This window comes from Poecilia mexicana, unplaced genomic scaffold (assembly GCF_051168715.1).
Source record: "Poecilia mexicana isolate PSO_F unplaced genomic scaffold, ASM5116871v1 scaffold_10, whole genome shotgun sequence".
NCBI classification, from domain to species: Eukaryota; Metazoa; Chordata; class Actinopteri; order Cyprinodontiformes; family Poeciliidae; genus Poecilia; species Poecilia mexicana.
This window is the reverse complement of record NW_028263379.1, coordinates 9595312-9646343: the sequence shown is the minus strand read 5'-3', so window position 1 is coordinate 9646343 and position 51032 is coordinate 9595312. Positions and strand designations below refer to the sequence as shown.

General features: G+C 37.1%; 2 protein-coding genes across 2 annotated transcripts; one reads left to right on the top strand and one right to left on the bottom strand.

Moving 5' to 3' along the window:
• Nucleotides 1–1258: 1258 nt before the first annotated feature.
• On the bottom strand, nt 1259–4785 carry atox1 (antioxidant 1 copper chaperone). The gene is made up of 4 exons (XM_015002833.2): nt 4624–4785; nt 3818–3893; nt 2299–2449; nt 1259–2100 (listed from the first exon to the last, which is right to left on the bottom strand). The coding sequence occupies exons 1-3, from the start codon at nt 4627–4629 to the stop codon at nt 2325–2327; spliced, it is 207 nt and encodes a 68-aa protein (XP_014858319.1). The 5' UTR covers nt 4630–4785; the 3' UTR covers nt 1259–2100; nt 2299–2324.
• A 664-nt stretch (nt 4786–5449) lies between these two features.
• On the top strand, nt 5450–43714 carry slc36a1 (solute carrier family 36 member 1). The gene is made up of 12 exons (XM_015002822.2): nt 5450–5642; nt 8117–8254; nt 10312–10426; nt 10516–10606; nt 12807–12895; nt 13984–14073; nt 14752–14836; nt 16061–16288; nt 19482–19580; nt 22321–22487; nt 23409–23578; nt 40780–43714. Exons 2-12 carry the CDS (start codon nt 8218–8220, stop codon nt 41052–41054), a joined length of 1446 nt encoding a protein of 481 aa, XP_014858308.2. The 5' UTR covers nt 5450–5642; nt 8117–8217; the 3' UTR covers nt 41055–43714.
• The last annotated feature ends 7318 nt before the right edge of the window (nt 43715–51032 follow it).

The window sequence follows — 51032 nt, the reverse complement described above, 5'->3', positions numbered from 1 at the left end:
TGAAATACTTACAAGATGTGCTTGGTATAAAGCAGCTTAATATGTCTAACACTAAATATTCAGTGCATTTCAAAAAACCAACCAAACAACATCTGTCCTTGAATTTTTCACTTTTTCACATTACAACCATAAACTTAAATGAACTTTATAGAAACCTCTGATAGAGGTCCTGATAAGCAATATTAATGCTTTTAGTAAAAGAAAATGGTTAAAATAGTGACAAAGAGAAGGAAATGGAGGCCCCCCTGTTTGTCTTCAAACTTGGTCCTAACATGAATAAATCCACCTCTGCCAGGTGCACACATAAAAAACAAACATTTTCTTGCTTCTTAAAGGTTACACCCTCTAATCCGTTCATTTCCTTGGCTGTCTGTGCAGACAGCGTGATCATCTATTTAAACAGCAGAACCATGCAGTGCTGCACTTTATTTGGACTTTTATTCTTTTGCTGAATCCTTTATCAGAACCAATGTTGTCTTTTATGGTGACAGTTCCCTCAGAGGTAACAGATAAGGCCTGGACCTGGATTTGATTGCCTCATTCATGCTGTCTATGGACATCATGGTTAGATCTTCTATATTATCATTTCATGTTGAGTGGCAAAAAAAGGTGGTGTGAACATGAATTGCTATTTTTCTAGTTTATTTTTTTAATTTTGTATACTGTATTTTCCACATATAAACTTCCAAATTAATGTGATTTAAATGGGAGGCATTATTTCATTAAAACATTTCCCACACTTGGAGCATGTCTTGCAGCGCCTCCTGGTGGTTGAAATGTAGATTCAAGCTGACACCTTGGTTAGGAGAGGTTTATTAAGCTCAGCTCATGAAGAAATGACCATCACCAGCGGCCAATAAATGCAAATTGATATGAATGACTAATTCACTGCCTTCTGAGAGTTTAGTCGCATTGAACCTTTATCTCTAACACATTCTGCATTTATTTATTTCCTCTTTTTTGTTCTTACCTTGAACCAGCAGTGACTAACATAAACCTAATATCTCAAGTCTTTACCACATACTACAGTATGACAAAAATATTTCTAAAATTAGATGAAAATGAAATCTTCTCTCATTTCAATGAAACAGAAAAAAAGGGGATCTAGTTTGTAGCTTTATGGTCTTATTGCTCATTTCACAGCATTTTAATAAGAAACCTGCCACCTAAGTATGGTTTAGTGCAAACATAATGAAAAAAATGACAAAATTATAACAAGTCAAACTGTATGTAAATGGTAATAAAATATGCAGACAGGTTTGACACATAATTGATTTTATTTCAGTTGTGCATGAATAAGACATTCTGAGAATCAAATTTATGCCAGGAGAAGGAAGGTGGTAACGTAAACAAAACCCGGAGCAAACTATGTGTAAAAATACACAGATGCCCGTTATCAAATCTACATGATTATGACTTATGTGATGTCTGATTTGTAGTGAAAAAAAGTGGTAGTTCTTAAACGGTAAAAACATGGTTATCTTTTCACCCCAAATTATATTGGATTAGATATTATCCATGAAGTAGTGTCAGATAACATTTGCTGTCAATAATATTGAGTCAATGTAAAAGCAAAAGGAGCAACAGTTCATTTTATTTAAAAACAGATACAGGGAATGTTCTTGAACTGCTCTGAAGGAAAACTAACAGGATCGTTTTGCAGGTTGAAGAGGATGTCCACCACAGACAGTGAGACACTCTTTACGCTTCAACTGAAAGTCATCCAAACAGGGGCGTCCCACTTTGGCTTTTACACTAAGGCCCAAAACACAACGCAGAAATTATAGCAAATTGAACAACAAACAGGATTTCAAATACTAAATTTTATGCCACCACAAAACCATCCAATGATCTATCAATCCAGGACAGAAATTAGAAGGTTTTTTTTCTGTTTTCCAAACCTAAATCCATGATAACATCATCCACCAAGAGTTATTTGTCAACTGTCAGCTTGAAATGAGGGGCCTCAATCTGAGAGAGAGAGTTTGCCTCCCAGATCTTTTCCAAGCACATGGGTTGATGAGGAGTGGCACCTTTGGGGTCTCCTGGTAATTAACTTCAAGTCTAGCTTAATTCTTTACTTTGCACCAGCAGGGTTTCCTAAAACAAAACATAATTCAACATTTCACTTTTAAGTAATGAATACAGTTAAAACACTTTCAGAAGCATTAAATGTATGCAGATTTTTTTCACATTATGTTTTAATTCACAAATACACCAAGCAAGAAGAAGCTAAAGGTCTTTACAGAAATCATTAACATGGACATGGACTTTAACTTATTGTCAGCACAGTGTCACCTGTTACACATATGAAGCAGACTCCTTCATTTAGTGCCGTTGTACTTGACTTCCTTTCCACATTTCTTCAGCGTCTCCATGAGAACGTCCACATCTTTGTCTGACTCAATCCAAACCAGCTTCTTGGGCAGGTCGATCTCAAACTTAACATCTGAGAGGCAGAAACAGAAGTAGAAACGATGTTCGCTCCACTGACTGGAAACAAACAGAAATTCCTCTTTATATCTGCTTCTCTTTCTAATATGAGTGAAAGATTTTTCAGCCCTCTTTGACATGACTGTGAAGGAGGATTTGAAGAATAGATTTTCTTTTATCTTGTTGAAAAATCACAGCTTAGCATGTGGGACTGGAACAAAATAGAAAAAGGGAACTGAAATTTGGCTTCTAAACAATTTAATGTCCAAGTCAAATAAAAGTGAAACAAACAAGCTGTTCAGCATCAGGTGACCGAGCGGCTGAGTCAACACTCGGAGCAAAGAAGTCACGAGTGGAAGCGATACAAGCTGCCTGTAAGCATTTCTTGATCTGTCTCCGGCATGCAGTGTTAAGGACCCGTTTGCATTGATATGAATTACCTTCTCACAAAACTCAAATTAGAACTTGTTTGCACAGAACTGCAAGTTGTCATAAAACTAAATATAATTCAGTATCTAGACACACGGTGCTTTTAAAACGTACTTTAACATGGTTATGCCTGAATTTCCCCAATGTGGGACAATTAAAAGTTTGGCTATTCTAAGAATTATTCACAATAATGGATGTTTTACCATTTTATTGTTTTTACAAATCTGTCATGATCAGCAAAATATGGATATTATGACAAAAAAACCTTACCAAAAAAAAAAAATCCAGTTTAATGACAAAGTGAAAATGAATTTGTATAAAATAAATAAGAAAAAAAAAAGTTACATAGAATAAGAGAGCAACAACTTTCAATGAATCTTTACTGTTGCTAAGAAGGAACTTTGGCACAATCTGGTTTGCAGAATCATTTTTAATTGCAGAATTTTCAAGCATGAATGGCTTGTGATTAATGCTACAACGTTTAAGATTTAAGTCCAGACTTTGACTAGGCCATTCCTAAAACTACAATGGCTTTCATCCATTCAGAAGGGGGCATTTCAGAGTGTTTTGGATCATTGTCATCCTGCCTAACCATTGCAATTGTATTTTCACACAAAGTCAATCATAGAACATCTCCCTAACGATTTCCTCTTCATTTCCTGTTTAGATGTAATGCTTTGTAATGTCTGTCTTTTTTGTTTCTTCTTTTATTGTAACCAGTTCTGTGTCTTTTTATGTTATCAGTTTTTTTTATTTTCCTTTTCATTTCCTGTAAAACACAAACTTCCTGTACAACATTTTTAACATCGATATTATTTGTAAACGTGTTCATTTTGGGCAGTGGACGAGTGCCACAAAACAATCAGAAGGAATAAGAGGTGAAGCTATGCCAGTGCTTTCAGTGAAACCACAAATGAAAGTGGAACAGAAGATGACAGAGATGTGTCGGTCTTACCTCCAAGTTTGTTGAGGATTCTAGTAACGGCTCCAGAGCATCCTTCACAGGTCATGTCCACCTCAAACTCGTGCTTCTGTGACAGACAGAGAATGTATTTACCTGTAAATTTAGAATTTAATGATGAAAAGAAAACTACTGCAATAAAGTCTGAGAAAAACAATCTAAGATGATTGAAATTTAGCAATTTTCAGCAAAAGGTTAAGGAAATTTCTTTTGAAGTACATTTGAACTTGGGAATTATATTGACTCTTTGATATTGTTTTAATTTGTTAAGAAGTACATTTGTGGTTTTTTAAAAACAGGTTAATGATTAATTACTTCATCTACCACGTCTGACGTGGTAGAGGAAGTAACAAAAAAAAGTTATTTTATAAGAAAGAAGCCTAAAAATGATCTTAATTGGAGGGGGAAACAAATCTGACATTCCTCAAGCAAGCAACGCAAAATAGAACAAAGTCTAAAAATACAAATGTTTTCAAGTTACTGGTCTAGACACAAACATATTTACAGCTAAATCCCAAAATTCCTAGACATTATAGCAACCCTGTTCCCCTTTACATGAACCAACTACAACCCAGAATATCATCTGTTGTGATGACGGCAATTCTTAAACATTCTTTATGCTAAATGAACTAACTGGCTTATTATTTTAAGAGTGGCTGTTACATAACCTGTGACTAATAACGGGCCAGCTGAGGAAGTATGGAGTCTTAGTTTGTTTATGGCTAAACTAAAAGCATTTGCCACGTACTAAAGCTAAAACACGTCCAGGAACAAGCTGAAATTACTTAAAAGTAACTCACAGTCATATTGTCAGTGACGTATCGCGCTTAGCGAGCTGACCAACTCTGGGTTTTTGAATTTTATCAACTTGGAAATGACGCCAAAGACTACATAAACCTAAAAAAATGATACTACCTGCCTGATTGACCACTTTTAAGCTAAGTATAGCAGCATAACAGGATATCCGGTATTGAAAGGGTGTAAAGAAATAAAAGACAATGTACTGTGAAGAATTTTGGTTTGCTTATAAAAAAAATAAATGTATGTTGGGATATTACGTATTGGCATATGAAGTTCAAGCAAAACATGTTAAATTAAATAAAACAATAAGACGTAAAGCTACACACTTCCGGTGTGCCAAGATTTTATTTTATTTTGAAAAACTTTACGGAAGCCATTCAGCTATATCAAATAAATAAATATTTGTCCAACATTTTCGAGTAAAATCTTAAAAACTTGTACCAGGGTCTTAAACTCCTATCTCTTTTAGGCACTTTGGGTTAATGGTTCGCCCGAAAATTGTTTTTAAATTCTCACTGACCATATCATCCTAACCGTGTATCTCTATGGCGCTGATCCTAACCGCTTTTGTTTTTCGAAATAAAAGCTTTTTAAATTATAATACAATAATAATAATAAAAAAATAACATTACTTTGGAAGAAAGCAGTGCAAACTCTGTAACATTTATTTATTTAGCTAGTTGTGCCAAAATCTGCTAATATTATAGTTATAATTTTCGTTTCCCTCACATGCATGATAGATAAAAAACCGAAAACGTCCTTATTTTACGGGAGAGGTTTCCGTTTCAATAACAACAGAACGTCCAACGTCGGTTACGTCGGCCGGGGACTCGTGTCATGTGACCTCACCGCTGGCTTGCTGAACAGAACCGAGTTATAGGTCGCAATCTGTGAACAGCACCTCGGCCAGCGCTCTTTTTCAACAGTGATAGGAGCGTAGGAGCTCCTGCGGTCAGGTCATCCAGATAAAGGCTGAAGCAGGAAAGCAGAGGGACGGAGGCCGAGATATATCATTAAGGTATGCTGGTTTGTTATGATGACCCGAGCTGCTGTTTACGAACACAAAGATGGCATCGAAACCTTCAGCTAATGTTGGCTAACGCGATCTGGTTGCGGTACACCAGTTTAGTCTCTCTATACTCTACATTCTTGATGTTTTATTAAGTGACAACGTCTGAAGCTGGCAATTCAGTGTATCTCATATTTAAGTGTACATCCCACCCTGGCGACTTCCTAGCTTTGAATTATCCCGGCCGGTACCTTTAGCCCGGGGCAGTTCGTTGTCTCAAAACATGATTCACTTGATCGTTTTCCCGGTTATCAGCTTCATGTCCGCTTTGACAACCTGCACGTCTTCCTGGCCAAAGATTACCGGCAATATTGATAGGATTACCGTGTTAATCTGCATACGGTCTGCATCTTGTATGTCTGCTTGCTCTCATGAAAGGAGAACGACTCTCACTGGAAAATGCTTTCAACTGGAAATTAAGTCTTACACAAAGTTTCTGTGGTTTGGCCGCACCCTAATCTGACAGCGAGTTATCTGATTTAAGACTGGGATATAGTTTCTCTTTTTATTTTATAGAAGTTTGACCCCAAAGATCAATGTTTTCACCCTTGTTGCGTGGATTAATGCACACATCTATTAGCTCAAGGTACGTGCTTAGTCATGATCTGGTGTGACTTTCTGAAAGCAGGATGATATTCAATAAAAATAAGACTGTATTATGGAAAACGTTAAACAACATTAAAATGTCCAACATGATTATATCACTGTTATTATAAAATAAAAACAGCAATTCCTATTACTAAAACACTTTAACATTGATGATTTAATCAATTTTATAATTTTTACAATGTTATGTATACCTTTTAGTCATTTCTATTTTCATTCTAATCATAAATGTAGAATAAGCAATGTGCTAAATAGCAGACATACTGCGTTCAACTTCCCAAATGTAGTTTTTCAAACACTGCCTTAACATGAATAATGGATGGCCTCCACACAGCATGACTCTGCCACCACTTATTTTAGTTTCCACTTAATCCACTGTTTTTTTGCAATCAGAAAAGTATACAAGCTTTTACAAATTTAGCTCTTGTAAGTCCTCGGCAGCTACTATTCTGCAACTTTAACTGCATCTCATTTCCAGCACAAAGTGGCTGAATTCCCTCACCAGCAGATTCTTCAGCTCTTTTAACCAGCCATTCGTTTAATGTGTGTGTTGGAAAAGGGATGCATGTAAAAGTTGCAGTGTTGTTGCACTTAAGAACTCCTGTGTTAGACTTTAGCTTAGAAAATACTGCTTTGTTACACAGGAAGTTGTGGTTTAAAAATTCCTGTTTGTTCCTGATTTCTTAACGGTTCTGCTTGCTGAATATGCGAACAGGTTGTTTCCTAAACCTTTTGACTTTTGTCTTTTTCGCAGCTATAAACAGACAGGTGCTCAGCAAAATCTTCAAACAAAGTCCTGTTTAATCACACAGCAGATGCCAAACGGGATCTGTTTGAATTTCCATCCATTGTGCTCGTCTTATATAACATCTGGGTTTATTTGGCCTGGATACTCCCTGATAGTGACTGCAGGAGCTTTAAAGATGGGAGAGGCACTTGGAGATTAGCGCTCTATTTCAGTGGATCAGATAAATGCAATTGGTGCCTGGTAGGAGGGTATTTTTCTTTGCCAAAATGTGTGAAATTTTAGACCTGCTTGAACAGGTGCAAGCTTCGTTTCCATTCAAAAAAGAAAAAATGAAGTTTAGCATAAAATCTACTAAAACACACAGAATATTTATATTTTCATTGTGCTTTGATAACTGGAAAAGTCAGGTTATTTTGATATTACCTGCAGATGAAAAATAATTAAAATTTAGTACAACAGTAGAATATTTAAGGTGCTTTTTGGTCAATTTGTGCTACATTTACCAAGATCAATACTTCCTTAGCATTTCACTGTTTTTCTCTGCTTCAAGAGAACCAGTGAAAGGTTATAATTTACTGTGCTGGTGTTTTTTTTTTTTTTTTTTCCTTTTAATCATGTTCTGTTTACATATATTGAGTCTGTTCTGTTCCAGACACATTCTGTTCAGTCATCAAGTTTTTTCTCCACTGGAACATTCAAATATAGAATAAGGACCGTCATGGTCAGGTCAGGTGCTGAGCTCAGCATTCTGATGACAGCAGTTCTGGCATAAAGAAGCATGTGAGGTCCACGCTCACGTACTGTTTACATGTTCAGTTCTGACAGGAAGAAGTCAGTAAATTGTCAGAAACTTTGCTCTAATTATTATGGAGTTCTTTTAATTCATGGTAAAGAATTTTAGAGTTTTATAGACGTAGGAAAAGTAGGACTTTTATACTTTCTCCACTGTTTTTGCATCCTATCTAAGATGCAGTTATTAATGCAATATTTTACACAATCTGCTTTTGCGCTGGAACTTCTTCGTGTTTTCTTGGAGTTGCTGCATCTAATCATCGCCATGTTTTCACAGTTAGAAGCTGTCGATGCTGAGCCGTTTATCCTTGCTGCGTCGGGATCCGTGAGGCTGGGAGAAACGACACCCGTTCACCCGCGAGCGCCACCCGACCCACCATGATGGCATCAAGCGACGTGGATGGCAGAGCAGACGGTAGGGAATATGTAATCAATATCATAAAACTTGGAAGGTGAAATATTCTTTTTGTTGTTGCAGTAAGAGACAGAATGAACTTGGTCGCAGACAGATTACATGTAATCCCATTGAATCATCAAAGCAGCTTTCGTTTCATTGATGAGATCGGTCTGATGGCCTGGCTGGCTTGTGTCTTCTTCGGCAGGAGGTCACAAACGTTTGTTTCATTATTACTTGTATATCTCAATGAATTATAATATCTTCAATAAGATAATTAATTTAAGAAACTAAAGTTTTTAGTATACTATGCTGCCACAAAACACCGGGATAAAATTCTAAGTCCATGTCGCTCACCCATTTTACTGTACGTTTTTCCTTCCACTTAACCTTTCTTGAATATACCGTGGCACAGCACTTTGAGAACAGAAGCAATAGCATTTTGTGGCTTAACGTCTTGTGGAGGGTGTTGTGTTGAACAGTCTAGTGATTAGTCTTCCCCATCACATTATATTCTTGTATATTAAATATGCTTTTTAATGCTCCAGTGTGATAAATACAAATATTCAGAATTTTAGCTTGTCATTACTAATAAGAATGACGGAGACAAATGGAGCATTTTAGGTTTGCATGTTTATTAGTCTGGTCAGTGTTGTAGATTAAATCTCTCAGTGAAACATGTCTTACTTTTCTGAGTAACATGAGACAACAGTTTGGTAACGAAGTTGGGCCTAAAATGTTTTTAGTAGGGTGCCTCCAAAAAGAATCTTTTTTTTTCAGTCTATATTCATTTAACTCAAAACTTTTTGAGTTAAAATGCAGCTTTTGTTCTTCACACAATTTTTATACACCAGCAAACTTAATTTACTCATTTTAAACCTCCGACTATTCTTGTTGTGCCAGAGTCACGAGTATCAACGTTGCTGTTTCAATAAACAGGTTTCTGACTGGTTGGATGCTTTAAAGATGGACCTCCCTTTCATTTTAAAGTCCGTCTTCACACTGTGATGACAAATTCTTTTGTTCCAATGTAGCTAACAAACTGTGCTGATTTTCTGGAGTCGAGCTGCTGCTGCTGCTGCGGTGACCCGTCTGCTGTTTTTATTGAAAATATGTCCGCAGCCATGCATCAGTCTGCAGCTGCAGAGCTTCTTATTGTTCCTTTTCGGCATGACCAAAAAAGAGTCTTGTGTTTCTTGTTCATTAGAGTCAGCTGCACTCCAAAAGGACTGGAATCTCTGCATTAAACTGGTTTCTGATGAAGTCATGAGGTTTCAGTTTATCTATTTTTATGAGCACTGACCTCGGCGCACACTTGATATCAAACAAATGAGGTGGTAAACTTCCAGCAGAATGAATGTATCTGTATTTCCTTCCCTCTGCATGCTCAGCGTCTAAACGTATCTTCAGTTTTGAATTGAAACGTACATGTGGGATGTCTTGTGAATGGTAAATAGAATAGATTATTTCCTGTAAATAGGTTTGTCACATGACTTCTCTTATATGAAAGAGTTGTTTGTGGTGAACCTGCAAGCAAGACCCCGACGCAGTTGGATGTAAAGATGTGAAGAAACATGGAATATATTTCTGTTAAAGATCAATAAAGATTTGTGCCAAAGTTAACATACTCCCCATCATAGTCATGAATTGTTGGGAGAAGTGATCAACTTGCTCAGCAACATTTCAGCAACTATTAGATTTCATTTTGTGCTTGTAATTTCTGTATGTAGCACACTGTATGTATTCACAAAAGTTGATTGATGTATGTTATCATTTAATCATAAAAAAAGAATTAAAAGCCTGAAACTAATAACTTTCATTCCCACCATGAGCGGATGGAAATGTTTACACAGACCTTATTTTCTAGCTTCACACACTCAGCACAAACTGTGTGGTTTACATGCAAAAGGGAGTAATTTAAGAATAGAAAAAGAAAAAATATAATTGTGTTACGGGCTGTTGACTGTACACATAAGTACATGAGTATAAAGTTGACAAACATTTCAATATGTATTTATTTTCTAGAGCTCTGTCTTCTGTAAATGTCTTTCTCTTCACTCGTTTCCTCTGTGTGGCAGGTTCTCTCTTCTCTGACCAGAACCCGTCAGAACTGGACGCTCTGTGTCCGTCTCCTCCTGGGCCATCCAGACCCCAGCGAAACTACGAGCGGATCGGAGGAAGAACAGGGACCTCGTGAGTGAAATGCATTCAAACATTTCACTAAGAACTGTCACTCAGAACAGCTTCTAAGCTGTTTTGTTTTTTTTTCTGCCATTTTTCAGTTTCTGTCAGACTCTGATCCACCTTCTGAAGGGGAACATCGGTACTGGTCTGCTGGGCCTGCCTCTGGCTGTCAAGAACGCTGGACTGGTGGTAAGCACAAAGATGCTACTGTCCAATCGTTCCAGGTAAAACCAGAGGCCTGGCCTTTAAAAATTAGATTCTGCTTACGTCCCTTTCAGCTGGATGAAAGACAGACTTTCAGAGGCACCTGGTATCAAAACAAAACATCTACAGGTTGCATTAAAGTGACAAATTGTGGTCGATGTAATAAGAAATCTTGGTTGTGCAACGATTAAAGAGGAATCTATTTGCATGTTGTTCTGAAGAATATGAAAGTCACTTCATACATCAAGATAATCAACACAGCAGTTTTCAGTTTTGTTCTTATAAGATCGAACTGGTGACAAGTTTATTTTTGCCAGTCACTCAATTCATGGTTTGCTCAAAAAACTGTAAAAATGCCAGCAGCTCTGTTTTATAGCTATTGAATTTCTAATAATTATATGGAAACTTCATGCTCTTGTAAAAGGGGAGATTAATCTTCTCTTTAAAATATAATCTCTCAGTTCAACACAGGATCTAGTTTTAATTTACAGAGATTAAATTAGAACATTGTATCTTCATTGTTGGGAGTTAAGTACCAGTCCTTGCATTCATTTATGTATTTTTGTACAAATTGTTACAGACTGATATAACATTTTTTTGTACTTCAAGCATTTTATTTCTGAGGGCAAAATGTTCTTGACATTTGTCCTGCTTCTCAACAGAAACAAGAGAAGAGTCTTATTCTATTCACCTGTCAGTAGTCACAATGCTGTATATGACTTGTTTAGTCCTGGTGGTGTTTGATCACATAAGCTGTTTTAGTATGGGTATATGCTAATTGTTTTATTTTATCCTTTAACTTTTTCTGTTTTGGTTGTCAGAATGTAAATATCACATGTTTCATATCAGAGGTTTGCGTTTCAAAGCTCTATGAGCTACTTTTATAGAGTAGTTGTCACAATGCCTCAGAAAAAAACTAATGCACAGACACTCCTGATTTGTCCTGTTATTTCTTTTGAAGTAAGGATAATTGTATGCCTGCTACAAAACTCTGGCTCCTAGGAAAAATATTGCAGCTCTTTTTCTCTTTTCCTACAATAAGTGGTTTAAAAAAAGTTTTTAACAATTCAAACTTGTTCAGTCACATAGCATGCTGAACTAATTACTGATTAGGACAGTGGAGTTAAGTTCCCAGAGCATATTGCCTCTACCCTTCAATCATCTCATTTGTATGTTTTTAAGTGCAGCAGTGTGTGTAAGTGGCTTCCTTGTTAAACTAAACCACGCCTAAACTTCTCATGTTCTGGCTTTGTTGAAGATGAGACGCGGCTGAGCAGGACTGATCATGTTTCAGCGCTCCAGATTTCAAGTCTGTTAAATTCCTGTCTGCATCTTGAGAACATGAGCTTTTGAAACACTGAATGGTTTCCACGTAGGCTTTCCTTACGTGAAAACCACATAAGCAAAGCCTTGCTTGTTAAGTTTTGTTTATATTTTAGAACCACACATTTAAGTTTGTGTTTAGAGTTTAGGGCTCTGAGTATCACTTAACTTGCAGCAAGTAGGTTCTTGCTGCAAGTTAAGTGCTACAAGAATCTTAGCCTGGGTTCTTTTTGCATTGAGTTTGCATGTTCTCTCTATGGATTGGTGGGTTCGCTCCATGTCCAAGCACATTACTATTAGCTGAATTTGTTATTTGGTTGTTTATTTAATTATAACGCTTGTTCAGTTTGTCTGCTCATCCTTAAAAATTAATAAGTTCATGTGTTTATTTGTTTTTTTTTTAATTAAGGCCTTAAAATATCTTAAATTTATTTAAAAAGGTAAATTGACCTTTAATTCATTAATCATTGGTCCTAAATTTAGTTTTTGCAAGAACTATTTATTCTTGTATATTCTACGTATTTTTTTTTTCTCACTGGACTTTTCTGTCAATCAAACGTTTGAGTGGCACTCAGACATCATCATTTCATTCAGTGGTTCCAAACATTTGAGGCTACCGCTAACTCACTGCTAACATACTCTTTCTAGAGAGCTAGCAAAAACTAGGTAGATGGTTAACTTTTTTGCGTCTATCATGGATAAGTGTAAATCTATCGGCTGTTAGCTGGACAATGTTTAAACGTTTCTGTAGAGATATAGGTCATAAATTCCTTTAATAGTAGTCTTAAAAAGTCTTAACTTTGAATTGGTGAAACCTGCATAAACCTAGATTATTTATCCATCTCCGTCTTCTTGTTTCCAGCTTGGACCCGTCAGTCTCCTGGTTATGGGAATCATCGCAGTCCACTGCATGATGCTCCTGGTGAAATGTTCTCATCACCTCAGCGCAAAGTGAGTAAAAACTATATTTCAGCCGCGCGTTAAAAGTCAAGTACTGGCATTTAAAGTGGGCTTACATTAAACATTTTCTTGTTTCACACAGGAGGGTGGAGATCAGATGCAATTTAATGCAATTAATTTAACCCCATAAGTGATTCCACTTAATTAAATATGTGCACACCTTAAAATGATGTTTGGTTTCCATGCTCTACTCAGAAAGCAGCTTTTTTCTCCGTTTAGATTGTGTTTATTTAACTTTCTGGTCATGTAACTGAAACCTAAAGATGCATTTCCTGTCTGTATCAGTCACTCAGTTCAGACTTGTTTGGCTCATTGTGTGTTTTGCCAGCTCCTGTTGACAGATTACTTTCCAGTAGGTCTCTATTTTCTGCTCAGTAATCAGGAGCCCTTTGGCAGCTCGTCGTGTGTGTTCTCACACTTTCGTCAACGCTGCCAGACAAATCCCAAACACCATGTATATGCTGAATGTAATCAGCTCGACTAATCAGAAGCTGGGAGTTGTGCTGCTGCTGTTTTTAACATTCCTTGCCGCTGAACCATCAAGTCCCTGGGGGTCCTGTATGTTAGTGAGGTGTTGTTGTGTCTTCACTAGTTTGCAAGCTGCAGCCCATGCTCCATCTGTGCACCTTTGCTGAGTTCATACAAAGATCTCCTGTACCCTGGCCACTCGGGTTAAAGGAGATTAACCGGATCAGAAGCATGAATGAAGACAGTCTTCTAGGAAGTCTAAAAGAAAGTCAGGAAATGCTTCCGTATCAGTCTCAAATTGCGCAACAACTACGTTCAGGGAAACTTGACTCTTCTGCTTTCTTTAATGCAGAGTTATCAATTCCTCTCATAGAAAACCAAACACAAACACTGCATTGTATGTTTAAATATTTACCTTTATGTAGGTGGAAAAAGCATTCGTCCAGTGGTTTCCATTTCTTAGTTTGTTGTTTCTTTCCAAGCCTTAATTTTTAAAGCTGTGCTGTATTATTGGGTTCATTTCCTGCCAATTGTTCCGTACTTTTCAGTTACAGAGCAACATTTTCTACATTTAGTTTTCACTTTCTTGCTCCATTTGCTGTTTTTCCTAGGATGAACCGGCCATCTATGACCTACGGAGAGGTGATGCAGTACGGGATGGAAAACGTGTCGTGGCTGAGGAGGCATTCACGATGGGGAAGGTGAGAGGAAAAAGAAACAGTTACGATGTTGATGTCTTTACTCAAACCCAGGAATGTCCCAGGCAAAGTTTTCCTATTACACAAAAAAATAAATGTACTGTCTCATCAGAAAACTTTGATTGAAGTCGGTGAAAATTTACTATAATTTTTTTTTAAAATGAAATAAGCAGATGCATGTTGAAAAGAAAGCAGACACTCTTCTACTCCCTTCTGAAATCAAGGGTTTATTTATCAACGCATAAGAAAAATAATCTGCTTTAGGCATAAACCTCAGGAGAATTACTATGGTTTCATGGTATTTAAGTATAAAATTTGTAACAAAATGTTGAACATGATATAAATATAATTGTTTTTTACTGAAAACAGAAAAGAAGTGGTAGTTCATGCTACTAGAAAACTTAGAATACCTTATCACACTGTTTATTATTTTGATTGTCTTCAGCAAAATCTTATCTTGAAATTTATTACATTTATTTGTAGTTTTAAAGTTTTTTCCAAAGAAATATTGTAGTTATTGTCCTTGTGTGTGTTTTTTAAGAGTAAAACAAATGTAACAAACTAAATTTAGTTAGTCCAAGCAAAACAAAGAAGATAATCTAAAGTTACGAAAGCTTTAAACTTGGTAAATAATGGCTGACATGTGACTGTGCGCTCCTCCTTCTGTCTCTTGTTTCTCAGTCGGACGGTGAACTTGTTCCTCATCATCACTCAGATTGGCTTCTGCTGCGTCTACTTCGTCTTCCTTAGTGACAACCTCAAGCAGGTTCCCACCACTCACACACATACACACCTTACCACACCTGCTTTTACATTCAGAACCGTCTCTCCTGCTGCTCCCACTTGAGAATATTTAAGGATAATATTTGCCCTGTTGGCATTTCAGGTCACCTTGTCCGCTGATATTAAACCACCTGAACTCCTGGATTAGAAAGAGCAGAAATGTAGACATACAGAGCTGGATCTCTTTACTCAGATCATCAGCTTTAGGTTTTCTCAGGTCGAACAAAGACACCTTTACTTAGAATGGAAGTTTACAGAGTTCTGAAAGGATCTGTTTGCAGAGCCTATCATTCAAAGGTTATACAGATACAAGTTAGAAGGTCAGTACCAGCTATTGGTTTTGCCTTAACAGCAGGACTAGGTGGAAAAACCCAGGAAATGCTGGTTGAATTCCTCTTCAGGTTACAAAGGATGTTCAGATTTTGCATTATAAAATAATAATGATTACAAATATCCTCACACTCTCACTCATTTATGTAGTATTTATCCCTTTAGCTTTGACAAAAAGCATTACATTGTCCTCATCAGTAGAAAACATCTCAATGTGTGCCCTTTTTCCTGCTCACACGTTTAGATTTCATCCTGGTTGTTAATTATCTCTCAGCTGAGGAAAATCTGAATGTAATCAAGAAAACTTGTTCAACCTTTTTTCTCCTTTTCTCTAAAGCGTGTGATGAAATATGGTTGCCGTGACGTCACAGGAATGAGTTGACCTTTGACTTCTGAACTTTTCACTACAAATCAATTCTTTGTTTGTCTGGAATTTTTTAACAGGCTTTAGAAACCAATGCTTGATCATCTTATTTGCCTTAAAATCTTTCGGAACTAGTGAAAAATGCTTCAGTATGATAACCGCTGACGTTTCTGATGAAGAAGCATGGTGTTTAATTCTTGTTGTGCATCTTCTCACCACTAGAGGGTAGCATCCTTTCGTTAATTGTCTATGAGAGGTACCATTCTTCTCCTGTAGAAGACATTCAATGAAGCTTATATTTTTAGATTAGATTTGGATTGGACTGTCAAAGCGTTATTTATCAATAGTTCTTCAGGTTTTTAGTTTTTCTTTGGGCTTTTTTTTCTGTATTTTTTGGGAGAAAAGTACAATTATTTGTTCCTGGTTTAACATGGTTCTGCTTTTTGACTTTTTTTTTTTGCATAAAAGGCATTTTTTTGACTCGTTTTTTAATCACTTCTTGTTTTGTTCCAGGTTGTGGAAGCAGCCAATGCCACCACCTTCAGCTGCCAAGTGAACCACACCAACCAGACGGATGTCCTGGTTCCCAGTTTCGACTCCCGGATCTACATGCTCTTCTTCCTGCCCTTCTTCATCCTCCTGGTTTTCACCCCCAACCTGAAGTTCTTGGCTCCCTTTTCTCTCCTTGCAAACGTGGTCATGACCCTGAGTCTGGTTCTGATCTACATCTACTCCCTCATGGTAACCACCTCATTTATCTTTTATATGATTCATGTAATCTTTATTGCAAACTGACTCTCTGGGTTATGTTTACACATGTGGAAGACAAACAAATCAATCTTAGTTTGAAACGACGTGTGGCAGAAAATGCTCACACTGACTCATCTGTGCAGGCGGTGCAGTTGTGTTGCAGTTGTGATGCCAGGATTTGCATATCTTGGCCTCATTTTGGGTTTCTGGTATATGCATTCCCTCGAGTCATGAGGATCAGTGGAGGTTCTGCTGGAAGATAAATCCTTTCAGGACTCTCAAAGGACCCAGACGTCCTCCATCTATCTGCTTTGGAATGGACTTGATTGGGTCTGTTTAGATTTAAATAACTAGTCTTAAAAATAAAAGCTGTAGATTAAACTCATTCATTATCTAATGCAATTTTCTCCCAAAGACTTTTAAGCCCGAACAGAAGGAAAATTAAAATGTTTATTTTAAATAAAATGTTTTAAGTTTCCTCTTGATTTTCCCTTTGCTGTTAGCAGACCAGATGATAAAATTAGATTTGTTTTTATGTTTAATTGTTCATAAGAGGCATCAAAACTGAAATTTTTTTTTTTTTTTCCCGACCATACTCATTAAAAAAAATCTAACAGGTTGGTTTTAAACTTTTTATTTTCTGTTGGGTAAAAGGTTCACTTTCCTTTCAACCTCCTGCATATATTTGCTTTTATGGCCACGTAATTCAAATGATTAAAAAAGGTCAAAGTCTGTAAAAATCTGGATAATTCAGTTATCCAACATGCTTATGGAAGAAATATGGCTGTTCAGCTTGCCTCCTTATCAATTAAATCATTATTTTACTTTTTCAGACGTTGAAAAACTCAAATCTAAGCTAATTTAGAAAGTCTGAAAATATTCCCAGATGATGAGAATGTTTTAGTCCTTATGAGGCAAACTGATGTGCTCTAAGCACAGAAATTCAATGTTATTCTTTTATCATCTATCTTGAAATGTTTTTTTTCAGTGAAGTCACAGGAATGTATCGACTGCTGGTTTGAAGGACATTTTGTTCAATTTTGTTTTCATTCTTATTCTGAAGGTCTCATAATACATCTCTCAGCTGCTCATGTTGTTTGTTTACTTAAAACTATTCTCTGGTTAATAAACTCCCCCCTCAAATCTGGATCAACCATTAACCAACATTAAAACGTCCCTCTTTCTGTTCTTTCAGTTTCATTCAAATGAAACCTAACAACCTAACTTTCTTTGGGAAACAATCACAAAGTAAATATTGCTGCGGTTTAATATCTTGATTCCTAAACAGCAAGATATATTCAGATCAATGAGAATGTCATTAAGTTTGTCGGTGTAGGGGAACGTGGATTTTTTTCCCTCTGCTGGTGCCGATGCAATAGTACGGTAGTCAGTGTGCGATAATATGACTCATCTTTTAGCCTATAGGAAAAAAAGATCAATATTTTTGTGATTACATTAGAATCAATACTTCAGCTCGAACTTTTGTTCATGAAACTTTCCATCCGAACACAATAAAGTCCCAGTTTTCCGTCTCTCCCCGCTGTCCGGCTTTGTGGTTACTAAGCCAATTGGATTTTGAGCTTTTTCTGAATAACAGAACAACCAGTGAAGACAAGAGTCTCCAGATTACATGTTTCCTGGCCTTCGACCATTTCATCATCCTGCTTCTGTGCTTTGCAGATATATAATACTCGTGTTCGCCGAGGAATGGCCTTGCCTTGAAACGAAGCAATTTCTTGCATCAGAAACCTCACAGAGATTTGGGACTGAGATATGTGACCCATAAGCTGGATCTGCATCAACAAAGTTCAGCGAAACTGAAGGACACTGACTACAAGAAGTTTTACGTTTACTTTCTCAGTTGCTCAGTTTGACTTCTTTATAGTTCAAATTTGTTGATATGTCCTTGTTACACTGAAGAACCGTCCCTGTTTTGTATTTAATGATATAAATATTAAATGATAAATCGATGTTCAGTCATTTGAGGAGTTTAAACTCAACTGAGATCAGAGTTGCTGCATAATGGGAACATTTTTTTGAATTAGGGCTGCAACTAATGATTGTTGATGATGATGATTATCAATTAATCTATAGATTATTTTAGCAATTAATAATCAATTAATGGGATAAAGAAATTGGCACATTTTGCTGATTTTTTTTTCATGTAACCACTTAAATATTTTTTATGCAAGATATGAAATACATTAAAAGATACAAATAAATATTTCAGTTTTTTTTGAAAATGAAATGTATTCTTTTTTTTTTTTGCCAGAAATGCAACAACGTAGCATGTAGGCTTTGTAGGCTTTAACATTCGTAGTAAAAGCCGCTAAAAAAAACATTTCTGACATCAACTTGTGAAAATACATTGCGAGGCTAATCTGCTGTCTAATTATTTTTTTTCTTTGATTACGTAACTGATTAATAATTGGTGCGTAATAGATTTTTATTTTTTACAGAATTTAAACTAGGTGAAGCTAAAACTATGCCACTTGAGGAGTTCTGGGTAGAACATATTTACAGACAAATTATATTTTTTAATCTTAAATGCAAAATGTATCTTTTTTTGCACAGTTTTGACTTAGTTACTGCTAAATGTCTTTTTTGGGTGTATACACGATGCAGTTAACAGTTAATTGATTGTTAAGTTAGTTTATGATTATTCCAATAATCTGTTCATCATTTTTAACCCAATTCCTCTTTCTGCCCTACTTTCCTTCACTGACACAGAACATGTTTAATAGTTGGCATCATCTGTGATTCTCCCTGCATGTTGACTTTTTAAACAAGTAATAAGAGTTCCTCATATATTATCCAGGTTTTTTTTTCTTTTTTCTTTTTTTGCTGCTGCTGCAAACGGAGCAGAGTAATTGTGTTAAATAATTGCTACAAACAAAGGTAATTTGCAGGCTTCAGCCAGCAAATGAGTTCAGCAGGCATAAGGTAGGGCGTCCTCCTTGCACAAGGTCTTATTTTAATGTGACTGCCGGTAATCTACGGAGAGGACCCCTTGACTGCAGATTTGATTTGAGTAGATATGAAACAGTACGGCTGGAATTTAGCCGTAATGAATCACTAATTAGCATTCAGAAAGGCTTTGAAAGATGATATCAAATGTCTGGACATGCCTGAAGTAAACCATTAATCTTTCTTTTCTTTTCTTTTTTTTTTGTTACCCTAACAGAACATCAAGCTTCCTATTGATCTACCAAAGGTCGGCAGAGCCAAGGACTACCCTCTGTTTTTTGGGACGGCCATCTTTGCCTTTGAAGGGATCGGCGTGGTAAGTGACCAAGTGGTGATGACGCAATCAAAGAATGATGAGAAATACTTCAAATTTTTATCTGCTTCAGATATTTAAAGCAACCATATTATTTATCTATAGTGTCATCTGTTCAGAACACAAGAATTGGAAAAATAGTGTTTTTTTATTCAAAGTGCAGTTTTATGATGAGAAACACACCAACCAGAGTAACATTGTGAGTAGTGACATGTGAACAACGCTGCTTTTTTCTATACACAGCTAATGGAGATTAGGTGTTAAAGTTTATGTGTTAAAAGCAGGAAGATATAATCAAATGTAAGGATTTGAACGAGAATGAAAGGGTCCAGATTGAGATCTGAAGGTAACTGGGTCAGAACATGAACTCCAGCCCTTTCCTGGTTTACAGCTGTACAGACAAAGACTGCAGCTCAGATTGCTAAACAAGGTCATGCTGGTTCTGATTGAAAGTTTCAGCATATATCATTCATCGCACTTTGACACCAGTAGAACTACAAATAATAATGATATGCCTGATCAGTCCATAAAAGCATTTAAAATGCTTATTTGTATCCGGAAAACTAAAACCTCAGGATTTAAACACATCTTGGTGCTTTGTGGCATTTTGAAACCAGATTGTTATTCCTTTGTCATCGTTTGAGTTCAGCAGCACTCCTTCTCTGTCATGTTTCAACTGTTGCATCACATTTATCTCCAACCTTCAAGAGTCTGTTAATAAGTAATTGCACATTCCTCACAGCTTTTTCACCTGACTGTAGTTAAAATAAATGTACAAAAAGGTGAGGAGCATTTACTCTAAGTTCATTCAGGTAGATGTTGCGAGACTTTCTGCACAGAGTTTCTATTTGCTTGTCAGAACAATTTGTACAAAGAGCTTTTTTGGTTTGCACATATTTTGTAGATGGGCACAAAAATGGGTTTGGTTTTATCAGGTTCTGAAATCATTTATTCTGACCTCAAGTTTACAAAAACACCAGTTATCACAAACACAAATGGTTCAAAGAGGGACAGTAACAACCATGTGCTGCTGATTTTATGCATTCAGTGGAAACATCTTTATTAAAGCAGAATGTCAAAGAGGAAAGATATCAGCATTGACTTTCGAGAGGTTTATGATGACATTTATAAGCTATTTGAAGACCAAGACTTTATGGAGAGAAAAAATTATTCTCAAGTTGAAAAATATATGTAATATTTCTAATATTAGGGTGCAAATTTACCCCAAGATCAGGCTTTTCAATGCTCAAAGAAATGGCCAAAAAGCCCAATAATTCCATCTCGGATGCTACAAACCTTTATTAAAATGTTGAATGTTAAAGTTAATGTTAAATCAGGTTTATTTGTATTTCAGCAGCAATGCAGTTCAAAGTGCTTTATATTATGAAAACATAATAAATACATCATATAGTCAACAGTTGTGAAAACCAGTGACAGACATTGTATTTTCTCATTGTTAAAAATCATTGTTACACATAAAATATGTTCCATTTGTTATGGTTCAAATGCAACTTTAAACAGTGGGATTAAAAAAAAAAATTATTTAATTGAACTTCCCTCTAAAATGAATATGGGTTTGCAAAGTTGCATCTCCCTGAACAACTGGACTTCTGGAACCATTTCCATTGTCCAGATGGGGCCGAAGTGCCTGATCATAATTCCAAAAAACAAATAAGACTTGATAATAATATAAATATGTGATCAATCTTATTTATGGTAAATCTTATTTATCAGATATTGTGAGGATTTTGGCAGCCATGAAATTGACCTTGCACTGCCTTGTATTCTAGAGTCAAAGTACAAAATAATTAATCCAAGTGAAGATTGGCCCAACACCATCAATGAGACCAACAGAACCAAACAAACGAGTTAAAGTGTGCATGTCAGTCAGGTTGAAGGTCTGCGGTGAGACATTAATGCCTCGTTTCCACTGAGCAGAACGGCTCCTCGGTGCTGTTTGCTACGCTCGCTTGTCTTATTTCCAGTGTAAAAACGGCCCCTACAACTGACCTGTACGGCTCCATTCCCAGACCTCCTTTAGTGGTAGGTCAATGGAATAACATTATGGGTAAACTGGAGCCACTGGCGTCACACAACATGGTCCACTGATAGGGGGACAGAAAAACGTTGCTCCTTACGTAAACCACAACCACAAAAATAATCCTAGAACCTGATGCCTAATCATTATGTCCTGATGCCCAAATACTGACGGTTGAAACATAGTTGGACTTTCTTTGTTCTTTGTTCAAGTAACCTTGATTTTGCTCATATACACAGGCATGTGGTGTGTCCACGTGTGTTAGATTCTCGTTTGGGATTTTAATTGGATGTGATCCTGGCAAAAATATCTAGAGGACAAGATCACAGGCCCACATGTTGTTTGTATCTGTTCTTTGTAAAGCCTGCTGATCACATAGATCTCTGTGGGAGCTGTGGATAAGAAAACAAAACCTTCATTTGTTTTACTCTTCACCAGCACAGCATAAAGGGATAAATATAATGCTTTTGAACATGTTGAATGCCTTGAAATGGAGCCCTGGGCTTTTGCTGAAATGTCAATGTAAATTTGGGCTTTCCTGCAATGTCCAGATGCCCAAATCAAGAGATCACAGCCTGAGAACAAGAGACTTTTTGAAAGAGTAACTCATTCTAAGCAGACTCCAAAAACATGTTCACTGGGTTTTCACCTGCTGAGCCGTCTTTTTCATTTTCCTGCCTTGTTTGTGTCTTTGTGCGTTGGAAGGTCCTCCCTCTGGAAAATAAAATGCAGCGGCCGCAGAAATTCACCCAGGTTTTGTATCTGGGTATGGGCATCGTCACGTTCCTCTACATCAGCCTCGGCACCATCGGGTACATGTGCTTTGGAGAGCACATCGGCGGCAGCATCACTTTAAACCTGCCAAACTGCTGGTAAGATAACAAGAAGTTTAGAGAACTTAAAGGATGTGCTGCTCTTTTCCTTTCAACTGCAATAAAAGATCCAATCCACAGTTTTGAACAGAGTCTAGTATGATGTGAAATGTTTGTTTAGTTTAAGAGAGGAAACATTTTGCATTAACATAACACAAATTGCTTTGTAGGTCTTTACTTTGGGAATGAAAACCAATACTTTGGTTAAAAAACAAAGGTGTTTTTTAACCCCGAGAATTTGCTTTTAGTGACGTGCCTAGATAAAATAAATAAGCTGATGGGAATATGTCAACAGTTTGTACAACCTGGTGTAATTTTAACTTTAGGCATATCTCTGCTCAGAGATGCCTGTAAAGCCGCTCCACCCTGCCAGGGCAGTAAATGGTAACACTGGAGCTTTTTCTGTGGCATAAAACAAAGTTTTACTTGAAACTTTTATTTTCCCCAAAGTTCAACATAGACCGACGTAAAAGCTAATGAGAAACCCTCGGTAATTATAAATAAAGTTAGCTGTATAATCAGCATTTCAGAAACAAAGGTGTCATTTTTCTGGCCATCAGTCTGGTTCCCTCTGATGGAAATGCGCCCGCAGTAACGAAAGTGGAACCGAAGTCTCAGACAGAATTTGTTTACTCATTACTTGTTGCTATCATCACAGCTGCAGGAGAGCGACGCCCATTGAAGCGGCTTTTGTGGCTGGACTGATGTTGCGTTTTAGTGGAATAGATTGGCTGTTCAATGAGGTTGAAAACTCAAAGATTGTAATTAGCAGCATCTGTCTCAAACGGAAAGCAGAGACTAAATTATGTTTATGAAAACTACACATCATACAGTTTCTAACTTTCATTTTGTATGCCGTTATTTTTAAGGGAAATTGAGGTTTTGTGGTAATATTTGTGCTGATTTTCTGTCTGCTTGCAGGACGTACCAGGCAGTAAAACTGCTGTATTGTTTCGGCATATTCATCACTTTCGCCCTGCAGTTCTACGTTCCTGCAGAAATCCTCATCCCGCAGGTTTTGGCCCGCGTGTCGGAGAGATGGGAGAAGCCAGTCGATCTTCTGCTCCGCACCCTTCTGGTCATCATCACATGTAGGAACTCTGTTATTTTATTCTTAATCTTTATACTTTGAGCTGCTTACAAGACATTTATGACGAGTTTTTACTGTTACTGCCACAATAATCAATCTACAAAGTCACAGTCTGATTCCACTCACCAGTCTGAGTGAAATGGTTTCATATTTTGATGAAGAACTTTTTCATTGAAGTACGGTGCCTTGCAAAAGTCTCGATCATTTTCAGTGACACTGAATCACGGTTACTTTCTCTTACTACTTCTGAGGCAGTTTTCTCTTTATTCCTGTTGTTGGATTTGTTTTTTTCATTAGGTTTATTTAAACCAAATTGGAGCAAAGACGGTCAGCATTCTGTTTTACTCAGCAAACAAAGCTGATGTCTGTGATGAACACCTCAAAGTCTTGAAGCTTTTAAGATCTGCGCCTCCTTTCAACAGCTCCCTCTTCACTTTAGCTGAAACGCTCTTAAGGAAAAGAAACCGATTTGCTCTCTGAAGGTTGTTGGTTTGATTGTAAAATAAAAGCAGCCTTTCATGCCTCATTGAGGAGAGTTTTTAGCTGATTGGCTGTTTTAGCTAAATGGATGAGGCAGAAGTATTGAGCGACTTCAGCAAGCCCCTTTGTGACTAATTACTTCCAGGTGATCCCACAAGTCCAGAGCACTTGGAAGAGCCCTGCTTGTATTTTCATCTTGGCACCACAGATTGGGCAAATTGATCAAAGAATGGACTTAAAGGAAAAAAATAAAGGGGATACTTTTGAGAGACGAGGATTAAAAGTGAACTTAATTGTGGTCTGTGTAAAATAAATTATTTTTGATGCATTCTTTTTCAGACCACCTTTCTGACTGATTTAAGTTCTTCTATAAAGTCAGATTCAGGAACCACTGATAATAACACAACCATTAATCTGTGACATGCAGGATTCCTACCCTGTGCGTTGCTGTAACTCTAATCTAAGGCAGCTGAAATGTAATAAGTTCTAAGTTTTGAGTTGATCTTGTAAACGTTTGTCAGTAGTGGAGATGCCAAGGTGTTTGATTATTGTGTATCAGAACAATATTCTTATATGTCATTTGTTGGTTGGAAAGGCTAAAAGGACAAACTCTATGTCTGATGTTTGTATCAGGACATTTTTTTTCTTGCTGTCAAACATTTTGTTAATGGAGGAACAGACTTCTAATTGTGTTCTTTTATAAAAGAATGCACATCTTCAAACATGACTGGACATATGAAATAGCTAATTGGCTAATTTTATGTCTTGTCCCTGCTGATTCTCTGTCAAGGGTAATCCAGGCTTTAAAAGTTTCATAACTCTCCACAATCCTCTTAAAAACTTATTTGCCCATCCCAGAGAACCTGACAGAAGTAAAAGTTTGTTTCTCAGTTCAAATCCAGCAATGTCGTCTTCTTATCTGAGCCTGAGCTCATTTACGTCAGACCCATCCTCTGGTTGGACCAGTAGGCCTTAATTTCAGAAATGATAGCCTCTCTTTGCTCCAAGCTAACGTTGAGCAGAACATTCATCTCTTTAGAAGCACACAGCTCACAGCCTATCATCCATAAAGTCACACAGGTGCATTAGTATAAATGACATGAACGTCTTCCACATCTGCAAAGACACTGTTATTTTTGAATGTAAAAGGTATTTTGGAGCAAAATGTTTTCTTAAGTAACCAACCAAAAATGTGTTTTCACTGCAGTAAATTTTTTCTGGACTTTCAGCTCCAAAACCAGAAAATATACTTTTAAAGTTTTGAAGAAAACTACATTGATATAACTCTGCAGCCTCTCACACCCCAACGGTAGTTAAAGCAGAGTAAATGAGAATGAAGTGTGAATATAACCTTAACAAACTGTGAAAATGACTAAACTTATCTTGCATCCCTTAATATTTTACTTCTAAACATCAAAGGTTTCTTGCATTTTCCTAAAATGATTTTTATGTTTTGATCTCTTGAGCAATGAGGATGAGGATTTCCAGGTTTTATGAAGTCCTTTCACACATTCACTGTAAACATTGATTGTTTTTTGCTCTCATTTTCCTTCAAGTTTTCATTTATTTCGTACTTTTCAGTTAAACTTGTCTTACGAGGTTCAGAGTGTCCTTAAAAAAGGCTCCACTTGTGGTGGCTTCAATTTGTTTAAGTGTCTTATGATCCTACCACTAAGAGCAGAAAACGGTTTGAAAGTATTATTTCATTCCACAATATTTCTAATCAAGACACGTTTTGGGCTTTTCCAATTATATCAGAAGCATAAATAACCAGAAATAAATAAGGGAACATAATTAAAACACACCATCATTGGCCCTTTTTCAGTTAGGGGACTTTTATTTATTAATTTACCCTTTATTTAACCATGTGAGTTATTAACAACAAATTTATATTTATATTAACAACCTTGTGGGGAGGTCTTTTTTTTTGTCTCAAGTAAATAAATTCCTTGGTTTTGTCAATATTTTAGGTGATTTAATCTGATGAACACATAATGTAAGAATATTTGTTGCACTCTTTAAAAAAAAAAGACAAATGGATGAGGAAATAAAGAACTCAGCCACCCACACATGTGGCTTCATTGTGCTGGACAATCTGTCAAGTTGATGGAGATGAAACTCCTGTATTCAATCAACAGTTTCAGGCACCAGTAAGCATTTCTTTGTATCAGACGTCGAACTGCAGTCAGTCTCCCAGTAGGTAATACTATGCTTATTTCAAGTGGGAGGTAAAAAGCAGTAAAAAGAAGACGTTGTTCTCATGGAAACAAAATGATTAAAAAAAAAAAAAAAAAGATTGTTGTTCAGCGTGATTTTCCAGCTGCATTAAGCCGATCCTCATCAGAGCAGAAGCTCTAATGCATTATGTCTGTGTGGAAGGTATTCATCTGTTTATCTTCATGTTTGTGTTTTTCTCAATGCTGGCCTTCGTTTCTCTTCTTCTGGACTAATATTTGATTGGCTGTGCATCTCAAGGAGCCTGCGTGTCCTTCAGAGCTGGTTTGTTTGCAGCATTGCTTGCAAGTGTGCGTTTGCTTCCGGGAATCGGTTTGGCGGGAGAGGTGGCAAGTCAATGGGAATTAAAGTCGGCAGCCTAACAGCCACGTCTTTTCCACTTGCGCTCACGAGTGCATGCCGAGAACTACCTGTTCTCATTCCTGACCCGCTTTCAGGCAGCAGAACACGCTTCCCTGTAATGGGCCTTTAATAGATCAACGATTGCTATTGATTACCATCGAGCCAGGACTGCTGATTCCTTAACTCTGCTGTCACTTTGCTTCTCTACTGTCTGATGTTTAAAAGCTCATTCTCCACGTGCACTAAAGTCAACAGGGGTGTAAGTGTGTTTTCTCATTAAAGCTGCATTTAGGCCTGGTCCGTTAATTAGAAAACCCCTAATAGTTTATGCACTTAATAGATTAGCAGATATTTAAAAGTAATCAGATAAAAGTTTTAGTCTGATTGATGAAGATGAAATGTTTCCTTATAATCTCTGAAAAGCAGAAAACAAGCAGAAATCCAAATCTTTTTGGACTTTACATAACGTGAACTTAGCCTGGTGGTCCTGGTGTGCGATTTGAAAATGGCTTTCTGTTGACGGTAAATATCACAGGTTTGACTGATGTTCCAGGTCCTTTTCTCTCCTCCCAGATCCACCATGATTTTACTTAAGATCTGTTTTAACTGGCAGAGCTGTAAAACAAACCTAGCTGTCACTCGTCGCTACAGCAACAAAGCCCTTTCTTTCCCTGCCATTTGTTTCAGTTTGAGCTCAAACGGGCAGATAAGAGGTAGAAGAGAGGACTGCCCTGAGCAAACACTGCCCCGTCTCTCTCTGCTGAGCTCTGATTTGACTTGCATTTTCCCTGAAAAGGTCAGTTTCTTTCAATGCTCTGAGATTTCTTTTGAAGTGAGGACTCTTTTCTAATTTGCCACAGATAGGCTGAGAAACGGAGGAGCTTGCTTTTGCTATTGAAACATGGCTTTACCTTATTCTGTGTCTCTCTACACAAGGTCTGACAAAACTACCCGAAGGCGCAGTTCTTGAATTGTCACATGAGGCTAGGTGTAACTCTCAAAGACAGAAACATTAGGTTTCATTAGGGTATTTTGGACATTTAGTGGCAGATAGAAGATTGCGTGAACAACTCCACAGCAGCAAGCTTTGATGTTAACGTTTGAAGTTGGGGTTGATAACGTATACCTATACGTTTTTTTATTCTCTTGTGTGAATCCTTTAATCAGGCTTTGCCTCCGAGTCATTGTTAAATTATTTAATAAAAAAAAGCTATATGTTGAATTTGTGATATCTGCCACTGAGTCTTTCACATCACTGTGGAAAACTTTTGATCCCCTCGTCTTTGCAGAAAGGTTTTCATTTTGTCTAATTTTGGAGTGTAGACCACTTTTTGGAGCTGATAATCTGTGAAAGTAATGTCTCTTTGACCTTGTATCTCATTTGTTCTTGAATTTATTTAAATTTGGTTATAAGAAAATACTAATGTGCTAAATATTAATGTGACCAAAGCTACTTTTCTGTTTCCATTAAACCACATGAGGTGAGATTTGTAAAGTTAAATCAAAGATGAAATGAAACATAGATTTGTTGCAAATATTACATCAAGCACAACTGCAGAAGGTAGCCGCAGTTTTTAGAAATGTCTCTTGACCCAAAGTTCGACTGGCTGGGTCAAGAAACGCCCAAAGGAATGAATCTAAGTTGCAACAGCATCATAGATTCTGTAGCAGAGACTCTGTAATCATTTTTGGGTTTTACGTCTCACTCTCCTGACGTCGCTATAGACAGTATAGCTGAGAGCAATTTGCACCAGAAAACCTCTCGTCATCCATGGGGCCTCAAGCAACAGATTTCTATGGGAGGAAGGTTCATATGCAGCAGCAACACAAAGTGTATCCCCATCATGACTCTTCTTCAAGGAGATCTAGCATAATCTAAAACAAATTGTTTCCCATAATACATCTAAGCACATAACAGCCATTCGTCTTCATGAGCTGAGAAACCAGCTCAGCGTTCTGTGCCGGTTTTGGTCGTTTTTTTCTGTTACCTTTGTCTGAGTCACTTTGCCACAGGCTTGAGGTGAGCAGCTTGCGTGTGTTGCTAAGCTGTTGATGGGAACAGGAGAGGACACATGAGGATGTGGCGTGAGCCTCCTCTTCCTCTTTTCTTCTTCTTGTGCTTCATCTGGAGCAGTGTGGCACTAAGGTGACGTTCCAACTGGAAAGGAAGCTGCTTGTTGGACTGTAGTGGTGTATTATTTATTTCAAGAATGTGATGGGTGCATTCACCTTTGCAGGTTGTGGAGCATGTTCCCCTCTGCGTTTTGCCCTTCTGCTTTCTCCGTCATAACTTTCTGACTTGCCTTCTCTCTTCTGATGGAGGCTGGATTGCTTGAATCTAAAATGATGTTTAAATTTTACAAAATCTAAAGATCTTTTTGAAAAGATTTCTAATCTGCGATTGGGCTTGAAAAGTAGTTGAATATCCATGGTTTTGTACTGGGGAAGAGATTTATTTTTGATACGTTCTGTAATGAAGATTCTCTGAAAAGAAACATAATTTCCTTAGTACCTCCCATTTATATCCAATTTACAATACTACCATGTTCAGTTGATAAATAATGCTAGCAAGTTTAAAAACCATGAGTTTTGGGTTGTAAACATTTTCAATAAAAATCCAAAGACAGAACACGAAGGTAATGGAAACAACTGCTTAGTTGATAGCTAATCCAGAAAAGTGACACAACTAAACACAGGAGTACTTTCAGTGGAGAAAGGAGAAAAAAAAAAGCTTTCAAAAGGGGAGAACAAATTTAATGTAGGTTTTTATCCAGAATTGGGTAAAAGCTGAACACAGAAACACTAAGGGAAAGAGAACGTTCAGTTAAAAAAGAGAACACAATCGAAATTCCAGCAGTAGCCTAGCAATGTCTCTGTCTGCAATAGAAGCATCGCTAAATACAGAAGCACTGTGCAAAGAACACTTTCTATATAAAAAAAAATAAATCATTCTCACTAGAGCAAAACATAACTTCATCAGTGGTTCATTCTAGAAAAGAAATGAACACATCGATGCCTGATGCTAAAACAATGTGTTCAGCATCGTGTTTGGATGCTGAACACAGAAGCATCGTGCCAGGATTACCTTCTACAGAAAGAAAAACCAAGAAAACACAAACGTATGTTCAACAATAATTGCAGATGATGCATAAATGGAAAGTGATGAGTCAAATGAACATAGTGATTTATGATGCGTCTATTATAATTTCATTGTTCCAGAGTTAGTAATCTGTTTATATCATATTCATGTTTCTGTACTGTGATGGCAGTCGTTCACACTTGTTCCAGGAAGGTGCCAGAAGGAAACTGTTGAGGTGACACCAACTCATTCAGTTGTTGGCAGAATAATTGAGCGCAGTACGGTTTTTCAAAGCACCTTATTGTCTTGTTGACACAAAAATCTGTCAGCATAGTTTTCAAAAGACAGCAGCAATAAGCGCTGAAGGTCACATCTGAAATATTTATCAGATCACATCGCATCTGAATGTTTCAAACTAGACCCGTCTCTAAATGACGGCCTCTGTCCCTAAACAACCCAACCTCCTGGCTCAATTATCATGTCACAAGACACAGTCAGCCAGAGGATCTCTGTCATTACCAAGGATCTCCTGCAGGGTAGGGAAGGTCAGACTCACCCTCCAACTCTAATTTTACCTCCCGTCCTGCTCCTCCTGTCCTTTCCTCTCCATCCTCAGCTTTTCTGCTCATATTTTGCCCTCAGGTTTCTTCCCTGTTTATAATATTCAGCTTAAACTTTTCATACACTTTGTAAAGTATAGAAACTGCTCAGTATACAGAAGTCTTAATGTATTGTAACCTGCTTTTCAGGTTTTAGCTGCAACAATGGGCTCATTTTCAACCTAGCGATGTTTAAATATTTATTATACCTAAGATTACCAGTATATAGACTTCTTAAAAGCCTGATAGTTAACTTATTTATTTTGTATATCAATCCCGTTGGTGTTTTGTTTTGTACATTATTATACAGATCTGCATCATTTATTTAGTCTTCAAATTGCGTGCATCAAAAATCCTTTGCAGTCATATGCCACCTTCAAGCAAAAACATTGGCTTTATGTCAGGAACACATTGTTTTGCTTTTAGCTTTTGTGTTTTAAATGTACAAGGTCGGTGTGAATATCAGATGTGCACAATAGGATAAAGTTTATGTTTGTAATGTCAGAGGGGAAAAGTGCTTCAAGGACTTGCATCAAGAACTTTACCAGCATACACGTCATGTTTCTACGCCACAATTCCTCTTAAAATCCTACAAGAGTTCATTTTTTCTCACATTGCAGGACACAGAGAATGGTAGTTTGGAAAAGTGCTGTCTCTGGTAATTGAAGCTTCTCGTACCCTTTCTGAGCCCCTCAGAAACCCATCGTGGCACCAAGGACTCTTAAGGCAGATGGGTCAGTGTGATGTGGAGCCAGGAAAAGGACAACAGTCCCTCTCTGATCCTTTTTGCTCGTTTGTTCTCAGCCTCGTTTGTTGAGGAGATAAAGTTGAGAGTCTGCTGGGAGAGTCTTTGCCTGCAGAGCTGAGCTCTTTTTGTCTTTATTGTCTTTGTAGTATTCTCTGAGGTCCTTACAGCCTAATATGTTTGTTGTTCAAAGAAGAATCAGTTCAGCTTTTTGTTGGACTTTGTTAAACAACAGCAAAGGCTTTCTGACGAAGTGTCCACTTTGTTTGCTCAGTTTTCCATTAACTGAGCACACTGCAGGCGTAAAAGATTTTCCTGCTGACAGAGAGGGGTGCTCGAGGTTAAAAAAAACTAAAAAACTGTGTTTTGATGTACAAAGTAATTACATAATCAAAATACTGTAGTCAGAGAGAGGAATATTTTTCTGTGGGGTTTAAAGTTAGTGAGTTGGAAAAGAGTTCTCTGGTAGAAAATACAACAAAAAGAGTACATTTACATACAATTATTTAAATATATAATATCTACTTATTTTAAAAATAAATTTGGCACAATATTCCAGAATACTTTCAAGTGGATACTGTCTGTCAGGGTTCAAAGATTTATTTTCTAATTCTTAGAACCTCCTAACTTTTTTCTGGATTTTATATCCTCCAAATGTCATTGAAAGTTTCAAGCAGCAGTAATCATATAATCATAACCGTCATAGTGGTTATGTCCACTTTGAATATACAGTCCTTGCTCCAAAAAATATATTTTCTCTCAATATCTAGGAAATTCTCAGACAACATTCGTTTTTTCACTCACATTGCAAAATCAGGAATGTGTGAGGAAAACAAAGATGTTTCTAAGGAAATTTACTCCGATTATAAAGTCAAATACTTGTAGCAAAAAGTGGCAGTTGCCTACAATGATTAGGTATTGTACTTAGGAGATATGCCTCTGCATATTTTCCAAAGTGTCAGTGGTAGATTTGGGGTGTTTTTCCTGTATCAGAGCATCTCCTGGGTCCAGACTCAGCATGAATGCCTCAAACGAGGCCAAGAATTGTCTGATTGCAAGATTTTGTCTAAATTTCCTGAAATATAATCACATCACAAGAAGTCAGAATCTAGTAATTAAATCGTTTTGAGTTGAAAACTTCTTTTGATGGTCCAAAAGGAGATTCTTTGTCTCCAAGCAACGCAAAGAGTATTTTTTGTGTTTTCTTCTCCTTTTCATTAGTTTTCTGTTATTTTTCTTTCTATTCTCAAAAATGCCGACTCCCTGAGCTTCTTACTGCTATTTGAAGGACTCCAGCACATCTTTTGTGTTTGGCTCTTTTATTTGCCGTCTTGCATTGCAGGTGTCACACAATGAAATGTTCTGTTTCCAGCAGATGACATGGCAGCCTACAAAGGTCTTTTGATGACATTTTCATGTTGTACAATGAAGCTCACAAAAAAACGCAGGTCATGGCGCTGCGGTGCCAGAGTGTGCGCTTTTTGTGTATCAAAACTGCCTTTTGTTAAAATATCAAGAATGATTTAACAAAAGCAGGTAGAATTTTTTAGTTTTTGTTTGTTTACATCTTGTGGTGACAACCAGTGGAACTAAACCTTTGCATGGCATGTGACTTGTGTATAAATGAATTGTGCGACTGAAATCCAAACATATTAATTCACTTACAGGAAGAAAACTTTTTAATTTCTTAAATGTCTTGTTCATTTGTCATCTCTGTGATCATGAACCATTTTGTTCTCATGATTTGATGTGACCTTTTTCAATCTTACTCGGGGACACACAACCGCTTCCGCTGTTGCCCGGCATTTTATTTTTCTCAAGCTGTACGTCATTCTTTTCAAAAACATGGTTTGCAGGGCAGATTGGATGAATTGACTTGTGAAACAACCCTCCAAACAAGCAGCAGACGTCTTTATTTATCATTCTGCTCCGTCCTGAAATACAATTTACTGCAATCATTTTCCACAGTTGTCATGTTTGCAGCAGAAGGTAAGAATTTGCCCTGCATTTGTTTGTAATTCTTACCTGAGGGCAGTGCAATGGCTTCTTCATGCTGAGGCAATGTGCATCATTTTCTCAGTTTTAGGTTTAAATTCAAATGGGTCCTCAAGGCTGACAGACTCTTTATTTAAAATCTTACTGTAGACGTTTGTCCTTGCTTTTCCTCCACATGATTGTACATTTTAATATCTTTTTTTTTCCAGACTGTAAACTATTAAAGAATAACTGAGCTTCATTTCAGAAAATCTTCCCTCGTCCTAACATATTATTTTATAAGTGCAAAATGCTACAAATGTCCACCGCCCAGAGCTCATTACATACAGGAAATCCTGAAGCATGACTGTACATTGATTTCTTTATAGAAAGAAGTGTCCAGTAGTCAGATTTACATGCTCCTGAGCTTTGATCAGATACAGCTGTTTTCCTGAGCACAGTTTGTTGGTTCTCTTGTAGCAGAGAGTTACATGTATGTCAGTTTTACTCCTACAAATGAATTCAGAAATATCACAAACACAACACCTAAAATCCCTGGTTTTTATTTTGCATGTAGTTGCCTTAAAGTTATTTTGCACCTCTATGAGGAATTACTGGTTAAATAAACTTTAAATAAAAATAAAATGTATCCCCGTAACAGCAGGAACAGATTATAGCCCCTCCAGCAAACTGCCGCCTCCTGATTAGACGAATCTTCACTCGCGCTCAGAGGGAACCGCTCCTGTTACCTCGTATTCCTGTAATTTCAAACAACCACCAGCCACGATGAAATAAATGGGCAGCTTCAAATTAATAACTGGGACAGAGCATCCTGTTTCCACTGCCCCGTTGTTTCAATTTCTCCTACAACCAACCCCACTGCTGAAATATCCATTGTAATTTTATAAGAAGTTGTTTTCTAAAGAATCGTCAAAAGTTTGTAATTACGCAAGAAGAATTTTGCTTCTCTGGTGATTTTGTCTTGAAAAGCCTCGTTAGGTGGAAAACCAGTTTGTTGTTTAGTAAATATATTTTTATTTTGTGCCAAAGCTTTGACTGCTGATGTTGAGGAGGGCTAAGTGTATACTGAATATAACAGAACTGTGTTTGTGTGAGGCAGATTTTATGCTTCATTTAAAAGAAAATGAAATCAAGAATTTAAATTATAGCTTACCTGTTAGAAACTTTTTTTTTAAATCCTACAATACAGCCACCTGTATTTTTGTCACCCTGATCAGAACTGAGATATTGTTTGTCAGTCCTTTATTACAACCTCCCCATGATCAGATAGATCCTCTTGCAGTGCATTGTGGGATTAGCAGTCCTTTCACATGCTTCCTGTAATCAGTCTTTCATGACTGGAGGTCCAACATCATTAAAACAGATGGATAAATTTTTGGTCAATTCCAATTAAACAATTTAAAATCCTTGCTTTTTCTTTTCTGCCAGGAGTTGACAAATGTTTCAGGAAGACATTTTCTGTAAAACTTGTCATGAGAATGGTTTTCTAAAAAAAAAAAAAAATGGTACAACTGAAGAAAGTTCCCCTAAAGCAAAACTGTGAAGTGTTTAAGCGTCTCTGGAGAAGTTTTGCTACCTTTGTCAGCTCATCTCAGTGCAAAAGAAACATTGACTGCTGACTCAACACAGTGATGAAGGAGGTGGGATGAGGGAGGTGAGCCAGAGGTTACATTGTTAGTGAAACTGAGGAATGGAGATGGGGTGAAAACAGACTATTCATTCAGAGGGGGTGAATTTGATGCCAAGTAAATGATCATTAAAGATCACGCTCTTTTAGCTGAACCATGTACTCTGTTTGCGTTAAATGCTGCAGACATATTTATTTTAGCTTTCTCACCAACGCTTCCTAGTTCATACATTATTTATTTTAAAAGTTAATTATAACTGTATTTAGCTGCTTTTTGAGTGGAATATCTCTGGATCCAGCTCGGAGTTCATTACTGTTAATGGCATGTGGGAACAAAACATGAACTCATGCTGTCTAATTACTATGGCATAATTCAGAACACCACAACAGTAACAGTACAACAGTAACACATTGTTTGGTAGCCAGCAGCAAGGACTTCAGTATGGCATTGAAGGATTAATATTAGATGGGGGGGGAATGCAAAAGTTCACAATGTATGTTTGCTTCTGGCAAAGTCATTCTGATGTTGCCATAAAAAAGGGAAGCGTTTTCTACCAAACTGGTTCCAGTGATTAACTTCCAATAATATGGTTTCAGTTGATTTATATAAATTTGTGTCACAGATATGACAAAAACGGAATATATTTAGAGTAAAAGTTAACGGTCTGAAGTTTCAGGGTTTTTATTTTGGACTCACCACCATGTTTATGGTTGCTTGGTTTGGACATACTGCACTGTGCAACAGTTTATAATCTGAATATAGTCAACCACTTCAGGTTTTTTTTAGTATCTGTCATTTTTTTATGGCCACGATCAACTCAGTTTCTAACAGAGTTAAATCCAGCTAAGAATCCTTTACATTAACAAGAAAGTCTATAAAAATGTTAATGCAATTACTCAGAAGGTCATCAAGTCCCAAATTAGCTTTTGCCCCGTCATTAAGCATCATTACCTCTAAATTGCATCAAAGTTTGTCAATAAAGGCTGAGTAAATGTCCTGATTTACATAACAAAAATGCTCTCTGTCAAACCACATACTTTCTGCTCCATCAGGTTTTCTCTGAGATTCAGATGTTCAGCATTGTTTCAGTGAATCTCTATTCAGAAAGAGCTTCTTTCACTCAGAGTGTCATTATTAACAGTAATGTTTGTCATTATTATTATACTCTTACGGACTCCTCTCCAGAAACAGTCGCACTCAGTATGAACAGACCCATTTGGCTGTAATTGAACTTTCATTTTAGCATCTTTTTACTTTTCTTTAAGGAAACGTCTCAAAAGTAAGGGCTGAATGAGAATTCAGCCTCTTAAATAAGACTGATTATCTTCAGAAGTCACTTAGTGTCATCTTTTTTTAATTAGCATTAGTGAACAACGGCATCTTAAAGACCAAGAAACACACCAGGCAGATCAGGGACAAGAGTGTAGAACAGGTGAAAGTGTGTTTTGATCATGAAATAATATTTTTTGGATATAGTTTAGATTTGGAGCATAACTTTTTGTACAAAGTACTTTAAAGGACAACAGGCTTGGTTTCTGAGAACTTCTAATGCTGTCTACTGGTCATATTTTGAAAAGCTCAGTGAAGTTTTCAGTGACATTTATGCTGCCAACGGGTGGAGCACACCCTCCCTGAGCTCATTAATATTAGTTTATGCAGGTACCAACTGCTCAGTTAAAAGATGTGAGCCTTTCAGGCAGACTCAGCGAAGGTCCATGTTTTAATGACTTTCAGTCCACTATGCAGCAGATCAGCCAACGTTGGTTGAGCGAGATGAAAGTCTGCTCAGGCCTGAAAGAGCTAGAGGCAGCTCCGCTTGTTTCTGGGTGGTGGCTGCTGGTGGCGAGGTGAAGAAATTAGACTGCCTCCAGCATATTTTGGTTGTCTGTGGAGAAAAGAAAGCTAAGAGCCTCCCTACCAATCTCTAATCCAGCCTTAGAGCATCCCTACTACCAGCCGTAGCTTCGTGGCTTTGGAAGTAATTGACTCTGTTTGCCTGTAGAGCTGTCTTTTTCTCTCTCTCAGTGGATTTAAAAACCTGTGGGCCCGGTTCAGAAACCGCCTGCTGACAGTTTAAAAGCTGCCAGCTCCTCTCCCTCCAAGTCTCTCCTTTATTTCCTTCTTCTGGCTGCTTAATTGAACTGGCCTGGCCAATCGGTCTGTTGATGCTGACGGGTGGGAAGAGGAGAAAAAAAAATTCCTTGACATCAGAATTTAATCTTCTTTAATAGCGCAGCATCCAAAATGTGGAGTTGTGAATAATATTACTCAAACACTTTCTCAGTGCAAAGGTTGTGGATTTTAACGGTTTCAAGGGAATGCACAAGGAGGTTTCTTGTGTTGCTGCCTGAAATTATCCACAGAAGAATGGAAAGAGGAACCACCGAATGATTTTAAAATCTGTTTATCTCAGATTGTGTGTCACAGGCTGCAGAAATGCTGGATCTGTGTCTTAAGTTTGAGAAGAATTGATACCAATACTTGGAATTGAGTGGCAAAGGGATTCTTGGGTGCAGTGATCGTCTTCATGAACTCGGATCACGTATTTCATGTGTAACCTTTTCCTAGGGAACGGCCACTTCTGCCGTCTGACACAAGCCTCACATGGACGCATGGATTCAGGATCCCTGGCCATGAGAGACCTTGTTCCATGTGTGGCTGAGAATTTACCCACTGTCCTTAAGCCACCCTCCTCTCCTGTTTCCCTCCTTTTTAAAAAGTTTTTGTCATACATTCTGTGCAGAACTCCCTCTTGTCATCCCGAATCTGCGGTGAGCAGATCGTAACATTAAGCGTTTTCTTTGTTTCTGAAGTTCCTGAGCTCGTGCGGAAATATTAACGTGCTTGCGGTATTTCGACTTCAGCGCTTTGAAGCAGTCTGATGATCAGTTTGCTGCCTCTCTCAGGGGACAGCAGCAAGCCTTTTAGAAGCAGCCCTGTGGTTTATTTGCTGTGAAAGGCTCAGCATATCCTTTAAGTAAGCTGGTCCTCCCCTTCGTCCTCCTCCAGAGTCGGGTCTGCCTTCTTTGATGCCCTGGAAAGCTTTAAATCTAGGCTAAAGAACGGCGTTGGACTGTGTATCCTGAGCAGTGGCAGATTTGCTCTACATGAACATTTGACACAGGGGAGTTGTGCCGTGCTTGTTACATGAAAGCTCGACCTTGCTTTTTGCCTTTCAGTATAACTTGACAGACCTTAACATGCAGTGGTGAGCGATTGATTATAGTTCAACGAGGCTTTTATGTGCCTGGTGTATGAACAGAACAAGAACACCTGCTCTGGCCCGTCCTCCCTGCTCACCGCAGAGGAGATGCTGACGGACTCCGTGGAACAGTAAGACTTCTCTTTTCCACATGTGAATCGTTTACTCATGTGCAGAGAGGAGCAAACACACACACACACACGCACACGCACACACACACACACACACACTTCTGCTGTGACGAATGCATCTCCGCGTCAGAGGGGGTGTTTGTGCTTTTGTCTCTGTAGCAACCACACAAGGTGACTCTGATCCCTGATGGTTTTAGCAGCATGGTCTCCGCTCCGTCCGACACGTGAAAAACAATCCCAACAATCAGAGTTTCATGCTCACCCAGTGGGAGTCCCTCCTCCATTCTAAATTTGTCATTTTCTCCTCTTTCTCCCTTTCATCGTCATGTTTGACCTAATCCATCTACCTTTTTTCATCAGAGAGCATGCCACCTCATTTCTCTTCTGCCCCAAGCCTTTTCTTTGTGGCGGAAACCTAAAAATTAGTCACTTGTACATTGAATTCAACCATTCATCTGGATCATCAACTACGCATGATCGTTCTCAGTCAAATGGGGGCGTAATATTGCATTCTTTGAACACCAAATATCAAAAGAGCTGGAGAGAAATTGCAGGATCTGCTTTGCAAGGCTGAGTTTGTATATATGTGCATTACTACCTAACCTAACGAAAAGGTGCCCACAACTAACACGACATTCTGGGTTAGATGATTTATATAATATTAAGTTATAAATGTTGTAAATAGGCAAATACAACTATTTGAGCTTTCATTCAGCCAGCCACTCACTGAAGGCAGCAAAATGTTGAAAACAAGTCCAGGAGGAAAGACAATATTCTCCAAAGCAACACTTTCCAGGTCATTCTAAGGGAGGTTGTTCAGGCGTCTGGATCAGACGCCTGAACAACCTCAGCTCACTCAGAACTGACTTCTTTTTGGTTTTGGTTTGATTGAGGACCAAAGTTGCAACATTTCAGCTGGTGCACTTTATTTTCAAACTACTCTGTGCCAAACAAACCAAACCCTTTGCGTAACCTGTTTACCCCATCGCCTGTGATGGCGCTGCACCAAGAACCACTGAAGGAAATGACACAAAAACTTCTGAAGACACTTTTTCAGAAAATATAAACAAAAATGGAGTGACATCAGATTTCAGCGGTTGTAGGATGTTTCTTTTGTCTTTGGTAAAAGACCACGTCCCATTTTTCCCACTAACTATAAACTTGAGCGTTTGTTTTGGTTGTATTTACCCAGAATGTCCTGAGCTGTAATTCGCTTCCTGCTTTTTAAGCGGTCTCTGGTCGTCTTGGCATTCACTGTGTATTCGGACCGCATCACTTCAACTGAATCGAGACCTAGGTTTTTACAGAACAATGCTCGTTTCTTTGGACCACCGTAGAGTTCAATTTCACATTCACACCCTCCCTAATAAATCACCTTCTAGGAAAATGAACTAGTTTGTTTTAAAATGGATTAAATGCGATTTTCACTCTAAAAATTACAGAGCAATAACTCTACAGGCCTGGAGTTGCAGACCTTTGATTGTTTCAGCGTTTCAGGTCCTAACTGGGAGGTCAGACTAAAAGCAAATGATGGCAGACTTCAGTGATTAACGAACCTTGCCCATATTAGGGGACAAGGAGCGTCCTCCTGAAACGTGACCTAGGGCCAAGGCTCAACACCAACCTCCTGGTAGTCCAAACTTGGCTCCTGTGAATTTCTCTGGTTTACCATAAAAAAAGCAACTAGAAAAATCTGCTTCATGAATCCCTCAATCTACGATGCCAAACATCTCCTGTTTGGCATTGCATCCAAACAGGAGATGTGTTTGGATGCAGTGCCGCCCGAGTGGCAGACTACTAGCAAGACATGCTAATTTGTGACATTTTTCTGAAACTTGAACTTCTGCATAAAGCCATTAGCAGAACGGCTATGTGCAGGGAAAGTGTAAATAAAAATATTTTAATACAAAAATGTAATTGGTGTTGAAGAACTTGCTTAGAACTCAACAGTAGTAAATATGTCTTAATTGAATGTTAATGTTATTGTCGTCAAAATGGCATCAGAGCGGTGATGTGCAGAAGTCTGGTTCACGCCTCTCGTTTCTTTTCATTTGCCTTTCAGCAAGACTTTCTTCTTTCTTTAAAGTTGTCTTGATCAAGAGTTGTTTTCATGCTTTCTGAAGCTCTTTTCAACTCATTTCTTTGAACTTTGACAGCTTTTTCACTCATTTTCAGAGCTTTTACTCTGACCTATGACTCATTCAGACACTTAAAAACTCAAGGGGGCATAAATCAGCGCTGAGTCAGCATATTGATAATTAAGCAAAGAACCAGTTTTAAATGGATTCTTTAGGCTGTGTAAAAAGCAAGATAATTTATTTATACGTTTATTAACTGAACCATCCCCTCTTTCACAAACATGATCACAAAGATGAGACCCCTTTTTAAGGTAGATCTTTTTACTTTTAAGTCACCAATTAAGCCTGATGTCAACGCAGATGTGAGCTTTCAGAAATGAAAACTGCAGGAGGTGTTGAATGAAACTCATCTGGGTCAATATTAGTATAAGGACTGATGATGTCAGTTGGATTGACTGTAGAAGCCTGGCGTTGCACTTACAGAGGAAATACATGAGGGGGAAAATTACATCTGAACATACAGAATTTAAGCTTAGGAAGCTACAGGTTTAGCATGCAGCTTTAGTTTTTTTTTAACAGCATTTGATCCATTTAAATCCTGATAAATTCTAGCATTATCTTAGTCCTAAATACTCAGTTTTGTCTTAAATCCTAGTCTGACCACATTTTTACCCTCTCTCCTCTCCAGGTGCTCTCGCCATCCTGATCCCGGAGTTGGACCTCGTCATCTCGTTGGTCGGTTCGGTCAGCAGCAGCTTCCTGGCTCTCATCTTCCCGCCCATCCTGGAGATCTTAGCCTTTCACACGGAGGGTCTGTCGCCACTGGCGACCATCAAGAACCTGATCATCAGCGTGGTGGGGCTGCTCGGCTTCCTCTTAGGAACTTACATCGCCGTCATAGAAATCCTAGCACGAAATAATGTTAAACACGAAGAGACATTCCACACCTACATGGTGCAGTAGGACAGACTGTTGGGCCTTTCAGGCCAGTTTAAACCGTTTTATTTTATGTTTTTATTTGCTGCTGTTGTATACGTATTTTAATGTAATTATGTCACAAATGTACGAGTGTCACGTTAAATTAATTACAGCCATTAGTTCAGTCCAAAAGTCATTATAAATATCTGAAAGTAGAAGATGACTTCATCAGATTTTTAAGAGATTAAGAGCATTAAAGGTAATTTATCATATTAACAGCCTAAAAATATTCATGTAAATTCTCCAGTCAACACATCAAACTACCTCAATAGTTGTTTTTGGTTTTAACTCCCAGATTCAGAGCTGATTCTGATTGTTTTTCACCTCAACCCAAACATCTTCAAGTTTGCAGCTTTGAGTGGTTTTTAATCACCATCTGACATCTTGACAGGAAGAAAACCTTGATAAAAGAAAAATGCACTTTGATTTATGCCTTATTGAATAAAACTGCACTACTTTGGCAGTTTTCGGTGACACATTGAGCAGTTTAAATAAAAAAATAATGTTTTGAGAACAGATTAAGGGTTATAAACCAAACCTCGCATTATTTGTGCTGTAATTGTGCTTTTTTATCTTCGCTTATCAAATCCATTGATGTATCTCTGGTCAGATGTTTTAAAGATAAATATATTTAGCCAAATTGTGACTAGGGGGATGTTTGGAGGATATTTTGCACTCTGTATATATCCAATGCAAAATATCCATAAAATGAAGTGACTTGATGCTTACTGACCTAAAAAGATGTAATATTTCCTCCAGTGCAATATTACCGTGTTGAAATGTTGGTGAAAGTAAAGAGAATTTCTTACCGCCGCTATAGTTTAAATTTTATTTAGGTCAAAGATTGAATGGGTGTTTTGGTTCCTTTTACACTATTTGGGGATTTTAACCATTGAATGTTCAGCACAACCATCACATCTTGAGCTTATTCTCGGTTTAAACTCTGAACTATTCAGAAGGTTTTTGGTCCAGGCCTCATTCATAGCTGTACTATGATTTTCAGATGTGCAGTTTATGCATCTCAAATAGAGTTATCATTGTTCAACCAGTGTGGCTCCTGTTATTTATCTGGGTTCAGATTGTGTGATTATTAGGCATTTTCAGCCAAAATCTAAAAATAAGAAAATCTCTATTTATCATTAAATGTAAATCATAAAGTAAGCAGTGATACTTTCTGGGATAACCATGCAGCGTGACCTGCAACAGACTTCTGATTCTTGTCACCCTGATATGAACTTGTGCTGCCTCCTTTTTCTCCTCCTCGTTTTCTTATTTTCACCATCTGACTCCATCAATATGCACATGAACAGCTGAATCTTGCTTGTTGTATATTGATGGACTAATATATCCGTCTCTTGCAATCATGTTGCAGTAACTATGTTGCCTCCATCTCACTTCAAAGTTTTTTCAGAAATGTTGTTCTCGTTCTTTACTTTTATGGTGAAAGTAAGCTTTTCCGGTCTATTTTTGTGCAAACATCAGTTGCGATGATTTTCTGCACTGCAAATATAATACAAGCTTGAACCTTGTGCCGGCTGTGCTGTGCACCGTTTGCCCCAGTCACATCAGCCTCACTAACTCTCTTTAACTTTGAAATATTACAGGAGATTCATGAGGGGAATAAAACTTGTCTTGATGAAAATGTATGAGAAGGCGGTAAAATGATTTTGAAAATCATCCAATGTTCAAACTTTTCCTGACCAGAGATGACAAACATTTACAATCTACAGGTACAGGTTGTAAAAGTTTTTTCTAAAATCTTGACAAACAAGGATTTGATCAGAAGACAGATGAAAAAGCTCAATGCCCTAAAACTGTAGAATAAATCTAGATATTGATTCAACCTGTTTCAGACTTTGGGAAACATGATACTAAATTATGAAGTAGCTCTTCTGTGTCTTAAAGGTTTTTTTGTTCTTTATTTTTTATTATTTTGTTTTAATGTTTTTACTAAGTCTTATTTTTTTTTAATTATTATTATTATTACTTGTACCTAACTTTCACAGGTTGGTTTAACTACAGACAGACTGTATATCGAATAATAAAAGATAATTTATCTACAATGTCTAGCAGATAAAATGCAACATGTACTGTAAGTTCACCAAACAGCTTCTGTACTGTTGTGCGTCTCCAGTGTTTATGTGGCAGTATCAACCAGCAAAAACTTTTCAGCTTTTATTAGAACATTTTTGGAAATCAATTTAAAAAATCATGTCCACATGCCTTATGTGTGTAAAGCACTATAACTTTATGTGTGTGAATATATCACTTATCTGTTGCATATGTAAATATTTGCTCATTTGCAAAGGAAATGTTTAAAATAAAATACCCATTTATCTTCTACCTGGAAGGACTTTTGTGCTAAACGGGGAGCAGCATTGATAGCGGTGAGGACTTCCCAAGGACTTTTTTTTTTCTATCTGTAATGTAGAGTATTGTGATAATAATCATTTTTAAATCTCTTCAGCAGAAAATACAGATGTCAGTGAAATAAAAATCTGCATCTTAATGATGAGGTTGAAAAGGACAGATTTTCACGTCTAGCTGCTGTACGGTTTTTAAAAGGATGAAAATATTTTTTTTTCTTTTAGCACTCTGTACGTTCTTCATCCCTTTCGCAGAATAAACAACCTTGAACAACATAATATGTCCTCCCTGGTCTCTGAGTTATGCATTTGAGTAATGCAGCACATTACTTATATTTTTCAGTCATAATTTAAAGACTTCGATGCAGATCATAAGTGGTTGAAATGAGAGAATTTGCATCTTAAATTATATATTTATAAGAACAATCATTACTCATTTTAATGTTCTGCCTGCAACATAATATAATAAGGCAGGTAAATATATCTTTAGCTGCATAGTATCATAACATACAGCTGAACAAAATTAAACTGGATGGAGATTTAACAGGAATTTATTATCTTCACATGTTCATTTTTAAGGTCTTTTATCCATGTCTAAAATTTAAGAAATACATTTAAAACTGAGTTGAAAGAAAAACAATGAGCAAAATGTATTTAATTGTGTTTCATACTTTCAAGATTTCGATTTTTCTCTCTAAAATTACATGTTAGTTGGTCTTAAAATCAGCTAATAAACCACTCTCTGACAGTTAAATGCTTTTAGCTTAATTTGTTTAATATATTTATATATATATATATATATATATATATATATATATATATATATATATATATATATATATACATATATATATATATATATATATATATATATATATATATATATATATATATTGTGGCTACAATGGTATGACGAGCTGTTAATTCTGTTATCAGATTTTTCATACTAAACTCAGACCTTTATAACCTGTAACTACTATCTTTCCTTTTTCCCCATGCATACATACATAGGAAGGCATCCAATGTCCAAACCTTTTAACTGACTCTCCTACAAGCTCCAACCTGGAAGATGGAGGAAATACAGTATCTTGTTCTTTCTTCCATGATGTGCATAAACACTACATGCATGTGTGTGTTTGAACATTTCTGAGCTAAAGAGCTTCCTTTTCAGCTCAGCTCTTTCTTCTCCAGAACAGAACAAAATAATGCCCTCACCACCACAGACAAACACCTTTTCACAACTCCACATTGAGATCTTTTCCACAAACTTCAAAAACAGTATCAGCGAGTAAGTGCAGCTCTGACAGAGTTTAACGAACAGCTTAGACTTTGGCAACAAAGGGACCAGATGAAACGGGACTACATTCTCCAATACCCCTCACAAAATACCTCTGAGGACACATCAGGACCACTCTCCACATCCAGTAACAACAAGAGAAAAAAACTCCATGATCTCCTCCATCACGGTAGAGTAAACTTTTCTGGACAGGCTGACAAGTGGGATGCTTTGATAGCTGGAAGTCCCTCTAAAATCCTTTAATCATGATTTGAACTCCATAGATTCTGCTTATGTTTTTCATTAACATCAAACATTCTGAGAAATACTTTCATTCTATGCTTTTATCTAAAAACATCTCATCATTTCTGCTTCAATCTAAACATTTGACATGTAAACATTAAAACCAAAGGAAATGTTTAAGACTGTTTGTTCCTCATGATCTCACAGTCTTAAACGCAATTTTTCTGTTTGTTATGATTGATTGATTTTTTTATCACAGAACGCTCCATGTACGATACATGGAGGCACTGGAGTTGAATACTCTGTAACATTCATCTGCTCAGTTTACACATTAGTGTCAACATTAAAACATGTCATGTTTTGCCCATGATGTAGAAAATCGGAGTTATTATATACTCATTTTCTCATCTCCAAGTCAAAACAGAAACTGACTGGAGAAGTTATTTCAGAGTTGTGGTAAAACGACGCGTGTGTGACAGAGTCTTGGTGGAAGAAAATGACACCTCTTAATCAGAGCGGTCATGTTGTAACGAGATCTAATGCTGCTGAATAAATGCATGAAGACTCTTATTGCTCTGGCAGTTCTGTTACATCTGAGAGGTTAATAGATTCGCTGAAACCTGCAGAGACTTTAATTCCTTCCTTAATTTGTCAGATTGTTCAATTTCTCTTTTCCCATTTATTTTCAGCAGGTCTCCAGTCTGTCTTCCTCAGGTACTCAAAATGTATAGATTATTAAATAAAGTGTCTGGTTTGGATTCCATTTTTATCAATAAAGATTTTAATAAAGATGAAAAATATAAAAAATAAATTACAGCCACTTTAAGTTGCATTTAAGATTCAGATATAATTCACAAAGTTTGTGAAGTTTCATTATAAACAGTTGTATTATAAACATTGTTTCACTTTGGAACATTTTTATTTGGACTAGTGGCTTTTATTGAACTGTAATTTGACTGTGTTGGCATTACAGCAATCAAATCCCTCTTATACCAGAGTTTTGCATGTTTCCACTGGTATTTTGCTAAAACTTGGTTATACTTCTGTAACTGATCCCAGTCAGGACTCAAATGATTGAACGCAATCTGTCAGCTGAGAAACATATTGGATAAAATTAAATGATTTCCAAAACTTGCATTCATCAAATAATCTATTTCCAACTGCTGTAATATATGTTGTTTTTAATATGATCATATCTGGATATTGTAGAGTTAGACTGTTTTTATGACAGTTAATGACCTTACAGTGGAGAGGTTGTTGTGGAGGCATTTGTGAAAGGAATTAGTTTGTCTCTGTAACTCACATCAGCTAAAACTTCATAAAGCATTTCTCACATCGAGAGTCATCCTAGACAATAGAAAATTTGCTACGATATATTAAACTGATGGTGTACTTTTTAAAAACTTGAACTGGATTGTACATTCAAGCCAAATAAACAACAGGTAGGTTCTGATTCTGAGATTTCCGGCTTGCTTGGTTTTCTTTTTGTTTTCATGTTCTTGTTAATTTTCTTAAAAAAAATTCCCACAAGCAACCCAAGTGTTCCTCATGACCTAATAATACAATGAGAGAAAAGCCTTTGGGACTAAGAGGAAATAAAAACACGTCATATTGTGCTTATAGCCGAACTCAGCATATCATTAACCTGGGGGTAAGCAGTCGCTAATGTGGACCGATGTATTCTGCTAACAGCACAATGCCTGGCAAATGAACTGGTTGACATGGACTGTGTGAATGTTTACATTTATCTTTAAGTTGCTGCATGAATTTGTGCATGTGACTTTTGGTCTGGTTTATAAGTCTTTTAAGATCATTTATCGGCAAGCTGAACTGTCCCCTTCCCTCAACTGCTGCACCAATATGTCTCCACTCACCTTCTCTTTTTCCTGAAATGACCCAGTTTGTGCTCTTATCATCCCAGACAAACAAATAATGGGACAAATCGATGGCACGAATTCAACAAACAGCAATTTGTTGTAAAGACACCCTCTTTTTTATGACGACAATGAGATGAAACAGCTTTTTTATACATGTAATGCAGGCTTTTCAAATCCAGTATGTACAATAATTGCACCTCTGCATTGAACCTGAATTACTCGCCCACCACAGATTAGAGACAATTGAATAGGAAAATCACAACAGGATGAGGCCGCTCCGATTGCAATCATCTTTGATGTTAATTCCTCCTACAGAACACAGTTTTATATATACATGTAGTTTGAGTCTGCTGTGTAATTTTACTCAAAATAAATATGTAGATTGAAACCTGCTCATGCAACTCCTACTACAAAATTTCTTCTGAAGTGCTGATGAGGGATATAAAAATAACATCCACAGACAAAAGAAAGTTCATAAAAGAATATGTGGACAGGCTGTGCAAAGTGTTGTATGCTATAAAAAGAACATTAACAGCTTAATTAGTCTTTTATAACGAAGCCAAGCTAAAAGACAAAAGATGTTGTGGGTCCTTCTTCTTACATGGAAGTCTGCTAAACTCTACATAGAAAAACCAAAAGAGAGTCCACAAGAACAAATTATTTTATAGTATTTGTTCATTGTAACGTAGAAATAAGATTATAGAATCTTGTCAAAACAATCTAAATCTAAAATATCAAGATATAAAAGACAAATCTGAGCATTTACTTTGTTTAATTGCTGAAGATGACATTAGGATTTCAGGATTTTTTATTTTCTTTTGCAGAACTTAGATTTAATTGCAGAATAGTTTTATAAATCTGAATCAGAAAACTTTTTTTTCCCTGCAGCAACTAATTGAACATTACATCTAATTACCTTCAATTTCTTATTTGGGTAGGAACACATGGCTCATTATTTGCTCCATCTCTATCACAACAATTTAAACTTTAAACTTGTAAATTATTTTCTATACTGTGAATTTTTAAATGGCGCACATATCTTCTTACACATACCCTGCTTTTAATAAATTTTACATTATAGGCCCCAAAACATCTATTCAACAGTGAGTGTTGTCCTGTATTCCAGAGGATTTTAGTTAAAAGTCCAGGCATGAATCTGCTTCCTGCTGTTACTCTGGACTCCTCTGAGAATGTTGTTTTGGACGGAGCTGAAATATTTTGAAGTTGGGCGAGCAGGCAGCTCAGTCGGCGCTGTCTGCAGCATGCAGCCTTTATTGAGAACAGGGAGATAAGGAGAGCTTCCCTGCGGACGTTCGGCTTAAAAGATCCTCGTCTCTTTTTTTCCTCATCTTTAGAAAGCTGTTTTCCATTTCAAAATTCCAAGAGCCAGGATGAGCAAGCATAATGTGTGTTTTCTGTTTAAGAGGATGATAATTTCCTGCAGAGATGGTGGGTGACTCACCATGAGCAGAAGGGGGGGACAGTACTTCTCTTTAATTGAAAAGCGTCACCCACACTGAGGAAATTTCTGGAATTTTGCAATGTGCAATGAAAAACGGTATTTGTCAATTTGCTTGCTGTTACATAAGCTGTTAAGAAGATGCATGGCATTGTTGAAGAAGCAGCGAACTGACATATGTCTCTCTGTGGGTCTTAATGAGAGAGAAAATTCAGATTTTCTCACAACCCACCCATTAGCTGCTGTTCTAATTGCCTCAGTTTCAGACCCTAAGTACAAACAACCAGTGATTAGAAACTCATTTGTGTTTGTGGTACCTGGTATTAAAGGAGAATCTGTTGTTCTTGCCTCACTTCCAGAAGTGCCAGATTTCTTTTCTGGGTCAAAGACCCAAAATGTTTGACTGGAGATACCGAGGGATTAAAGAGGCTCAGAAGGCATTGTTGCATAAAGATCCACTCTTAGGCTCACAACATTAATAATTAGTGATGATGATGTAAATGAGGAAAATCTTCACTGGTGATTTAGGAGGCACTAACTCATGGTGAGTCATTATTTTAGATGCAGCTGTGAAAGACAAACCCAGTAGCAACATTAACTTGCATAATCAGCATTTTTAAACAAATAAGTAGTTTCCCAACTGACAAGAAGCCAACCTTTGTGTAATTAAATGTTAAATGTTACTTTAACATTTAGAAGTTTAACTTCAGGAGCAGATATTATCTTCTTTTTTTTTAATCATCTAAAGTTTAAGGACTTTGTTTTTATACTTTTTGTACATTTACATAAGGTTTTAAAATTGTAACTCAAAGCAGTTGCTCCAACTCAGCTGCTTTGAGTTGGAGCAACCACTTTTTAAAATGTGCTTTATTTGGGCCATATTGTTTTTTTCTGTAGCACCTGCTCCACATTACTTTTTACTTTGATGTTTAACTATGTTTGGTTTAATTATTTTTATCCAATGCTTGTCTGCTCTTTGTGTGTTGCTATTTATCCACTCAGTTTATGCTACTCCACAGCTATGTCACCTTTAGATAATCAGTCTAATCTGTTCCCACTCCAGCAATCATCATTTGAGCAGTTTGGCTGTCTGTTTTCTCTGTGTAGGTTTCAGGTGTCTTTCTTCAGGCAATGATTTCTCTTACCTTTTGCTCATATTTTGGTTCGCCACAAGTATTCACTACAAAAATACTAAAGACAAAATTAATAAGAGTCCAATCTATGGTGCATTTTTAAAAAATTCAGCAGACTGTCTGAACCAAAACATGAAAAAAGGCTGGATAAAAACAATTTTATTAGGAATCATCTTGGTGGTTGGAATGATTTTTCTTTCTTTCTTTTCTGTCAGCATGTGGTAAGTAAATCATTTCCATTTATCTGAAATTCAAATAATCTAAAATAACATTTTAAGAATAAAAGATAGTGTACTTAATATTGCTAGTTTGTAAACAAATATAGTCTAAAATTTAGACTCTAAACTTTATCAGCTACCCAGATGATACGCAGAAAAAAAATAAGAATGGTTTGATTCAAGTTGTGGAAAGAGTTAGCTTGATTTTTTTTCAAAGTTCTTCCCTTTCCGACATTTAAAATCCTTTTTGCTGTCTCGTTATCACCGTTCTTTCTGTATTTCCTGATCTCTTATTTTGTCACATTTCATCCTTGCTACAGCGGTACTGCCCTTAACAGCAGTAGTTTCCTTTAACCAAACTTTTCTTCACTTTCCTCCCCCTTCTCTTTATTTTAATGACTGCTGTGTGTTTCATCTCACTCCTCTGGCTGCAGCACTGATCTGCGCTGCATTGCATCAAATGTTTCTGGGAAGCCTGCAGGGAATTGTCCTGTCCTGCAGCATGATGCTTTAGGCGTCTGCAGATATAAGTGTAGAAACTTTATCTGCAGATGTTTTTTTTTTTCTTTCTTTTCTAAGCCAAGGATGTGGGATAGTTGGAGGGGCCATTATAAAAATAAATCAAACTTCCTAAGAAGCAAAAATAAAATCTGAGTACAAAATCCAAAGAAGGGGAAACGTAAAGCTAAAAGCAAACAGGGCAGAAACAATGCTAGCACAACTAACTACATCCCTGAGTTTAATTATTAAATAAATCTGATAAACAAATGTAATGAATCAAACCAAGATTACCTTATCTCAAAATACAAAATGTTTGAAAGGGCAAAGTTATAACCAAAATTACTGGATGGTGCTGAAAGAGACCACAGTAACTTTGGTCTCCAATCGAATTGAGAATACTTGGAGTACCTCCTATTTAATGAGTCCGTAACACTCTTTTGGCGGCACCACATTTGGTTGTGAGTTGAGGATTTTCATTCAGATCTGTAGTCACCTCTCAAAACGCAGGTGGATAAACAAGCTACAAACTGATCAAGTTCTAATATGACAAGCATGGGTTCACCTTCAGAGAGCACCTGGTTTAGAAGCTGATATCATGCACTGAATTATCTTTGTCCAGCTTTCCTGCCATATTACAAATTTTCTCTTGTAAGTTCTTCAGCTTTCAGCTGAGATCATTTCCCAGTTCTCAGGTTTTTGCGCTTCAAACAGTTATTAGGACGGGAGCATGATGTATGAAAAAAAGCAAAGCAGGGAAGAACTTAAACTATTCTGTCACCAAAGTTTACATTTTAGAAGTTACAGTTCATTGCATTACATAATTAGCTGCAGTTCAATCAGCAGCCATATGAAGTTCTGCACAGCATGACACTGAGCTGGATTAGACTCTT

Coding starts and splice junctions, on each gene's coding strand:
- atox1 (XM_015002833.2), bottom strand. Junction 2,450..3,817: donor AATCCTCAACAAACTTGGAG/GTAAGACCGACA, acceptor TCTGCCTCTCAG/ATGTTAAGTTTGAGATCGAC.
- slc36a1 (XM_015002822.2), top strand. CDS start 8,218: ATGATGGCATCAAGCGACGTGGATGGCAGAGCAGACG. Junction 10,427..10,515: donor GGAGGAAGAACAGGGACCTC/GTGAGTGAAATG, acceptor GCCATTTTTCAG/TTTCTGTCAGACTCTGATCC. Junction 19,581..22,320: donor CCTTTGAAGGGATCGGCGTG/GTAAGTGACCAA, acceptor GTGCGTTGGAAG/GTCCTCCCTCTGGAAAATAA.